Raw genomic sequence first — 66,696 nt, 5'->3', positions numbered from 1 at the left:
ATTTGGGATGATAATATGAACTGTTATAAAATAAACTAAGTAAATTATGATTATCTTGTAAAACATGAATGAATAAAAGTATAGTCAAATGATTGATTAATAATGATACTAAGGTATTTAATTTTTGATTGACAATATGAGATTATATGCAATGTAATTATAATTGCATACTATAAAATGGAAGCACAAAACAATTTGTAAACCAACCGGCACATTGTATGTACACCTATGGAAGATAGCTTGATGTTTTTATGTTTTGTTTGTTCATGTTTGTTTTTAAAAACCAATAAAAAAATTAAAAAAATACAAAAAGCTTCTTTGCCTGCAGAAAGCTGCCCTAAATGCCAATCATTAGATTAAAAATACTTGCAAGCTGGAGTTACAAATCAGGCAGGGGGCCAGAGCACCTTGAGGAATTAAAATAGTGCAATAATAACTATCAGCAGCTGATTCTTCCTCATAAAGTAAAATCCTTTAGTAGAGAGGTCATTTAAGCTCTCCAGAAAGAGCATACTCAGGAGAAGCCAACTTTAGATCCTTTTCCATGACTTAAAGATACCAGCTGGTCTCACTCACCTCACAAGATGTCCTAAGGAAATCATCCAAGTTTAAGGAAAGATCACAGGCTCCCCAGAAAGGAAATAAAAAATCAGTGCCAAGCTTGCATCTGGCCTCTTGAAAGTACACCCCAAAAGGACAGTGCCAGAAACCACCAAAGCAGTGAAGGAAGACCCCCTCCTCGGATAGAAAAAGAAACCATGAGGCAGGAAAAAATGTAAACACAATGCAAATTATGAAATCACAACAGTAGCTGTTGGTTCTTAAACAATTACCAAGACACAGGAACTAGCCAGATTTCTCAACCCAGTTTCTTTTCAGGAACAGAGATTAACCATTTTCATTCCTGAATAGGGAAAATTATTCCATCAATAAACACAGGATTAAACATCGCCAAGCACAGAATTAAACTTCATCAAAAACTAGTTTTAGACCAAAACTCAGAAAGGGTATGTAAATTCACATTTGAACATCAATCAATTTGAATGTCAATCTTTCTAGCTAGCCAAGAAACCTTGCTGAATGTCACTCATCTTGGTTCCTTGTCATTGAAAGCTTCTTTCCGCCAGCTCTGCTTCATTGTTCAATTATTTCTTCAAAGTGCTGATTGTTGCATCCCAGCTGGAAAAACTCCAACAGGGAGTATTTCCTCCCAACAGCAGCATAAAAAGCTTAAAACAACCTTTCCCCTTTAAGAAAGTCAAGCCCCAGCAATGTACCAGCATAGAAGAAAAAAACTCAGGAGAAGCTCAGGTGACAGGAAGTCTAGGCATACTGCCAAGAATCTAATAAGTGTTAATGGAGAGGCAGTTTCTATAAGCAGGACAATAAAGATTAGGCTAGAATCAACACAAGAATGTTTCCTGCCTTCCTTACAGGATTAGTCCTGTAAAGTGGGAAAAAAGGAGATTTCTTCCATTAACCAGTTCTTCAAACTGCTCAGAAAGTTTACAAAAGGTTCTAGCAAATAGGTGAGAACCGGTAGAATCCCATCCCTGATGGGGACCATAAAAGATGTATGGTCATATTTCGTGTATTATAGGCAGCTCTGATTAAATATATGATTAAATATGAATTGTAAATTTTTCTTGACTGATCATTTTAATCCACATCCATTGTGGAAAAATAGTGGAGTTAAATACGAATAGCTTTTCATTTAAAAAGTTAGAGCTTATGAATGGTTTCTGAAACAAGCAAACACTGACAGTTTTCTAGTGTACATCATGTGTAGAGGTTACCTATGAAAAATAGGTTAAATTCAAAACATCTGCCTGGAATTTGCAGAGCCTTTGCAACTAGGTGATCTAAGAAACTGTCTCACCCCAATGAGATTTATTTATTTTATTTATTTATTTATTTTTGTCAATTGCTTACAAAATAATAGGTATAAGTAAAAACATAGTTATGAATACATGAATACATAAAAGAAACAATATGACAGGGACGGTAGGCACGTTGGTGCGTTTTGCATGCCCCTACAGACCTCTTAGGAAAGGGGTGAGGTCAATAGTAGGCAGTCTAAGGTTAAAGTTTTTTAGGTTTGGGGAAGAAACCACAGAGTCAGGTAGAGTATTCCAGACATTGACCACTCTGTTGCTGAAGTCGTATTTCCTGCAATCAAGTTTGGTGCGATTAACCTTGAGTTTGTATCTATTGTTTGCTCTTGTATTGTTATGGTTGAAGCTGAAGTATTCATTGACAGGTAGGACATTGCAATGTATGATTTTATATACTATACTTAGATCGGACCAAAGGTGGCGTAGTTCTAGGTTTTCTAGGTCTAGAATTTTGAGTCTGGTGGCATAAGGTATTCTACAATGAGTAGAGGAGTGGAGAACTCTTCTTGTGAAATATTTCTGGACTTTCTCAACTGTGTTAATATCAGATACGTAATGTGGGTTCCAGACTGATGAGCTGTATTTGAGTATTGGTCTAGCAAATGTTTTGTATGCTCTAGTTAGAAGTGTAATATTACCAGAGAAAAGGCTACATAAGATTAGGTTAACAACTCTTAACACCTTTTTGGCTATGTAGTTACAGTGGGCTCTCGCACTTAGGTCATTAGAGATGAGTATTCCAAGATCCTTGACAGAGTTTGGATCATCAACAAGATCTTGACTATTCAGACTGTATTTTATTTTCTGATTTTTTTTGCCAATATGTAAGACAGAGCATTTATTTGTTGAGATTTGAAGTTGCCCCCAGTTCCCCAGGGATGTGAACCAATCGAGTCTCAGGAGGCTAGGTAGTGCTACTAAACACTAACAGCAATGGTCCTGAAAATTGGCCATACTCTACATTGAACTCGCTGCTCCCCAAAATGAGTATATGGTTCCCTTGGTAGTCTCGTAGTTGTACTGGACTGAGTTTGAGAGTCCGGCTCACCTTTTATTTCATATCTCCTTCATGATTTCCCATGATACTATTGTGGTGGCCAATCCTGTGTCCACTTCCAACTTCCATGGCACCCCTTCTATGTTAACATATATTTTTGTCACATATATTTTTTGATGGGGGTGGCTTCCTGATTGTTGGCTGACATTTCCATGGGCCGCCCATTGGTTTGAATTGTGAAACATGATTCCTCTCTGTCTTTTCACCTTTGGAACCAGTGTTTCCCTCCACTTGGACATGCCTTGGACATGCTTTTGGGGATTAACACAGGGAATGCTGCACAGCACACATGTGCGAGGTGTCCCTTTTTCCCACAGTGCCAGCAAATCGTGTTTTTGTGCCAGTATGCTGATCGCTGGTGTCTCCCCTCCCTCCCCCGCAGCCCATGCACTTGGCTGACCTTCTGTCAGTATCTGCATCATGGCTCTTGGGGGCTGACCTCATGTGATGCATGTTGTCCTCATCTCCATTCTCATCGTCAATGTCCTCTGTTTCTTCATAATTAACCATGGCTCCCTGCCTGGTAGATCATGGGCTGGTTGACTTGTGCTTTTGAATTTCCTCCGTTGATCCACCTTATTGCCCGGCAGCGACTGCTTCATTGAAAGCCTCTTCTAGTGTTAATGTGGCCCGGGCTAGCAGGCATCTCTGCAATTTAATGTCCCACATGCCACTCACCAGTTGGTCCCTGAGGGCCTCATCCATGTTGCGGAACTCGCAATACAATGCAGCATTCTGAACTTTTGGCCATGTAGCGGTTAATGGACTCACCCTCTCTTTGTTCCCAGCGATGAAATGTGTGTCATCTGGCAATGCTGTAGGGTCATGGAGCATAATGCCAAGTCAATTTCTCCTGTAATGTGCTCCAAGGGACCGTTTGCAGTGGGTCTGGTGTGATGAACCCCAAGCTGTTTCAAAAACTTGCTTTCCGCAGCTACTCAGAAAAAGGGCTCTATTCTGGTTCTCTGTGATGTTTGTGTAGTCGTTTGCTTCTAGGATGCAGTTGAACTGTACTAAGTACAAATCCCATGTTTCTGTTTCAGGGTCGAATGGCACAAACTTTGTGGGGGTGGGTTGTCATTCTTCTCAGCTTTGTTCTCTGCAGTGATCCATTTGGCTCCCATCCCAATCAATCCCACCTTCATCGCGAGTTGCTAGGTTCAGCAATCGGAAGAACTGCTAGGAACCAGGATCCACTCAACTGTTTCTTACATGGAAAGTATTGCAACAAAGTTACTGAACAAGCACGGTTCCCACTGGTGGGCAGCCTTTATATACTTGCTGCCCACTCCGCTATTATCTAATGGACACTAATGAATTTCCCACGCTACTTTGTAACGGGCTATTAGGTGTCCGCTCCTGAGCAGACACAACGAATAGAATAGAATAGAATAGAATAGAATAGAATAGAATAGAATAGAATAGAATAGAATAGAATAGAATAGAATAGAATAGAATAGAATAGAATAGAATAGAATAGAACTATATTTACACTTGTGTCTTCATTTATGGATATAATTGCTTTATTTTTGTCTTGTGACTCCTGCCTTCCTGCCTCAGGAGGTCCTTACATATTTTGAAGATGTTCACATATGTGACTGTCTCTCATTATCTAATTAGCAGTTTCTCTCCTCCAGATCCTAGGGGATCCCATGGAAAAAGGAGGTACAGACTCTGAAGGATGCTATTTATTGTCCGCATGATATTCCATCCCATGGCTCAGAGGCCCAGTGCTCTGTGAGTTCATTTGATAGCATGTTGCACTCCCTATTTGTGTCTGAAAAACATCTCAAGAAGACAGTTGAGTCTGATCTACTTCAAAGATCTTCCTGCAGACAGAGGCATTTAAACACAGAAAGAAGACACTCATGGATGATGTTAGTTTTTATGGAGTTGCTATTAATAGTAATGTCTCAAGTGGTGTGCCAGGATCCTAACCTTCAATGTGACCTACAGGAGCCAGTTCCTATACATTACACGTATCATCAGTTTGGAGACATCAACATTGCTGACATTATTTCTGCCTTGTTTACATTTTCTGATCCCATTGATTTCAGTCAACATCCTTCTCAGGCACTTCAGGGTGGAACTGTGTGAGTGCATCATCCATTAATTGCCAAATTCTGGAATGTGCTGCTAAATCATATGATGCTTGAAATGTTTTCCTCTCATGACAAAGGCTCCAGAAATAAGTATCTTAAATGAGACACCTAGGTTTATTTTGTAAGAAGTGATATTTCTCTCTCTGGGCACGCTAGAATATATCTGCTGAACAAAACTCTGCATTGGTGACAGGAAGAGGATCCAGGCATTAAAACACTCTGCTAGCTCCATTCGGTTACCCTGACACCACCCCACAAGGGATTATGGGGTCATTAAATGAAGATGATGAAGATGATGTGGGTGTATGTGTGTGTACACACACAGGCATGCGTGTGTGCTAATATTTTTCATTGCATTTTCCAGGATCTGGGCTTAATAGTAAAGATGGATGCATTACTAGAGGGAACAAGAGCAGGAATAAGTAGGTCCTAATCCTTCTATATAGAGCTTTAATGAGATCCCATTTGGAATGTTATATCCAGTTTTGGAGATCTCACTTAAAAAACTGATATTGAAAAGATTGAGTGAGTCCAGAGATGAGCAACAAAAATGGTGCATTGTCTGAGGGACAAAACATACCAGGGCGAAAGTGTACTAGAAGCTTGGAACCAACTTCCAAGCAAAGGTAACAGGCCAATCATCAGTAACTGAGTTTGAACATGATTGGGCTAAACAGATGTCCATCATCTGACAAAAATTGAAACAATAGAAAAATAACAAATACATTAACAAGAAAACAAATAATTCAGGGGATACCATTAAATCTTTTTCTGCCCTTGCAGGTGCCATGATATGAAGCAAACATTTCTTAATATATATATTTTCTTTACAGAATAGTTTTTTCAGAATTACCAGCATGTCCTGGCCTTAGCATTTACTCTAAAAGAGATCAATGAAAATCACCAGATCCTACCCAATATCACGATGGGCTTCCATATTTTTAACAGCCATTTCAGTCCAAGCTGGACTTACTTTGCTTCAATGCTGCTGCCTTTCACTCATGGAAAATTCATCCCTAACTACAAGTGTGGGGTCCCAAAACCTTTGGCTGCAGTGATTGGAGGACCTGATATTTCTCTTCACATGGCAGCTGTATTGTCCATCTACAAAGTTCCTCAGGTAAGAGATGCGGAAGATATTCTTTATTATATTGCCATACTTCCCCAGAAGTCTGTGTGCTTCTTTCTCTAAAGAAAGGAGACAACTTTCATATTCCAGGATATTATTTTTTGCTTGATAGGATTACCATAGCAGCATGAATACTCATAACTCTGAACAGACAGTGGGGATACTGGGCATAGAAAAACATTCCCTAATGCCAGACACTGAATTAAGAGTTGGGAGGAACCATGGAAGTCTTCTAGTCCAACGCCTGCTCAACCAGATAACCCTATACCATTTAATTTCAATGATTGTACAACCTCTTCTTAAATACCTCCACTGATGGGGCACCCCCAACATCTGAAGGCAAGCCATTCAACTGATTCATTGTTCTAACCTGGTTCTCTCCTTGATTAGTTTCCATCCATTGCTTCTTGTCCCACTGTCAGGTGCATAGGAGAATAGGTTGACCCCTGTTTTTTCCTCAACCTCATGATATAGAGGGACATCTTGGTTGCTTTCTAAATAAACACAACTAGTTGCATAATGTTTCAGTATATAAACTCAAGGGCACCCAAAGCCTTAAATGAATATAAACAGTATCAGAGGTTACTTAGACCTTTCCATCTGCATATGTTTGTCTTCCTTTAGTTGACCTATGGCTCTGCTCCAGCCATGGAAAAAGAGACTCAAGCGGTTTTCTTCCAGCAAATGTTTCCAAATGAATCCCATGAACATAAGGGCATCAAACTGTTATTGAAGTATTTGAGATGGATCTGGGTTGGGATTCTAGTAGTAAAGGATGAGAAATCAGATAAATTTGTCCAGGAGGTAGTCCCTACCTTTTCTGAGGATGGCATCTGCACTGAGTTCATAGCAGAGTTACCAAATATAGATTTCTATAATGACTTTACTGATGTAATGGATGAAGGACTACATATATACCATGTTCTCATGAAGAGCAGGGCCAATGTGATAATCGTATATGGAAAAATTCAAACCATATCAGTTCTGAGAAGTTTCCTCCGGTTTTCAGAAGTGGAGGACATTCCAAAGAAGCCAAAGATCTGGCTTATAAATGCTCAGACAGACTTCACCTCACTTTCCCTTCATAAATCATGGGACATCCATTTCCTACATGGGACTTTATCCTTTGCAGTTCACACAAAAGAGATCCCAGACTTCCAAAAATCCCTTCACAATCTAAGTCCAAACAGTGACCATCATGATCATTTTCGGAAAGATTTCTGGGAACAGGCATTTGGTTGTTTCTTCTCCAACTCAAGAATGGAGACATCTGAGGAAACTTGTACTGGACTTTTTTTTTATTTTTTTTTTATTTTTTTTTATTGGGTCCCTTTTTTTTGTTTTCCCACTTTTTTATACCTATATTTATTATTTTTTAAAAAAATGGAAAACCAAAAAAAAAATAAAATAAATAAATAAGGAGAAGCTTGGGAACCTTCCTACATCTGTGTTTGAAACACGCATCAGTGGACAGAGTTACAATATTTACAATGCAGTCTATGCTGTGGCACATGCTTTGCAATCTCTGTATTTATCCAAATGCAGGGGTGCAACAATAGTGAAAAATGGAAGGAAGCAGTTTCACAATCAAATATGGTGGCAGGTAAGCCTGTAAGCAGATTAATGCAGAGACAACCATATCTGAATGTCTGTGGAGATTCTCAGTCATTCAGGTCCCAGTTGTCCCAAAGGTGCTTTTTCAAGGGGCAACTGGACTTCTTTGCTTTTCTTTGAAGACCTCCAAATGACTCTCAATGACTCTCAGAAAGAGAGTCCTCAATGACTCTCAGAAAGAGTGTGAATGACCGGATGACTGCAAGGAATATAAATCCTTTCATTCCACACCTTTCACTTAGAACTGAAGAAGCTCTTGGATGAGAAGTGGAACCTCTTCAAGGAAAACAAGAAAGTCCAGTTGCCTCTTTGAAAAGAAACTTTGGGACAATGATATCTGCAGTTGCAAGGTCTGTCCATAAACTCAAACAAACAATATTGTATAGGGGGATTAACTTTAGGTCTAAAAGTGAGATGTATTAATGGATTAACCAACTGATTCTATCCCTGAAATTGACAGACTTGCCCAAAACTTTCTTGGTGACACACAGTGATTCTTTCAAGCTGCTTTTTTATTGTTCTGCATTTATAAGCAAAATCCTGTAGGATTGCCCACTCTACTATCAGTATTATCAATATATTCTTTTAACCATAAGGAAGGACTACATTCCCTTATAGATAACTTGCTGGATAATGATGCTTTGCTATGAAACTATGTGGTTGGCCTTGATAAAGCTTGAAAATTAATGATTAGTTTCGATCAGGCCTGATAAATTGACACTTAAAGCTTGAAAATTAATGAGTAGTTTAAAAAGGCACTGTATTATTTCATTCGAGACAGTAAGCTAAATTTCTGTTACAGATTAAGACATTATGATAAATCTAACAGCAGTAAAATAGATGGGCCCTTTAATCTCACCAGCACTCCTGGCTTTTTGGTCATGCTAATAACTTGCATAGCATAGACTTTCAATTTGTCTTCTCAGATGAATTGCTCAGGACCTCCCTGTAAACAACATTCCTGGTTTTGCTCTGTGGCTGGTGAATGGCCAGGCTCAGGTGAACTGACTCTGGAGCATACCACATACAATTGGCCATGGGAGAGAGTCACTCCTCAGATGCACACCAGCCACTTTTAAAGTCTGCCCCTGGACCTTATTGATGGTGATGGCGTAGCACATCTTAACGAGAAATTGTAGACATTTGAACTCAAAGTGGTAATCTGATGGGATTAGAGCAGTGGTGAAATTCAACCACCTCACACCACCTCGGGAAAGGTGCTAGGGACGATTTGAATTGGTTGGCCATGCCCATGCCCACCCGCCTTCTCTTCGTTTTACAGACTGAGTCCCACCAAGCCACTCCCACCAAGCCATGCCCACAGAGCCAGTAGGGGAAAATTTTGAATTTCACCCCTGGATCAGAGGAATTCAGGGGATGAAAACAGTTTCTCCCTGATTGATGCCTGTGAAAATTGTGGCTTCAATTACATGTTTGTACAGAGTCTTCACCTGAAGCCTGGTGCCACTGCACAGTTTTGGAGGGCTCAGATTGCATAACAGCATGATTGGAGCGCCAACCTTGAGGTAGAGGACATTAAAGCTTTTCCTGTGTTTTTTCCCTCTTTTCCCTTTAAGTGGTGTTACAGTAGAAGGAACAGATTTGTCAGAACTGAAGAGGTCAGTGTAAGAAGTGAGTTGGGGCTAGGACACTATGCAGGACAAATTCGGTTCACATTCCGTTGGCTCAGTGGTGGTGGGTGATTGAAACTCATAAGGGAATATCTCTCCTGCCACCTTGAGTTTGGAAGCAGTATCATAGGTTGAAGGTTTAGATATTTTGATAGGTACCGACATTTAGTACTGTAAGGAGCCACAGACCCCTCCTGAGTGAAGGTGTGGAACATCTGGCAGTTTGAACCGAGGTAACGGAATGTGAGGCAACTGGCAGTTGGAACAGAGTTCTTTTCAGGTGTGGAGGAGGAGTTGAATGTCTAACTCCTTAGCATCAGAGGGTGTTAATACCCAGAAGCAGTTCCATACATGGAAGGTATAGACATTTTTTAAAAGTTTTCTTTATTAAACAATTAAACAATCAACAGACACAAAGACAGACAATTCTTACAATAAAAAAGTTGAACGTGGTACAGTCTTCCTAACATCAATCATTGTCATTGCTTCGCTAAATCCAATAGTAATATTACATAATTCTCCTCTGTTAAGGTATAAGCATTTTGATGAGGTACCGATGTTTAGTACTGTAAGGAGCCCCAGACCGCTCCTGAGTGAAGGAGTGGAATGTCTACCAGTTTGAACTGAGGTAATGGAATGTGAGGCAACTGGCAGTTGGAAAAGAATTCTTTTCAGGTGGGGAGTAGGAGTAGAACTCCTTAGCATCAGAGCATGTTAATTACCATATAAGAAATACTAATGAAATACTAATGATCTGATTATCATTTCAAAAAATCATTTCTTAGTGAGCTCCTACCAGCCAAGAGGAACATACATGCCAAATTTCAAGTTTGTAGGCTTTAAAGTTATGGAAATTCTATGATGAATGAGTGGTACTTGGCATTTATATATAGATAACTAGCTCTATACCTGCACTTCGCTATGAAACTATGTGATCTGGCTTAGTTTTGGGGGAGGAAAATTTGGCTAGCATCCTGTCAGTGTGTGAGAGAGTTGAGGGCTGTTTGGAAACTGAAACATGGAAACTGAACAGTATTCGCTGTGTGAGCAAGAAGGAGACAGCAAGGAGTCTCAGCATGGCTTAGCTCAACTAGTCAATACTAAAGCTGGTTGCTACTGTGCAACTAAAACTGAAACTCCTCTCCTCTGCTTTTGTTTTGCATTTGGAACATATTTCTTTTCAGGTGGGGAGGGGGAGTAGAACTGCTTAGCATCAGAGCCTTCTAATAGTAATAATATATGAAATACTAGTGCTCTGATGGACATTTTGAAAAATCCTTTCTTAGTGAGCACCTAGAAGCCAGGAAGAATATGCGTGCCAAATTTCAAGTTTTGTAGGCTTTACAGTTCCGGAGATTTTGTGATGAAGTGTGAGTGGTATTTCACTTTAATATATATATAGATATATTCAAATGTATAAGACAATAATAAGATAAAACATAATGTAACCAAAAAGTGTGTTTGCTTGTGTTTGAGAGGGAGAGTATATACATACATAAGCATAGACCTTTTCAATTACTTTGTGTTTTATCTTGTTATTATCTTACTTCTAGTCTGCAATAATCCAAATCAAACCTTAGTATGGCTACAGCAAGTTTAAGGCTCTTTGTAAGTAAGAATAGTAGTAAACTTTTATAGCCATATCTATCCTAGTATTTCTTATTATCTATCAGAAGTCATCTGGCTCATGAGGTATTAGCAATTAAACTAATTTTTTTTCCATTTTATTCATAAACATTTTTTGAATATAGCGTTTTGTCCAGATATATTATTTACAAAAAAGAGAGAAAAAAAAAAATAGCTAATACTGTAAAAATATTGTCCATTTACTAATAATAATACTAATAATATAATAACACCTAAATTAACAGCACTAGTAATACTACAGTTCCCATACAATACAGTTCCCATTCTTTATAATTCATATTTTTAATGTTTATAGCAATTATAGTTATATATCTTCCCATGTTTTTCTTCCTCTAACTTCTACCCCTTATTTTAAGCCACTCATAAAATCTGTTCCACATCAAATAGCAGAAAAAGTGGGACAGCGGCTCACATGGGCTTCTGTTGAACATGGCTAGTGGTGCTACTGCCACCATGAGGCAAGTGTCAGGGCATGGATGCTTGGCTGTGGGGACCCTAAGGTAAGCCAGTGCGGGGAGCATGGGGCAGCTCCACCACCATCCCACCTCACTTCATGGCTGTGGCATCGCGAGCAACCAGATGGAATGGGCAGACAGCTGGTTGCACAGGCTCTTAAATAGGGCTTATTTGGGGGCAGAGCTTACATTAGGCACACATGTAAAAAACATGCTAGGGCTTATTTTCAGGACAGGTCTTATTTTCAAGGAAATATGTTATTTGTTTGACACTGGCCTACAACTAAAATTTTAAAAAAAGTTTTATTATTTTCTTTGTTTAAAGAACCATCTATATGTATGATTTAAATACATGAATTCCTTCTCTCTTCTCTGTCCTTTTCACTCTTTGTCCCTCTTGGCTGTCTCTGTATTTCAGGTTCATTCTTTTCTGAAAAGTGTCAGATTCAACAACAATGTTGGTGAGAAGATCTCCTTTGATGAAAATGGAGAATTCATTGGTGGATATGATATTATCAACTGGATCTCATTCCCAAACCAATCTTTTGTCAGGGTCAAAGTAGGGATCATTGATCCCACAGCTCCAGAGGACAAATTCTTCAATATTTCTGTAGATTCCATCACATGGCCAGTAGGATTTAATCAGGTTAGTTGTTTAAATCTAGATTGGTCTCCCTTCCTTTACGTAGCATAAAAGTGTCTTTATTGTTGAAAGACTTAGAGCATCATCTGTGAACAAGCCTAAATATAAATGTTCAGGGAAGGAAAATGTATCTGTAAGAATAATTACTTTTGTAATAGTTGATACAAAATACCCTTTACTGGGCCCTCTGTTACTTACATATAATAGCTTCATGGTTTCAAAGTAAAAGCTACAATCCGGTAAACAACCCATTTCACCAGTCTGGTGACTTCAAAATTCAGAAGTTGGGAGAACTATTGTTATCTAACCAGCACAAAGATTGTCTTTGGAGAGTGGTGATGATGGTTATTGAAAGCTAATAAGGGTAGATGAATTGTTATTTTAGACTAATTACATCTAAAATGATGTCATCACATTACTTCTGGATTGCACTACTTAATTCATAAATATGTTTTATGCTGGTTATTCCAAATTCACCAAACACTTTCTTTTTCCTCTGTATCTTAAAATATTCTTTGTTCTTTGATAGGCATTGCCTTTATCTCTGTGTAATGATCCTTGTGAGACAGGATACAGCAAGGAAAAGTTAGAAGGAGAATCATTTTGCTGCTATGCTTGCCGTCTGTGTCCAAAGGGGAAAATATCAAAAAAGAAAGGTAGGAAATTTCCAAATACAGTATAATGGGACTAAGCCAGGAGGGTACAACACTGTCTGTAATCCACGGTATCAATGCCAGTCAATGTTTTCTTTTTCAGATGTGAATGACTGCTCTCCATGTCCAGAAGACCAATATCCAAACCCTGACAAAAATATGTGCATTCCAAAGCGGATCACGTTTTTGTCCTATGAAGAACCCTTGGGGATCAGTCTGATTGTTCTTTCCCTTTGCTTTTCTTTGAAGACAACTTTGGTCATCACAATCTTCATGAAACACAAAGATACTCCCATCGTCAAAGCCAACAACCGGAATCTCACCTACATTCTCCTAGTTTCCCTCCTCCTCTCTTTCCTTTGTGTCTTTCTATTTCTCGGGAGACCCAATACAATTGTGTGTCTCCTTCGACAGCCAGCTTTTGGGCTCATCTTTTCAGTGGCGGTTTCTTGCGTCTTGGCCAAAACATTTGTTGTGGTTCTAGCATTCATGGCCACCAAACCTGGTTCCAGATTGAGGAAATGGGTGGGGGGAAGAATGGTCGGTTTCATTCTTCTAGCCTGCTCCCTTGTCCAAATGTGTGTTTGTGCTGTGTGGCTGATAACGTCCCCCCCATACCCAGATTTTGATGCACACTCAATACCTGAAGAACTCATCCTGGAGTGCAATGAGGACTCAGTCATGTTCTACTGTGTTTTGGGCTTTATGGGTTTCCTTGCTCTGATTAGCTTCACTGCTGCTTTTCTAGCTAGGAAGTTACCTGACAGTTTCAATGAAGCCAAATTCATCACCTTCAGCATGTTGGTCTTCTGCAGTGTTTGGCTGTGCTTTATCCCAACGTATCTAAGCACAAGGGGAAAATATACATTGGCTGTAGAGATCTTCTCCATGATCTCCTCCAGTGCTGGATTATTGGTGTGCATCTTTCTTCCCAAGTGTTTTATCATTGTGATGAGACCCGAACTGAATGATAAACATCAGCTAATGAAGAGAAACTTTTGACAAATCTTTCCATTTGCCTGATAGCCTTTATATTTAGATGTTGGAGATCTTCCCACTGGCACATTTAAACCAGAGAACAATCTGCTGTAATATTGGCCTTTCATAGTGCCCTGATACTGAGATTTAGAAAGCTTTTGTAAGAGACCATAAAACCATATCAATAAATAATTGCACAAATTGATGTATGGACCTATTTCAGTATATGATATAGAAATTAAATGTGAGTTTAATCTCTTAAACTAAATTTGTCTTGACTAGTCATGTTAATTCATATGCAGACTAGAATATATAAGAGGAAGTGGGCATTAAATAGAAATGAGTGTTTTAATTTAAACAGGGAAGGCCTACAAATTATGTCAGAATCAATTAGATACTAGCAATTTTCTGGTGCGTATGATGTGTAGTAGTCACCTGACTGTTGTTCTGGTCCCTTAAACTGTTGTAGCTGTCCCCTTTCATGGCTTGGGACCCAGTTATCTGAGGAACCATCTCTTGCCAGTCACATTCAGATGACCCACTAGAATGAAGATGCAAGGAATGTTGCGTGTCCCATTGCCTAAGGAGGTACATCTTGCAGGGCCCAGAATAATATGGCTCTACCTATTACTTCATGTTATCGTATCATCAAAATTCCAACCATTTTGGGGAGGAGCAGAGGAGAGAGAAGAGGAGACGAGGGAGGAGGGAAGGTGAAAAGGGAGGAGAAGGAGGAGAGAGAGAAGGAAGAGAAAGGAGGGGGAGGAAGGAGAGAGAGGAGGAGGGAAGGAGAAAGAGGAGGAGGAGGGGAGAGGGAGAGGAGAGGAAGAGGAGAAGGAGGAGGGGAACGATGAAAAGGAGGAGGGGAGGAGAAGGAGGAAAGAGAGAAGAAAGAAAGGGCAGAGGATGGGAGAGGGAGAGAAGAGGGAAGAGGGAAGAGGAAGAGAAGAAGGAGGAGGGGGGAACGATGAAAAGGAGGAGGGGTGGAGAAGGAGGTAAGAGAGAAGAGAGGGGAGAGGAGGGGCAGAGGGGGAAGGAAGAGGAGGGGCAGGGAGGCGGAGAGAGGGGAGGGGGGAGGGAGAGGAGAGAGAAGAAGAGGAGGAGAAGGAGGAGCAGAAACATGAAAAGGGGAGGGAGGAGAAGGAAGATAGAGAGAGAAGGAAGAGAGAGGAGGGGGGAGGAGGGGGAAGGAAGAGGAGGGGTGGGGAGGGGGAGGAAGGAAAGAGGAGGAGGAGGGGAGGGGGAGGGGAGGAGAAAGAGGAGGGAGGGGAGGAGGGGGAGAGGGAGAGGGAGAGGAGAGGGAGAGGAGAGAAAGAGAAGAGAAGAGAAGGAGGAGAAGGGAAGGGGAAGTTGAAAAGGGGGAAGGGAGGAGAAGGAGGAGAGAGGAGAGGAAGAGAGGGGAGGGAGAGAGGGGGAAGGAAGAGGAGGGGAGGGTGGAGGAAGGAAAGAGGGGAGGAGGGGAGGGGGAAGAGGAAAAGGGGAGGAGGGGAGGGGGAAAAGAGAGAGGAGGAGGGGAGGCAAAGCAGAAGGCGAGGGTGAGGAGGAAGAGAGAGGAAGAGGGAAAAAGGAAGAGAAAGGAGGAGGAAGAGGGGGAATAGTAAGAAGTGGGATTCATCCAATTTGCAAGTATTCGCAAGAACCAGTTGTTAACTTTCTAAGTGGTTCGGAGAATAGGTTATTGGAAGAAATCTCCTTTTGTTTTTGTTTTTCATTTTACAGGGCTAATCCTGTAGGGAAGACAGAAATGAAACATTCTGGTGTTGTTTCTAGCCTAATCTTTATTGCCCTGCTTACAGAAACTGCCTCTTAGTTAACCCTTATAACAGCTAAAGGTTCTTGGCAGTACGCCCAGACTTACTGAGCTCTGGAGTTTTGTTTTTGTTTTTTCTTTGCTGGTACTTTCCTGGGGCTTGACTTTCTTAAAGGGGAAGGGTTGTTTTAAGCCTTTTTGCACTGATGTTGGGAGGAAATACCCCCTGTTGAAATTATTCCAACCAGGATGCAACTGTCAGCACTTTGAAGAAATAATTGAATAATGAAGCTGAGCTTACAAAAAGTAATTGTTAATGACCAAGAACCACAATGAGTGACATTCAGCAAAGCTTCTTGTCTAGCTAGAAAGATTGACATTCAAATGTGAGTTTACATACCTTTTCTGAATTTTGGTCTAAAACTGTTTTTTTGTGAACTTTAATTCTGTGCTTGGTGACTTTTAATCCTGTGTGTATTGACGGGATAATTTTCCCTATTCAGCTTTGTTTGGAAGGAAAAATGTTAATTTCTGTTCCTAAAAAGAAGCAGGGTTTAGAAATCTTTTGCTACATTCTAGCGCTAATTGCTTTCTTTGTAGTTAGGCTTCTCTCAAGTGTTTACATTTGAGCTTACCTGGGGTGTGAGCTCTGGCAATGAGCCAGACACGGCTTGTGTTTTAGTTTTAAAAAGATTTAACTGTTGGGATTTAATTATTTATATTGTGTATGATTTTTTTCCTACCTTGTGGTTTCTTTTTCTATCTGGGGAGGAGTCTTACTTCACTGCTTTAATAGTTCCTGGCACTGTCCTTTTGGGGTGTGCTTCTAAGAGGCAGGATGCACTGATTTTTTACTGCCTTTCTAGGGGCATTAAATCTGGATGATTTCCTTAGGATATCTTGTGAGGTGAGTGAGACCAGCTGGTATTTTTAAGTGGTTCAAATAGATCTAAGGATTGTTTATGCTGGGTGTGCTCTTTCTGGAGAGCTTCAATGACCTCTCTGCTAAAGAGTTTCACTTTATGAGGAAGAGTTGGCTGTTGATAGTTATCATTGCATTTTAACTATTTTAATTCCACAAGGTACTCTGGCCCCCTGCCTGATTTGTAATTCCAGCTTGCAGGTATTTCTAATCTAATGATTGGCATTTAGGGCAGTTTTTTTGCAAGCAAGGAAGCTTTTTGTATTTTTCTACAGGTAATCCTTGACTTACAACAGTTCATTTAGTGACCATTCAAAGTTACAATGGCACTGAAAAAGTGACTTATGACTGTTTTTCACACTTTCACAACTGTTGCAGCATTCCCATGGTCATGAGAGGCCGGGAGAGATGAAGTGCCCCTCGACATAAGTAACGTAGAGTTGGCCACACCCACCCAGTCACATGACCAGCCAGCCATGCCTACTCTGCTGGTCACTAGGGCAGAGAACTGGTTGTTGAATTATTTGAATCCCACCACTGGAGAGGAGGAAAAGAGAGGAGGAGGGGGAGAAGGAGGAGGATTAATTTTCTGAGATGATTTATCACTTTTGAAAACTTCATCTAAGTAGGGATTTATAGGTCCCTTGTGGAAGCCAGAAAGAAAAACCAACAAATTCAACTTAACAGAATTTCAAAATCAGGTGAATTAAACTTCAGCTCCTTTGTAGAAAACTCTATTCTATTTTTCTAAATTGAACTCTGAATGTTTCCTCCTCTTCCCCTGACCTCATTCCATGTTCAATTTTGTACCCACTGAGCATGCTTTTAAAATATTTTGGTTCTCTCATTTCTAATTTTAGGGTTTACACGTACACACAAAGACACAAAAGACAAAATGTAGTACTTCTACAAGTGCAGGAATAAATATATTTCTTGCTAGCATTTACTTTAGTATGTGCTAGGGACAATTTTTGATACATAAGGATCCACAACTGGAGAACTTCACTATTGAACTATGAAAAGTAATTTTAATGCAAGAATGACTTATAGCACAGGAAAAAAAGACAGACAGAGAAGAATATAACATCTTATTTATTCATTCATCATCTCCTTTTAATGACCCCATAATCCCTTACAGGATGGAGTCTGGGCAACTAAATGGGGCTGAGCGTTTACTGGCTGGATGCCTTCCTGTTGCCAATGTGGAGTTATATTCATATATATTCTCAATGTGCTCAGAGAGAGAAATATCTACCTAGGATCGAACTCACAGCCTCCTGATTGTGAGGTGAGAGCTCCACCTCTAGCCACTGCACCACTCTATATAACATCTTATTTATTGCTCATCAAAAATTATTTGGCACTATGGTAAAGTTACCATTTAGTAGAATTCTAGATGAAAAGTAGAACTGCTACTGAAACTCATACACTTCTGAGGTGTTATTCAGCAGGTTCTGACCATTCTGGAGAACTGGTAGCAGAAATTTTGAGAAGTTTGGAGAATTGGCAAATGCCACTTCTGACTGGTCCCGCCCCCATCTATTCTCTGCCTCTCAAGTCCCAGCTGATCAGCTGGGTCTTCTTTTGTTGCCCTGCAAAGGAGAATGGAACTGGAAAGCAGGTTAGTGAGATGGAGAGGGAATCGGGGTTTTACAGTAACCTTCCCCTGCCATGCCCACCAAGCCACACCCACCAAGCCATACCCACAGAACTGGTAGTAAAAAAATGTAAATCCTACCACTGATACATTCTATTAATGTACTGCTTTTTAAAAAAATAAATGCTTTTTCAAAACAATGGCACAATTTCCCAGTCTTTGCATTGTGCAATTTTAGTTAAAAGCAATAAAGAACAGATAGCTGCTCCACCTAATTGGACTCAGACTACAAAAATGATGAAAATGTTATATAATGTTATTTTAGAATATTGTTTGACTTTTGTAAGAAGTTTTGTATGAGGTCCTAATGATTAATAACACATGAATTCATAATTTCCCTTCACCACTGTGGTTTGTTTTCCATACTTCTCATATTTAGACATAAAGGAATAGCAACCCAATCCGCCAGACTGGGGAGACAGGGAATATTTGTGTACTCTCTCCTAAGGAGGTTCATGTATCAGGACCCAAAACATGGGCCTACTCTGTGGTGGCTCCCTTTCTGGGGAACATCATTCCTGTATGGTTCAGATTGACCTCTGTTTTGATACTTTTACTCCAAACCCTAAAGACATGATTCTGCCAACAGGCATGGGAACTCTAGAGTGATTTGAAGCCCATCAAGTGGCTGATCTGGTTGTGGTCACCAGGAAGGTGGAGATGTTATTGCTTTTTGTATAGGGTTTTTATCCTTGTAAGCCACCCAGAGCCCCTGTCATGCCCCTGTCAGAATCTGATTCTGAGGGGGAGGCCGAGCAGCTGACAGGGAGTGGAAGTGTGGCTCTGTTGGCTGTGGAAGAAACTGGGGAAGAGCAAAGTCTGGCTGGGCAGAGCAGGGAGAGATAGAACAAGGCAGAGGGAATTCGGAGGAAGACTCAGGGCCACCCCCTCTTCATCCTAGGGCATGCAGGAGGAACAGAGAAATGAACAACATGAGTTGCGTGGCTTATGGGGAGGAAAGGGCCCTGATTCCCTTCATGAGCTGCAGCTGGGAACACAGTGTTTAAAAGGGAAGCTACACATAGCAAAGTTGTTGGAAGCAAATCATGAGTTATCTGTTATTGTCGAGGTTTATCTGGGTTCCTGGCATCTTCTGAACTATGTATGTTTTGTTGACCTTTCAAGTCTGCAATTCCTTATCCTGCCCTGTCAAGTTAATTGCTGCAGCATAGTTTGTGTGGATTTTTATTTACAGTTTGTATATACTTTGTTTTTGGACTGAATTTCCTCCAATTAAAGACTGTTCTTGGGAGAGTTTTTTCTACAGCCAAAAGTAACCTGGACATTGGGGGTGAAGTTGGAGATATTAAAGGGACTCTTCCTGCTTATTTGACTATGTTGCCTTTGTGCCATGCGCTGGGTCATCACAGTCCCTGTGAGTGAGTTGGGCAGCCATACAAATTGTCTTAAATAAGTAAATACAAATTCTTTACAGCTTAATTTTATAACTTATCACATCTAAGAGCTAAGTGTTCTACATTTGGACTGGAATCACAACGTGCCCTGAACATGCCATAATGAGCTACAATAGTAATAGCACTTAGACTTATATACCACTTCACAGTGTCGAGCCCAAAATTAACATATGTGTAGCCATTTTATTTAGCCCTATATTTTAATCATTTATTCCTTTTCTTTCTTTCTCTTTGCTGGTAATGGGGGAAGGGTTTCAGGCTTGCTACATTCCTAAGGTGGGAAGCATGGTTAAATAGTGAGGATTGTTTTGGCTAGGTGTCTTTCCTTCCCGTGGGAACAGAAGCTGTTCCTGCCAAGACCTGGAGGTGGAGATTGATGATACCAGGCAACCTTGATTTATTCCTATTGTTGAATGTGACTTTTGGGGCTGTTTCTAATTTCGAATATTGTGTGTTGTAATTCCAGTTTGTGTCAGTTCTGGAATTACAACAGACTTTGCCAATTTGATGCTTACCTAAATAAAAGAAATTTGTTTTGGAAGATGGACTTCACTCATTTCTTGATCAGTCATCAACCAGCACACAAAGATAAACAATATCTACATATCATTGAAAGAGACAATCAAAAAAGCCATTTCCTCAGCAGCACTCCAACACCCAGATGAGCAGAGACCCTAACATCAAGATTAACACTAATACAACAATCAAGGAACAATCAATTCAGACAAACAAGCTAACAGTAAATAACAGGAACCACCAAGACCATTCCCACCAACACTGACAGGGCAAGCCAATAGTATACAAAAAGAGAGGGAACCTCACTCCCTTCTAGCACTGATGATGTTACCTAGTTTGGTAATGAAATGCCTGCAAGAAAGCAACCAAGTTCAGTGTTTTCTTTTGAAGAGGTGAAGTGAAGACAACTCAAAAGAGTTCACCAGCTTCATATTTGTGGACTCCACAAATATGAAGCTGGTGGACTCTTTTGAGTTGTCTTCCCTTCACTTCTTCAAAAGAAAACACTTGGTCCACCTTTCAGCCTTCTGAATGCTGACTGAAGTTCCTTGTTCCGCAAAGTGTAAATAAGAGGATTCAACATTGGTGTGACGACATTGCAGAAAATCTGGATAGGGGTGGCTAGAATGTCACTGAGAGAAGGCTGGGTGTAGAGAAGAGCACAAGGTCCAAAGAAGAAACAAACCACTGTTAGATGTGATGTGCAAGTGGAGGCTGCCTTCCGCCGGCTTTCCGCAGACTGCATCTTCAGTATGGAAATCGAAATCCTAACATAAAAGGTGAGGATAAGAAAAAAGCAAGCCATGGTCATTACCCTGATGTTGGTGAAGCTCACTGTTTCAATGATGTAGGTGTCCGCACAAGCCAACTTGACCACAGGGAAAATGTCACACAGGAAATAGTCTACCTCATTAGACCGGCAGTAGGGTAGGGTGCAAGTTAAACTAGTCAAGGTAGTGGCATGGAAGGAGCTGGTTAACCAAGTACCAGCTGCCAGTAGGGCACAAACTTTCCGATTCATGATGATGGAGTACCACAGTGGGTGACAGATGGCCACGTAATGGTCATAAGCCATGACGGTGTAGAGGAGGCATTCGGTGCTTCCTAAGAAATGGTAGAAGAACACCTGGCACGTGCAGCCACACAGATAAATGGTGCGGCTCCCTGCACAAAGGTTGGCCAAGAATTTTGGGGTGCTGATGGAGGAGAAGCCAAGATCAACCACCAAGAGGTTGCAGAGGAACCAGGACATGGGGGTATGGAGGCGGGCATTGGAAATGACAGCTGTGAGGATGAGTAGGTTGCCAGTTAAAGTGAAAAGATAGAAGGACAAGAAGACCACAAACAAGATGTTCTGCAGGCCTTCGGTATTGGGAATCCCCAGGAGAATGAATTCCAGAATGACTGTATGGTTGGACATTATATTTAGCCCCTTCCTGCAAATACAAGAAAACACATAAGGACATTCAACCTTATTTTTACTTTTGTCCTCCAAATCCCATTTCATTTCCTACTGACTTGCTTTTTCTGAAAGGCAGCTGGACTTGGAAAAAGCATTTTTTGGACATCCATGACCTGGATGACTGAGAATCTCCATAGATAATACCAGTGACTTAATGACCAGAGAGATGGAAGTCCCTTTTGGTAAACTGTTGATTCCTGGATGCTTCCATTCTTAGCCTCCTTCACTGTCTCTTTCTTTCCAGAGGAAGATCTGGAGAACTTTCTTAACCTCTGCAGCCCAGATCTTTCTTGCTATCAAGACTCTTTCAAGGGGAAACCCTGTTGAACTAGAATCTCTGGTAACAGAACAAAGACAATTTCTCTCCTTCTTGCTCTTTTTATTTCTTACTTTATTGGCTTCTTTAAAGTCTTTTCTGCATCTCAGACAAAAGATCTCCTTACATCTTTAGTTCATCAAAATCACCTTGGGGAATGGGACCTATCTAGTATTTTCAGTATTAAGCAAAAATCAAGAACCTAGGGGCTAACTTCAAACTGACAAGAGGAAAGTTCAAAACTAATGTTAGAAAGCATTCCTTCACTGAAAGAGTAGTGGAAGCTTGGAACCAACTTCCAGCAGAGATACTGGCTCATTGCTCAGTAACTGAGTTTAAACGTGCTTGAGATAAACACATGTCCATCATCTGACAAAAATGAAAATGAAAATTAAAAAATTAGATAAATCTGTTCCATATTAGCATTCTTGGAATACCCTCACCTGATTGGCCCAAACGGACTACACTGTGATTGGTGGAAAGAACTACTGTGATTGGCTCATAATGAATCAACCGCGATTGGCCGCGCCGATCGTGGGAGATTCAAAGAGCCGTCATTGGATGCGAGCCACCGGCAATTCCTATAAGAAGGGCTGCCACGGCTCGCAGGTCCTGCACAGATCTATATACTAAATAAAGAGCTGAACTGTCACACTGGTCTCGAGTCTCTTTTCCCGCGATCGAACACTGGCGACGAGGATAGGATTCTGAGACAAAGAGACCAGTCGAGCACTTGGCACCCAGAGCTGAACAACCAACAAGATGGCCGGCAGCAACTCGCCACCTGCACCCTTCGACCAGGCAGCCGAGGACTGGGAATCATACATTGATCGATTCCTCATGTTCTTCGAGAGCAATAATCTGAAGGGCACGAATGATCAAAGAAAAAGAGCTGTGTTCCTGGCACACTACGGGCCCGCAGTGTTCAAGATGGCCAAGGCGCTGGCCAAACCCCAAGATGTGAAGGAGATGGCATGGGCAGACCTCGATCGGCTACTCCGAAGCCACTACACACCAGCTGTCCCCAACCTCATCCGAAGGCACGAGTTCTTCTGACGGGACCAGGAGGAAGGTGAGAGCATCAGGGACTTCGTGGCGGCCCTGAGGAACATCGGGGGTGCGTGCGGCTTCTCCGACATGGACGAGGCTCTGAGGGACCGCGTGGTTCTCAGGCTAAGAGACCCCATGCTCCAGAGCAGGCTGATGGCTCGAGCAGACATCACCATCACTGAAGCCATCGCCGAAGCCACCGCATCCGAGGCCGCCAAGAAGTCAGCAGCTAAGATGCGCTAGATGAACGGGATGGACCGGCAACTAACCACGGGGACCAACCCAGCACCAGAAAAAAGGCCAGAAGCAAGCCACAAAGCAACAACAACACACCACGAGGACATCGCTTCCTCCCCCGAGACTGAGGATGAGGAGGAAGAAATCCACCGGCTCCAGTCAGAATGAGACCAATGAGAGCGGAGAGGTCGCAAGTCGAGGTTTCAGTGCCCCGGGTGCAGAGGAGACCACCCCCATTCAGAGTGCCGGTTCCTAGATGCCATTTGCCAGCACTGTGAGAAATGGGGGCACATCACCAAGGTCTGCCTCAACAAACAAACTTACAGCCCAAGGCGACGTGACAACACTCCACCCAGGAACCGGGACAAACACACAGAGAGCCGCTGGAGCCACAACGATAGGAGCAAACGACTCAGCGAAGCCCGGCATAAAGAGAAAACACATCAGACGGTCACCATCGGGCACTCCAACACCACGGATGCCCAAAAAGTGCACGTGCAGGTCGGTATCGAAGGCAGGCAGTGCGACATGGAGGTAGACTCCGGATCCTACCTCTCCATGGTGTTGTGGGACACTATTAAACGGTTAGTGCCCAGCATACAAAGACGGGAGCTGGAGAGCCAGAAACTAACCCCTAAGGACTACCAGGGGAACCGGATCCCTGTGGTAGGAATTGGACATTTCCACATCACATTCAAGGGCCATGAAAAAATACTACCCCTAATCATCATGGACAGAAACCACCCAAGCCTGCTGGGACTTGAATAGTTCGCACAGTTGGGGATCGAGGTGACGGGCATCCACTGCGTCGAGGAAACAGACTGGGAGGAAGAACTCATAAGGGATTTTCAGGAGGTCTTCGAAGGACGTTTAGGCAAGTACCGGGCGTCCCCAATATCGTTTAATGTGAACCCCAATATTGCCCCAATCCACCTAAAACCGAGGCGAGTCCCATTCGCCCTCAAGCCAAAAATTGATGAGCAATTGGACAAGCTCATCGCGCAAGGGGTCCTGGAACCAATAGATCACGCCAGGTGGGAAACCCCAATAGTCACCCCGATTAAGCCGGATGGGTCCGTGAGAATCTGCGGGGACTACAAGGCCACCCTCAACCACGCGCTGCAGCAGAGTGCTTACCCCATCCCGGTGGTACAGCACCTCCTACACTCACTGGGGGGAGGAAAAGTCTTTGCAAAGCTCGATCTGGCACAGGCATACCAGCAGCTGCCAGTCAACGCTGAGACTGCTGAGGCACAAACCATCGTGACCCACTGGGGGGCATTCCTTTGCAAAAGGCTCCAATTCGAGTCAGCGTGGCACCAGGGGTGTTCCAGAGTTTAATGGAGAGACTATTGCAAGGCATAAAATGGGTGGTGCCCTACTCGACGATGTCTTGGTGTCAGCAAAAAACAAAAGCCAGTTGGGGGAGCCGCCTAAGGGAGGTCCTGCAAAAATTTAAAGACGCAGGACTAAAAGTAAAAAAAGAGAAGTGCCAACTATGCACAGAAAAAGTAGAGTTTCTGGGGTACCTGGTCGACAAAAACGGAATCCACCCCACAGAAAAAAAGATTAGAGCTATCAAGAAAGCCCCAAGACCACAGAATAAAGCGGAACTGCAGGCTTTCCTAGGACTGATTAACTTTTACAATGTTTTTTTGCCACAGAAGGCAACAACAGCGGAACCACTTCATAGATTACTGGACAAAACAGCCACCTGGTCCTGGGGAAAGCGGGAAGAAACCGCATTCCAGAAAATAAAGGACTTCCTCACATCAGAATCAGTCCTCATTCAATATAGTGAAACCCTACCACTGACGGTGACCTGCGATGCTTCGCCATTCGGCGTCGGAGCCATCCTGAGCCACACTCTGCCAGACGGGAGAGAAGCGCCGATTGCATACTTCTCCAAGACATTGTCCAAGGCAGAGAGGAACTATAGCCAGCTCGACAAGGAGGCGCTAGCAGCAATCACCAGCGTGAAGCGGTTCCACGAGTACCTGTACGATAGGAACTTTTCACTTATCACCGACCATAAACCACTCCTGGGGATCCTGGCAGGGAACAAGGCCACCCCTAACATCTTGTCACCATGGATAACGAGGTGGTCCGAGTTCCTTGCCGCCTACAACTATCAACTAATACACCGCCCCGGGAAAAGCATTTCGCACGCAGATGCACTAAGCCGCTCCCCCCTGCCGGACCTGGAAGATGACCCGGCACCCACAACATCCACCCTGCAGATAGAGACATTGGACAACCCACCAATGACCGCATCAGACATTGCCAGAGAGACTATCAAAGACAGGAAACTGGCACGGGTTTTGAGCTGGGTGAAAAAAGGGTGGCCGGAAACCAAGGGCGGCGACCAGTTTAAACCTTTCCGGAACCGGCAGACTGAATTATTTATGCAAAAGGGATGTTTATTATGGGGGGACAGGGTGGTGGTTCCAGAAACATTGCAAATGAGGGTATTGGACATGCTGCACGAGGGACACCCAGGCATCGTAAAGATGAAATCCCTAGCCAGGAGCTACGTTTGGTGGCCGGGAATGGACAAGACCATAGAGATGTAGGTGGCAACATGCGACAAATGCCAAAGATCCAGGCCAACCCCCCCCCACACCGACTCTTAAGTGGGAAACACCCAGGGGCCCCTGGTCAAAGGTCCACATAGACTTTGCGGGACCCACTAAGGGACACACATTTCTAATAACCGTTGACGCTTACTCAAACTGGTTAGAGGTGAGCGTCATGCAATCTACCACCACAGAAGCAGTCATAAAAAAAACTAACCAAACTGTTTGCCACCCATGGACTACCGGACTTGCTAGTGTCTGACAACGGCCCGCAGTTCACGGCATTGGCATTCGAGCAATTTCTCGCTGAACGGGGCATACGACATGCATTGACAGTGCCCGCTCACCCGGCGGTGAATGGGTGGGTGGAACGAATGGTCAGGTACACAAAAGACGCACTAGAGAAAATGGACACAGGGAACATACACGACAAAATCAATAAACTACTGACAATACAACACATAACACCCAGCTCGAAAACCAACAAAAGCCCAGCAGAACTCCTAATGGGCAGAAAACTACGATCACACCTAGACAGACTGCACCCGACATATAATTCCGAAAAACCACCAGACTCATCTAGCAGGTACCGCACATTCACCCCGGGAAACACAGTTTACTCAAAAAAAATTTGGGGGGACCCACTCTGGGTACCGGCCAAGATAACCCAGGTGACAGGCCCCCGGTCGTACCGGCTAGAAACAGAAGACAGGAGAAGCTGGAAATGACACATTGACCAACTACGGTCGAGAACAACCACCGACAACACGAGCAACGCGCAAACATCACAAGTAGAATTTAATAAAAAAAAACAGAGGGTGGGGGAGAGACCCCAAATATTAACCAAGAGGGAGAAGAAAACCCCCCGAACACAACAACAACCCAAACACCCATAACCAACACCACCCGAACACCCCCCACCTACACCAATAAACAGAAAAATAAACCAACACTACTTACTGGCAGACAACGGCGGCAGAGGGGAACCAACAGAGAACCACCAACACGAAGCCTCGCCTGGAAGTGGCAGCCAAGCCAGCTCAACCAGCCCGAAAAGACCGGGCGGAAACAGCAGAGCCGACAACTCGACCGACCCCAGTAGACCGGGTGGGAGTTGCAGCGAAAGGCCTGACTCACCCTTCTAGGCAGTTCCATCGAGAAGGACAGGAGCAACAAGGATCCCATCTGAACCTGCCGAAGACCACGCCACGACTGAGTTGCGCAGGTCAAGTAGAGACATTAAAAGCCCCGCCTACTTACGGGACTACGTAACGTAGGTTGGGCTGAACCAAGAGGGGAGGGGTGTTCCATATTAGCATTCTTGGAATACCCTCACCTGATTGGCCCAAACGGACTACACTGTGATTGGTGGAAAGAACTACTGTGATTGGCTCATAATGAATCAACCGCAATTGGCCGCGCCGATTGCGGGAGATTCAAAGAGCCGTCATTGGATGCAAGCTGCTGGCAATCCCTATAAGAAGGGCTGCCGCGGCTCGCAGGTCCTGCACAGATCTATATACTAAATAAAGAGCTGAACTGTCACACTGGTCTCGAGTCTGTTTTCCCGCGTTCGAACAAAATCCAAAGGGCAGATTCAATAGACCTGTAGGCTTTTTTTCTGTTGTTTTCTATTTTTCTACATCCAAAAATGAGTTTCTCCTACAGAAGTCCTCTTTGCCACCCCAACTTTTCCCCACCCTGGTGAGTTTGCAGACAAGCCATCATCTTTCTTTTTTTTTCTAAATTACATTTTTGGACTGAGGCCAGCTTGCTTCCTGCCACTGTGTCTCTCACAGCACAGAAGTACACACCAGCATCTTTCAGCCTTGCTATGCCTCTCGTAAGTTTGCTCAAGTAGGATTTTTGCTCCACGTTCATCGTAAACCCATCAGGAAGATCAGATTTTCCATTGTAGTTGGATCCCAGAAATGCTAGGACTCTTCCAGTTTGCTTGTACCAAAACATGTTGTTAATGACAGTGATGTTGTAAGTGCACTTCAGCACAATCTCTTCTTTCTCCCTGAGGATCAGTTGCTCGGGTTGAAAGACCTGGCTGCAGGCAAGATGAAGAACCTCTGCAGGTGAAGAGAAGATCAATATTTTTATTTCTTCAACCTCCTCAGCATCAGTTTGTGAAAATTTGGGACCAGTGTGCTACAAGATCTATTTCTGCCCTCTCGCCCACCCGAGAAAAATAATTCTGAGAGATAAGTCAGGGTGAGGGACAACGACTTTCCCAAAATCACCCAGTGGCTGAAGAGCAATCTGGCTCCAAGCCTAACAAGAGATTGGGCAACCATTTGCCCGAAATGGTATAAGGTTTCCTGCTTTAAGCAGGGGCTAGAAGATCTCCAAGTTGACTGACCCAAGAGGAAGAAGAGACTGAAGATCATCCTTGTGGAGGAAAGCAATTCTCTGAAATGAGAAGGACGAACGATCACACCTGGGACTTCAAAAGATGATCCATTTGATCAGAGCTACAAGACAAGCAATGGGAGGAGAAACTCAGATGGATCTCTCACCATCACAGCTCCTTGTCGCTAGTTGGAGGTAGTCTTCTCAGGGAGCTGGTTGGCTTTGAAGCTGAAAAAACTAAACAATGCTGGGCATTCTAGCACCGCTTTTGGAACTGGCATATAACGTATCTTTATCATAAATTCAAAGGACAGGGTGAGGAATTTGAATTAAAGAAATATCCTCCATTACTTGCTCTTGACTGCTGGTGACTTCACCAATGCTTGCTCTCTTTCTTTCTTTCTTTCTTTCTTTCTTTCTTTCTTTCTTTCTTTCTTTCTTTCTTTCTTTCTTCCTTTCCTTTCCTTTCCTTTCCTTTCCTTTCCTTTCCTTCTTTCCTTCCTTCCTTCCTTCCTTCCTTCCTTCCTTCCTTCCTTCTTTCTTTCTTTCAGTTTTCCCAGGACAGTAACTCTATTGAATTCTACTGTATTGTGCAATATTAATGCAATATCAGGGTTTTTCAATTCAATGTATAGAATGTGAAGGATGTGTGTTTTTGTTTTATTTTCATAGTCATAATGTACACTGAAGATGGTATTTAATTTCATTGTACAAGGTGCAATGACAATAAAGTAAACTTTCCTTCCTTCCTTCCTTCCTTCCTTCCTTCCTTCCTTCCTTCCTTCCTTCCTTCTTTTTTATTTCTTTTTCTCTTTCTTTCTTTCTCTTTCTTTTTTCTTTCTTTTTCTTTCTTTTTTCTTTTTTCTTTTTCTTTCTTTCTTTCCTTCTTTTCTTTTTTCTGTACTGCATACTCCTTCCTCCTTCTATTTTTCCCGCAACAACAACCCTGCAAGGTGGGTTGGGCTGAGAGGGAGAGAGACTGTTCTTAAATAAATAAGCATAAAGGGTGTCGTTCATTTGCATGTCTTCCTTGTTAGGGGTGAACAAACTGCAATTGCTTTTGAATATTATACAGTAGGAACTGTCAACTAACCACAGAAGCCACATCTACAAAACTGCTGTGGCCAGAATGAAAGTGGCTAATTGGTGTGACGTCGCATCTTGCAAATGTGCTTATTTGAGAAATTTATATGGCCCCCTACTTGCTCACAGACACTCTAGGCAGCTTGCAAGCAACAAGAATACAATATAGAAAATAAACAAATAAAAAACAATAATCAAACCACCCACCTGTGATAAAATACTCCTTTTGCTCCTAGTTCCTTTCCCCCTTGACCCCCACTCCTCCTTCTCTTCTCTTCCCCAAACTTTCATTCTGGCTTTGGAGAAGGCAGAATGAAATTCTTCTTTGGAAAAGAAGAATTTCTTTTATTTTTCTTATATGTACCCATTTCATGTATTCACAACTATGTATACACTTATACTTATTATCTAGTAAACAATTGGCAAATCAAATAAATAAATAAATAAATAAATAAATAAATAAATAAATAAATAAATAAATAAATAAATAAATAAAGGCAGATTTTTGTGGTCCCTTCCTGCACTCTAGTGGTGAGTTGAAGCATTTCTCAACACGACCTAAAACTATAGGTAGCCTTAGGACTTAACCACAATTAGGACAAGAACATTTGTGATTAAGTGGTGCCATCATTAAGTGAGGCATCATGTGACCACACCCAGTTTTATGACTTTTTTTAATGCAGTCATTAAGCAAGGCAGTACGTAATCATGACTTGTGACCATTCCTGCTGGCTTCCCTAATGGAATTTGCTTCTGATCGTGTGATTGCAGGACTTTCTCATGAATGTGAATTGGCTGCCAAGCACCTGGATCATGACCATGGGGATGTAGCAATAGTATCAGGTCATAAGTCATTTTTTTCAGCACCACTATATATCTGTCTGTCTGTATGTTTGTCTCTATCTTTCTATCTAATCTATCTGTCTATCTATCTCTATCTAATCTAATCTATCTATCTCTGTCTAATCTATCAATCTATCTATCTCTATCTAATCTGTCTATCTTATCTATCTGCCTGTCTCTATCTATCTCATCCATCTTTCTGTCTGTCTGTCTCTATCTAATCTAATCTATTTTATCTATCTCTATCTAATCAATCCATTTATCTGTCTGTCTATCTCCATCTATCTATCTAATCTATCTGTCTCTATCTAATCTATTTATTTATCTGTCTCTATCTATCGAATCATCTAGCTAGCTATCTCTATCTAGTCTATTTTATCTATCTGCCTATCTTATCTATTTTATCTATCTGCCTATCTGTATCTATCTATCTATCTATCTATCTATCTATCTATCTATCTATCTATCTAATCATCTAGCTAGCTATTTCTATCAAATTTATCTATCTCTATCTAATCTATCTATTTTATTTATCTATCTATCTCTTTCTAATCTATCTATTTTATCTATCTGCCTATCTATCTAATCTATCTATCTGCCTGTCTCTATCTATCTCATCTATCTATCTGTCTCTATCTATCTCATCTATGTATCTGTCTGTCTCTATCTAATCTATCTACCTATCAGTGAAGTAATCAACTCATGGTGAACAGGTATTCCATGAAAGCCCCCAAATAATGGATAAAACAAGCTTAAGACTAACCCAGAAACTATCAGCTCCTGTGTTGACCCTAGACAGAGTCCATATTTGGATTCACAACTACTTGATAAATCAACGTAAGAGAGCCAATGCCAGAGTGGTTTTACCCAGTTTTGCCTGGTGGGCAATTGAGGGCTTTACCCGGAGTGTCCTGGGATAATGTCTCGTGCCCTCATCATCTTGTGGCTGGATTCCATTTAGTGGTTATGGCTGTCCAGCCTTAGAGATGACAGCTGCCTTGGGGACCTTGGGCCAATCGCCAGGAGACTGTGAGCTCTAATCCCATTTTAAGCATGAAAGCCAGCTGGATGACAATAGAAGGAGGAAGGTGTGTTGGATATGTTCACTGTCTTGAGTTATTTGCAAAAAAAAATAAGGAAAGAAGAAAGAAAGAAAGAAAGAAAGAAAGAAAGAAAGAAAGAAAGAAAGAAAGAAAGAAAGAAAGAAAGAAAGAAAGGAAGGAAGGAAGGAAGGAAGGAAGGAAGGAAGGAAGGAAGGAAGGAAGGAAGGAAGGAAGGAAGGAAGGAAAAAGAAGAAGGGAAGGAAGGAAAGAAAGAAAGAAGGAAGAAAGGAAAAAAAGAGGGAAGGAAGGAAGGAAAGAAGGAAGGAGGGAAAGAAAGAAAGACAGACAGAAAGACAGAAAGAAAGAAAGCTACTCCAACACCATTCCAAGGGTGTTCATCCCAAATTGTATAGCTAAAAATCTTTTTAAAAACAAGGAAGTCCAGTTACCTCCTGAAAAAGCACATTTGGGACAACTATGACCTGGATGACTGAGAATCTCTACAGACTTTTAGCTGAGATGAACTCCTTTGGAATAGTGTGGGAGCAGGAATGGATTTCCAGAGGAAAAATGCCAGACTACAGGAACCAGGAGCATTACTCGGGTGACCCTGAAGACACAGATAAACCTTCAAGTCCTTCAACGATCCTCTGAAAGGATGCAAATGACCAGCTGTCCGCAAGGAGTATAAATCCTTCCATTCCCCACCATCCCATCAGAGCTGAAGAAGCTTCTAGGATGAGAAGCGAAGTGTTTTCAAAAGAAAAACAAGAAAGTCCAGTTGGCTCTTGAAAGAAGCACCTTTGGGAGATTGACCGACAAACAGATTTATTTGTTTGGCTATCAGATGTTGTGTTTTATTCATCTGGTATTTGTTTGTTTGTTTATGAAATAAATTTATATGGCCACCCAACTCACACACTGTGACTCCGGATGATCTGTGGCAATAAAAAGCCACAATTTCAGCCCCCCCATCCCCCGCAGTAGAAACAAACACAATCAAACAGGCTACTATTTTGGTTTTAAGTTTTGCCTATTGGGTGATCCCCTCTAATGTATGCAGGATTGCCCTGGGCAGCATGGATGATAAAGCATCGCATCAGAAAAATAGTACAATATTTTGAGGGTGATCAGTTCAGAACTGGTGTTTCTCAACCTTAGCAACTCAAAGATGGGTGGAGTTCAATTTCCCAGAATTCCCCAGCCTGCTAGTTGGAGAATTCTGAGAGTTGAAGTCCACTTTTTTTAGAATTGCCTTGGTTGAGTCTAGTCTATGAAAAGAAGGACCAGGGGAGACATGACAGCAGTGTTCTAATATTTGAGAGGCTCCTACAAAGATGAGGGGGTCAAACTATTTTCCAAAGCACTTGAAGGCAGGACAAAGAACAATGGATGGAAACTAACCGAGGAGAGAAGCAACCTAAAACTAAGGAGAAATTTCCTAACAATGAGAGCAATCACTTGCTTTCGGAAGCTGTGGGTGCTCCATCACTAGTGGCTTTCAAAAAAAAAAGATAGGGCAACCATTTATCTGAAATGGTATAGAATCTCCTGCTTGACCAGGGCATTAGACTAGATGACTTCTAAGATCCTTTCCAACTCTTTTATTCTGTTCTGTTCTATTCTATTATTTTTCTTCCTATCCTATTATTTCTATTCCTATTCCTATTCTATACTATTCCATGCCATGCAATGCCATTCTATTCTGTTCTATTCTGTTAAGAAACTGTATCTAAAATACTTGGGCAACGCTTTCTGGAGCACAGATTAATTCATCATGCCAGCTAAATAAAGCATTTTTTTAAAATTTTGTAGACCTTCCCATTCACTCCACTCCCCTGTCAAGGGAAAAAGCTTCATGTCCTTTGTACTAAAGTTGAAAATATCTTGGAATGGTTATGTCCCACTCAACAATGATGTCATGAATTGTAATCTCTACAGGGTCAACAAATGGCTGTTGCAAAGCAACATTAAAAGACTTTGTCTGGATGCAAAAAAAAAGAGAGAGAGAGAGAGGGTGGGGGCTATGGTATATATGGCAAAAGAAAAAAAATACAGATGAGATTAAGCAACTGAGCTGAAGCACGTAAACAAAAGGAACTGTCCTTCAGGTGCATGCAAAATTGTAAGTTTTCTTTTTCTGTCATTGTCTGAAAGCAGGATACATTGACAAGGGGGGTTGTCTCCTTTTTTTTTAGTAGAAATGTATATTGCAAAGAGCTTACAGTAGAGATTATTGTGTGTTTGTTTATTGTGTGGGGTAGAACAAACCGCTGAATTGAAAAATAAATACATGTACTCATTATAAGAACCGTGATAATAAATGCACCGTCAACCCGTTCTTATGGATGTCACTTTAACACCATTAAAGCCCTATTGAATTTTGCATAGAATATAAATAGGAATGGGAATTGGAATGGGAATGGGAACAGAACAGAACAGAACAGAACGGAACAGAATGGAACAGAATAGAATAGAAGTTGGAGGGGAACTTGGATATCTTATATTCCAATCCCCTGTTCAAGCAGGAAAACTTATACTATTTCAGACAAATGCCTGTCCAATTCTCTTCTTTAAAATCTGCAGTGTTGGAGAATTTACAACTTCTGGAGACAAGTTGTTCCATTGATTAATTGTTCTAACTGTCAGGAAATTTCTCCTTGGTTCTAAGCTGGTTCTCTCCTTGATTGGTTTCTTTGATTAGGCTACTTTTTAAAATTTTGTATTCTGAGTTCTTGTGTCTGTAAACAACTCCAGGAATTTTTTTAATGTGAAATCCCTTTTTCTGTTGGTGGGGGAGGGGGGGAAGCCTCCAAAAGTGAGTAGCTAGATTATGGAATAGGTTGGTCAACTCCAGCACTAAATTGAGCAGAAAATAAACCTGATATTTTAATGAAGCCAAGCTTATTACCTTCAGCGTGTTGCTGTTTTTCAGTGTTTAAATGTCATTTGTTTCAACCAATTTTAGCTGAGCACCAAGGGAAAGTACCTGGTGTCTGTGGAAGTCTTTCCCATTTCTTTCCCCCAGTTTAGGGATAGCGGGTTGCATCTTTTTCGCCCAAATGCTATATTATTTTGCTGAAGCCAAATCCTAACACGAGAGATCAGCTAATGAGAAAAAAAAATCTGAGAAATGAATCTGAAATATTGTGTAATTATTCAAAGGAACACTATAGGAAAGAAATATGCTCTTTCAGCCAAAATCACTCCAAAAGGAACTTTACTGTGTACGCTCTCAAGCAGACAACCCCAAAACAAGAAAATGATGGAAAATGAGGAAGAAAGGGGGTTTCTGTTCTCACAACAGCCACATGACATCAAAAGAGTTAATGAGGAGGAGGATGTGATGAGCTGTGCACTGTTAGCACCGAGAGAGGATTGGCGGCTAAATTCCCATAAGCACCTTCCTTATTTTTGCTTCAAACTCTTTGTGGATAAACCTTATTCTTTCACCCTCCCTAAAAAAGAGATGGTTTTGCGGTGCAAGGGGAAAAAAGAGGTCCTTCATTTCTAGAATTGGAGAAACAGGGGATTATTAAAGACATGCATAGGTTCTTGTGATGTGGTTGGCATTTTTTATCTATTTCCATTTGAGAAGAGAGAGAGAGAGACAGAGACAGAGACAGAGACAGAGAGACAGAGAGAGACAAAGACAGAGGAGAGGGAGGGGGGAGGGAGGGAGGGAGGGAGAGAGAGAGAGAGAGAGAGAGAGAGAGAGAGAGAGAGAGAGAGAGAGAGAGAGAGAGAGATGTGAACTTTTAAAGTTTCCTTTGTCATCCAGAGAATTATTATTACTTATTTGATTTTATCTCCCCTTTATTACTTTAAAAGTAACTCAAGGTGACAAACATACCTAACACTCCTTCCTCCTCCACTTTTTCCTCATAACAACAATCCTACGAGGTGGGTTGGGCTGAGGAAAAGTGAATGACCCCAAGTCACCCAGCTGGCTTTCACGCCTAAAGCAGGACTAGAATTCACAGTCTCCTGGTTTCTAAGCTGGCACTTTAACTACACTAAACTGCCTGATGGGACTTGTTTTCCAACTTGTGGATAGCGTTACTTGAAAAAGAATGCCTTCAAAAAAGATCGGTTGTTCATCACCAGCATTTGATTTCTTGCCAATATAAGAGAGAAAAAGAGAATGTTTATTCATTCATTATTTTAATTAATGAATTCATTAATTTCTAGAAAGCTTTTTAACAAACCTTGCCCATTTTTTTCAGTCAGGTATTCTGCTGTCACTGGGTTTCAGTTGCCAGATTTAAAGCTGGCAATCCACATTAATTTTTTTATTTATTAAGTTACAAAGTATATAAAATAGAAGAAGAGTGGGGGGGAGAGGAAAGGGGGAAAGAAAAAGAAGCACTGACTTCCAACTCTTCCTGTTACAGTAAAATAAAGCATTAACATCAAATCACAGCTGTTTGCTTTTCCATAATAGTATGAACAAATCAATTTTCTAAGGATCTATCAGTTTCATCTGTAAAACCCAAAAGTCAGAGTTACATTCCTTTCCACATCGAGCACGAAGTTCAGAAGCAGTTTCCATGTGGAAACAAAAGTATTTGTGTTCTTTTCTTTAATCAAAGTCGCCAGTTTTGCCATTTCCACCAACTCCATCAATTCCTGCAACCATTCTTCCATGAGAGGAACCAAATCCACATATTTGTCAGGTGCAAAGTAAGCACAATGAATCATCTATCTTTTGCTTAGGGGAGGAAGAAAATATTCTTTCATCCCAGGTATGCGACACAAAATACCAACCAATGGGCATGAGAGTTCAAGCATTCCTCTAACAATGCTCCTCTTTCCACCATCCTAGAAATGAGGAATCTCCCTTTTCCTTGCACCTCAAAATCACCTCTTGAATCTAAAGAATCTAAAGAAAATAAAAATAACACAGTTACTTAGTTTAGCTGCCAGTCTGCTCTCAGTGTTCATTAGGGAGTCAACTTATTTTCCAAAGCACCTGAAGGCAGGAAAAGAAGCAATGGGTGGAAACAGAACAAAGAGAGAAATAACCTAGAACTAAGGAGAAATTTCCTGACAGTTAGAACAATTAATCAGTGGAACAACTTGCCTCCAGAAGTTGTAAATGCTCCAACACTGGAGGCTTTTAAGAAGGGACTGGACAGCCATTTGTCACAAATCATATAGGGTCTCCTGCTTGAACAGGGGGTTGGACTAGAAGACCTCCAAGGCCCCTTCCAACTCTGTTGTTCTGTATTAAGAGTGCACAGTAAATCACATCACCAGCACTCACTGTTTGGATTCCACCTAGCTGTCTCTCTGACATTGCAAATATACAGATAGTCCTCACCATGCGACCACAATGGAGCCCAACATTTATGTTGCTAAGTGAGACGTTTGTTAGGTGAGTTTTGTCCCATTTGATGACTTTTCTTGCCACAGTTGTGAAGTGAATCCCTGCGGTTGTTAAGTTAGTCACGCGGTTGTTAAGTGAATCGGGCTTCTCCTTCCCCCTCCCCCCACATTGACTTTGCTTATCAGAAGGTCGCAAAAGGGGGATCATATGACCCTGGGAACACTGCAACCATCATAAATACGAGTCGACTGCCAAGCATCTGAATTTTGATCATGTGGAGATGCCGCAATGGTCGTAAAGGGTGAAAAATGGCCATAAGTTATGCTTTCAGTGCCATTGTAACTCTAAACGGTCACTAAATTAACTGTTGTAAATCAAGGACCATCTGTATGATGGGTGGGTGGGTTGGTGGGTGTCACAGTGCATACAGATCCACCTGTGATACATCTGCAGTGTCTGTGTGCAGTTTTTTCATTGCAAGAGCATTAGGAAGAATGCAGGTGACCACCGAATTAAGCAAAGGGTTTGTACCTGCAGGTTCAGCCTTGAGTTGTTGCATTTCTAAAAACTGCGCACCTGTTTTAAGTGTCCAGGACTGGACAGGTGATGAAATCTGCCTGAATGCTCGTAAATTAAAAGGAGCTTCCTATTTGACACTGGAGAAAGATGGAGGATTCTCCTTTAGCTGGATATAATTAAGCAGAGGGATGGCCATTTATCCAGATGCTTCAATTAGGATTTTTCCATGGAAAAGAAGGTTCGACTTGAGAATCTAAATGGTCTAAATGATATTATAGGATTTTATCATTCAGTAGGTTACTAAGAGAGCCAGTTTTGTGTAGAATAGAGTAGAGTAGAGTAGAGCAGAGTAGAGTAGAGTAGAGTAGGGTAAGGTAGGGTAGGGTAGGGTAGGGTAAGGTAGGGTAGGGTAGGGTAGGGTTGGGTAGAGTAGAGGTAAAATAGAAGAAGAGTGGAGTGGAATGGAATGAAGGAGAAGAGAAGAGAAGAGAAGAGAAGAGAAGAGAAGAGAAGAGAAGAGAAGAGAAGAGAAGAGCTAAAAGGGACCTTGGAGGTCTTCTAGTCCAACCCCCTGCTCAGGCAGAAAGCCCTACACCACTTCAGACAAATGGTTGTCCAATCTCTTCTTAAAAACTTCCAGTGTTGGAGCATTCACAATTTCTGGTGGCAAGCTGTTCTCACTGTTAGGAAGTTTCTCCTTAATTCCAAGTTGCTTCTCTCTGTGATTAGTTTCCATCCATTTTTTCTTGTCCTGCCCTCTAGTATTTTGGAGAATAATTTGACTGCTTCTTCTCTGTGGCAGCCCTGCAAATACTGGAATACTGCTATCATGTCCCTCCTAGGCTTTCTTTTCTCTAGAATTTGGCAAACCCAAATTCTGCAACTGTTTTTCATATGCTTTAGTCTCTAGGCCTTTGATCATGTTAGTTGCTCTTTTCTGAACCTTTTCAAAGTCTCAACATCTTTTTTGTAGTGTGGTGACCAAAATTGGTTGCAGTATTCCAATCCTGCCTCAGGCACAAAACCAGCTGTGTGACCTTGAGCCAGTCACTTTCTCTTAGCCCTGGGAAGGAGTCAATGGCAAACTGCTCTTCAAAAACCTTGCAAAAAAAAACCCATTAATAACCCTGCAGTCAACCTTTGAGAATCAAACATGACTGAATGGGTTATTTTAAAAAAATGTTATCAAGACCTTGGGCAGGAGACTACCAGGAGATGACAGCTTTATAAGTTAGATTGGAAACTTAAAAAAATATTTTTAGATGGAGGGTTAGAAAATCCATGAAATAAAGCATGTAATAGTTACAGGGAACCATGATCAAAGATATTCAACTACTGAATACGCTTTCTTCAGGCAACCAGAAATGGAGGATTATAGGCATTAATTTTTTCTGGTGAGTTTCTGGTAGTTGCTGTTTTTTCATTGAAGTTGTTTCGCTTCTCATCCAAAAAGCTTCTTCAGCTCTGCCTGAATGGTGGGGAATGGAAGGATTTATACTCCTTGCAGACAGCTGGTCTTTTGCATCCTTTTAGAGAGTTGTTGGAGTCACTGAAGCAGTGGATGTGAGCTTAAATGGATTCCAGAAGATGGTAGAGGATAAGAAGGCCTGGAGGAACGTTGCCCATGGGGTCACGATGGGTCAGACATGCAACTAACAACAACAACAAAAAGAGAGTTGTTGAGGCCACCTGGAGGTTTATCTGTGTCATCAGAGTCACCTGAGTGGTACCTATGGGTGTGGGGCCTTCTTACAGCTGTTGTCGACTGAAGATAGATGATGTCATATCCCTCCCCTCTGTTGAGAGAGAGCTATTCAGTTTTGACATACCGTATTTGCCGGCGTATAAGACGACATTTTTGCCCTGAAAAACATGCCTCCAAGTGGGGGGTCGTCTTATACGGCGAGTATATAACAAAGGTCGTCTTATACGCCGGCAAATATGTTGTTGTCACTCGGTGCAAGAGCGACAGGGGCGGAGCTCCGCAACTTGCGAAGCCCCTTCAAGCCCAGCCGGAGTCTCTCTTCCTCCTCCTCCCCACCCACCCACCCACCCACTCCGCTCGTGCGAGCGGACAGGCAGGCTCCAGGCTTTGCCCCCATCCCTCACCTCCTTCCATCCCCCTCCACCCCCCCCCCCAGTGGCAGAAACTTCGCCGCACGTGGGGACGAGTGGAGGGGGTGGGAGAGCAGCGACGCAGCTCAAAGCTGAGAAAGCGCCATCCTTGCTTTTGTGCTTCGGGAAGAGTTCGTGTTTTTGTTTTTTGTTTTTCTCCCAGGAATGGGATGCTGCTCGTGCGATTTTCTTTGGGAATTTTTCTCTTCCCGGTTTCAGCCTTTGCTCGAATCCCCCCCATTCACTTATGGAAAGGATGCTTGTGTAACTCTTTTCCTAAGCGTTGCTGGGGTGGAGGGGGGGGGCAGTGTGCAGCGTGAGCGAGAGGCTCTTTTCCTTTCTCCCTGAGCGCAAAACCGTCTGCCTTCTTCTCTCTTGGACGGACCGAGCAAGGCTAATAAGATAATAATAAGATAATAAGATAAGATCCTAAGCGTTGTGGAAACAGATCTGGATCTCATTGGAGAAAGGTAGCAAATGAATGAACTGGACTTTTGGCAAGTCTCGGGGTAGGAACTCGACGCTTTCTGGAAAGTTAGTGAGCAGGAAAATAGACATCCTTTCCGCTTTCTCCCAGCGTGGGTATTTCATTATCCCTCCCTGTAAGAAGTAACAACCACAAAGCCAAGGGAAAAAAACGATGCGCAGGAAAAAGCCACAGTAGGAAGCAAAGATTTCTCCCCCCCCACCCTCTCTCTCTGAAATAATTAATGTCGCAATCAGTGTGGTGCACCCTTGGAGACAAATTGGTTGGGAGGTGGAAAGATATTAAGAAACAACTCGACTGTTTTTCGTCCAGAGTTTTATTTTTATTTATTTATTTTCCCCTGAAAAAAGCAGATCGCAAAGAAAGAGAGAGGAATTGAGTGCCAGCCTGAGAAAGGCGAAGCTGCCTCTCTAAAGCATTTTGGTGGCTTTGTAAGTTTGGGGGAAAGGGACGGGGTGTCAATCAAGAATTATATCCAGAATACCCCAAGTGTTACAACTTACCGTATTGCCGGCGTATGACTTTTTGCCCTGAAAAACATGCCTCCAAGTGGGGGAGTCGTCTTATACGGCGAGTATATAACAAACTCTATATTTTGAGTGGAAATGTTGGGGGCTCGTCTTATACGCCCAGTCGTCTTATACGCCGGCAAATACGGTAGATGGCCTCTTTGACCTCTCTTTCAAAGCAGTGGCCCTCTCTGTCCAAAGTGTGGACTTTGTTGTCTTCAAAAGAATGGCCTTTGTCTTTTAAATGCTGGTGGACTGCTGAATCTAGTCCTGGTGGGTTTGTTCTCCTATGTTGTGCTATGCGTTTATGAAGTGACCCTAATGACACAAATAAACCCCCAGGTGGCCTCAGTGACTCTCTAAAAAGGATGCAAATGACCAGCTGTCTGTAAGGAGTATAAATCCTTCCATTCCCCCACTATCAAGTCAGAGCTGAGGAAGCTTCTTGGATGAGAAGTGAAACGTCTTCAAAGAAAAAAAAACAGAAAGTCCGGTTGCCTCTTGAAAAGGCACCTTTGGGACAACCATGACAGGGAAGACCTGAGAATCTCCATAGACATTTCACTGAACTTGGTAAATCTCATTGTCCTTTGCTAACTTTACAATGTGAAGCCTGTAGATCCGTGAGTTGGTCGCCTTCATGGTTTTTTCCTAGGCAAAATAATACAGAATATTATTTTCTCTTTTCTCCAGAACAGAAACAGGGGAAGAGATGGCTTCCAATTGGACCACCCCAATACAGAACTGGACCTCAGTGACCGAATTTGTACTGGTTGGCCTTTCCAACAATCCTGAGACCCAACAGGTTCTGTTTGCAATCTTCCTGGTGGTGTACCTGCTGATTTTGGCTGGGAACTTACTCATCATAATCACTATCATGCTGGACCAGAACCTCCATACCCCCATGTATTTCTTCTTGAGCAACCTCTCTTTCATTGATATCTGCCACTCCACTGTCACTGTGCCCAAGATGCTGGCTGATTTCCTGTCAACCGAGAAGACCATCTCGTTTGGAGGTTGCATTGCTCAGATGTTCTTCCTTCACCTCTTTGCTTGCACCGAGATCTTTCTCCTCACCGTTATGGCCTACGATCGCTATGTAGCCATCTGCGACCCCATGCACTATCTCAATGTCATGAACCATAAGGTCTGTCTGCTCTTGGCAGGCACCATCTGGGTTGGTGGTACTATCCACTCCCTTGCTTTGATTGGCATGACAATCAGACTCCCCTACTGTGGGCCGAAGGTGGTGGACAACTTCTTCTGTGATGTTCCTCCAGTCATCAAGCTTGCCTGCACTGACACATATGTCATTGAGGTCCTGATTGTGTCCAACTCGGGCCTGATTTCTGTGGTCTGCTTCGTGGTGCTGGTGGTCTCCTACGGTGTCATCTTGGCCTCCCTCCGTACCCGTTTGGCGGCAGGTCAACACAAGGCTCTTTCCACTTGTGCCGCACATTTGACAGTGGTGACTCTCTTCCTGGGACATTGCATCTTCATTTATTCCCGTCCTTCCACAAGTTTTGCAGAGGACAAAGTGGTGTCAGTTTTCTTCACGGCTGTGACTCCGTTGCTCAACCCCATTATCTATACTTTAAGGAATGAGGATATGAAACAAGCCCTGAATAAATTGCTTGGCCGGAAGGTAGAGACAGAGAAGTGAGAACTTGGCCCTCATATGTGACATGCCACTCATCAAAAATATTCAATAAAATGTGACCCAGCAACAGGTTTGCTGCCTGGTTGCTGGGTGGGCATGGCCATGGTGGGCGTGGTCCACCAGAACTTCTGGGAGGGCCATTTTTCATCTGGAGGTTTCTCTTGGGCTCTGGGAGGGTGAAAACAGCCTCCCCTGGGGTCTAGAAGCCTTCTGGAAGCCGGAAATAGGCCTGCTTCCAGAATTCCGGAAGACCCATTTCCCCCCCTCCCAGAGCCTCTGCACAGACTCTGTACTTACCTTTATCCAAAATGGGCCTTGTGGAGACTCCTGGGAGGGGGAGGGGGAGGGCCAAAAGGTTGATTCAACTACAAATGTAAATTTAACATCTGGTTCACCCGAACCAGTCCGAACTAGTAGATTCCCACCCCTGCTTCCCTTCCTTCTTCACCTTTCTATCTCTTTTCTTTCTTCCTTCCTTCTTTCCTTCTTTCTTCCTTCCTTCCCCCTGTTTTCTTTCTTTCCCTTCCCTTCCTTTCTCTCCCTTCCCTTCCTCTCATTCCCATCTCCTTCCTAATAACTTCTTGGATGATGAAATTGGGTGATGTCATTATCACTATGTTGATATTGCTGGGGAGATTTAGCGACTCTTATTTATTTGCTTATTTAGCGTATGGCATTTATACAGGGGTCATGCAATCATTGATATACAAACTTACCTTAAATAAAGCATCACAAATACACACAAACACACACAGATATTTATTGTATACATGTATGTGTATATGAGGTGAGGCTGAATCCAAATAATTGATTAACAGAATAACAGAGTTAGAAGGGACCTTGTAGGTCATCTAGTCCAACCCCCTCCCCAAGCAGGAGACTTACAGCAGGGTTGTCAATTTCATTGAGGGCCACATCAATTTCATTGAGGGGCTGAGGTGGACATGGCTGGGGTAGGCATTACCAGATCAATGTCATTCATGTTGGAGGCACCTGTGTGGCCAAATACTAAGGCAGAACTTCCATCAGATCCTCCCTCACTCTCATTATAATCTCCTTTTCCTTCCTTCCTTTCTTCCTTCCTCCCTCCCTCCCTCCCTCCCTTTCTTTCTTTTCTGAAGCCCTCTGCCAGCGAAAATGGAGGTTGGGAGGACTCCTGCATCCCCCTGGACCCTGTTTTTGGCCACAACGGCCTTCTGCAGAGCTCGGGGGTACATGTGGCCCTCCCTCCGACCTCAATTTTTGCTGGCAGCAGCACTCAAGTCAGTTCTTTGCTGTTTTCAGGGAAGCCCCATGAGCCAGGTCTAAGCACCCTATTGGCCAGATTCAGCCCACGGGCCTTGAGCTTGACACCCCTGCCCTACACCATTTCTGACAGATGGCAGTCCAGTCTCTTCTTGAAAGGTTTCAGTGATGAAACTCCCACAACTTCAGAAGGCAACTTCTGTTCTACGGATTGATTGTTCTCACTGTCAGAAAGTTTCTCCTTATTTCCAGATTAAATCTCTCCTTGTTCAGTTTCTATCCATTGTTCCTTGTCTTGCCTACAGGGTCTTTAGAAAATAGCTTGACCCCCTCCTCTCTGTGGCACCCCCTTCCTCAAATATTGGGACACTGCTATCATGTCTCCCCTGGTCCTTCTCTTCACTAGACTAACCATGCCCAGTTCCTATAACCATTCTTCATATGTTTTAGTCTCCAGTCCCCTAATCATCCTGGTTGCTCTTCTCTGCATTCTTTCTCAACATCTTTTTGATTTTAATTGCCCAGAGTGACTCTGCTTACCTTCTAAGAATAGTCAAGGGAAGATTGTAAGAAGTAAATTCTACTTCATCCTTCTCTGACCAGCCATTTTTGGGAGCCAGGATGCTGACAAGCATTGTACAAGGGTACAAGAGCAACAAGGACATGTTTCAATCCCATGGACTATGCAGTATTTAATGGGACCAGTTCATCCTTTCACTTGCTCTCCAGTTTGCCTTAACCAAACACAGAGAAGGCCTCCTTTTTATGACCTGGGAAAATGACAGGTTTACAACCATTCATTTCGTAACTCTTCAAAATTACAATGGGCACTGAAAAAAGTGACATACAACCCTTTTTCACATTTATAACCATTGCAGCGTTCCCACAGTCACGTGATCAAAATTCGGATGCTTGGCAAACAGACTCAAACTCATGACAGTGGCAGCATCTGAGGCTCATGAGATGGGTCCCCTCATCAATGGGGAAGCCAGATTCACTGAATAACCATGTTACTAACTCAAGAAGGGCAGTGGTTCACTTAACAACTGAAGCAAGAAAGGTTATAAAATGGGACAAAACCAGGGATGGGATTCTTCCAGTTCGCACCTATTCATTAGAACCAGTTGTTAACATTCTAAGCAGTTCGGAGAACTGGTTGTTAGAAGAAATTACTGGCCTAATCCTGTAAGGAAGGCAGGAAGGAAATATTATGGTGTTACTTACAGAAACTGCCTCTTCATTAACCCTTATTACATTCTTGGAAGGACTAGACGTCCTGTCTCAGGAGCTTCTCTGGAGTTTTTTTCCCTCCTTTGCTGGCACTTTGCTTGTGTGGAGTGACCATTCAAAGTTACAATGGCACTGAAAAAAGTGACTTATGACCATTTTTCACACTTACGACTGTTGCAGCATCCCCACAATCATGAGAGGCCAGGCGAGGAGATGCATGCCTCGGTGTGAGTGATATTGAGTTGGCCACGCCCAGCCAGTCACATGACCACCAAGCCATGCCTACCAACTAAGCCACGCCCACAGAACCAGTTGTTAAAAAATTTGAATCCCACCCCTGGACAAAACTCACTTAGCAACTATCTCTCTTAGCAATGGCAATATGGGGCTCAATTGTGGTCATACATCAAGGACTACCTGCAGGGAGTTGGATTAGAAAACCTCCAAGGTCCCTTCCTACAGGGTTGGGCTGCTAGGGGTTCACAGGGGTTCTGGAGAGCCCCCTAGCTAAGATTTTGTGTGGTGCAGAGAACCCCCAAATCCTACTCCTGACTGGCCCCTTACACCCCATCCTCCCCTTCCCAGGAGTACCCTTGTAGCCTGTTTTGGATGCAGGTAAGTGCAGGGCACATGCAGAGGCTCAGGGAGGGCAAAAACCGGGCCTCCCAGAAGTTCAGAAAGGCACAAAATGGGTCCATTTCCAGCTTCCAGAGAGCCTCCGGAGCCCGGAGAGGCCATTTTCGCTCTCCCAAAGGTTTGAGGAAAGCCTCTGGAACCCAGGGAGGGCAAAAATGCCCCCCAGCTGTGGTGCAGGAGGTTGACTAGGCCACACCCACATGGCCACACCCACCCAGCAACTGGGCAGAGAACCCATTGCTAAAATTTTTGAAGCCCACCACTGCCTTTCTACTCTATTATTCTCTTATTCTGCCTACAGCAAACTAGAGAGATCTGTACATGAAGTTAGCAAGAGCTAACTTGAAGTCCTTCCCCCTGTGGCAAGCCCCCCCAAGAAGAATGAAATATTTTGAGGAATATTTTGAAAAGGCAGAATATTATATTTCCCTAGACGAGAAATAAAGAAACATGTTTTTTTTTTTTAGAGGCAGGGAGTAGCCCCAGTCTCCTGCCCCCAAGCAGAAACTGAGGTGGCATCTTTTAGAAATGCAGATTTGGTAATCCATTCAAGACAGGATATTTTGAAACCCCCTTCAGCAAAGCCTAAAAAAGGCAGAATGGTAGGATTAGAAGCAGCCCCCTCACTCGAGATCCAAACCAGGACAAAGCCATTAAGCCACAATGGGAATTGCCCAACACCCTTTCAGAACACAAGCCACTTTATCGCATTACCCTCAGAGCAGTCTTCACCTGGGAGCTCAGATAAACATTAATCCAAAAGTTATCCAGATTAGTTCAAACAAGTACCTAGGATTTCCATTTCCTCTTTTGCCCATAGAGCCAGCTATGACCCCTACATGACCCCATAGGAATCTGACAACAGCCTGTAGGATATATATGTTCTTGCACAGGAACAGGAAGCTCAAGTGCAAAACCCGAAGAAAGTCTAAAAACCCACCCACTCTCAACTCCAGGTTGTCAACTGCCCAGAATCACATGTGGTTCTGCTTCATCAATAAACCATCTTTCCAATCAGCCTCCATGTTTCTAATGCTTTTCAGCTTGGAACTGAACCAGATGGATATTTCTCCTCACAACCTTTTTCAAAGTTAGAGAAAAGCAACATGGGGTTTTCCAGGTATCCTGGATGACAGAATTTCATAAATTTCAAGCACTCCTGCCAAAACTGGTGGATTAAAACACGTGGAGACATTTTTCTGCCAAGTTTGCTGTAATGTTTGGGGTATTCATATGCTATTCTCCCTCTGCACAACACCAAGAATCCAACTCTTCAAAGCCTAAGAGGGCTTGTTAAACAATTCTAAGATTAACTTTATAGTTTTCAAAACTTTGGGCAGCTTGACAACTTCCCTAGTGACCTAATTGCTGTTAACTTCTGAGTTGAATCCTCAAAGCATGTCTTGGACCTCCCAATAATTGACATGAACTGTTACTGACTCGCAATTATATTTAGGAGCTAATTGCAACAAATATTTGATTTTATATTTCCCATTCTTTTTTGGGGGGAGGTGCATTTTAACAGCAGATGCTGAGTAATTTTCTAGAAGTTAAAGCATTGAAAAAAGAACATATTAGATTGCTTCCATGCTGGTAAATTTTGATGCAGAAAGATCATCTCGCTGCCCACTTTAATTTTGAGTTACATGAATCTGGAATTAATCAGAGCATCAGTCTGGCTAGTGAAGCTGTTATCATTTACTTCCAAAGACAGAATTAAAACTACTAAAGGTGAGGATTTTATTACCATCACATCCTGGAAGGAAAAACGTTTTGAAGACAATACCTCCAGGTTGCCTTAATTTATTTAAACTGAACTCTGTGCCTTCTTCCTAAAACATTGTTCTGGTGATACTGACCTTAAGGAATTTATTCAGAAATGAAATCCTTCTGATTGTTGCAAACACCAGCAAGGTATATAAATGCTATTTTATTCATTCTTGTATAAATATATATTTAGTTGAATAAGTTGAGTAGTTGAATTGCAAACATAATTTTTCAGTGGATAGGACATCAGAGAAAGAAATTGTTATGATTACATATATATTCTATGAATCCTAGTTATTTTTTATTCTGGGTCTCTCCTTCCAATTTCAACCATTCATAAAATTTATTTCATATCTCATGATATTCTGTCTCGCCTTCATTTTTCAATTCCAACGTCAATCTATCCAAGGAAGTGGAAGTTCTAGTTTTGTGAAAAGTCACACTGCTTCACTTAACTGTAGTTAATTCTAAAAATGATGCATGATTATTCATTGCCTTTCCAGCCTGCTGCTAGTGTTCTGCATTTGCACAAGATAAATTGCAGAAAAATAATTAATAACTTCATGCCATGAAACCCCTCTGCTACAGTTTAAACAAGTTCCTAGTCTATAGTTCTGAAAAGATCATTTTCCCAAATCTGTGAAATGAATTAAGTGTCCTCTGCCTAAGGAACAGCAGTGTCATAAATTCTGCAGGTGAGAAACTCAGCATGTTGTGCATTAGACAATGCACTTCCAAATTTTTGGAGCAGAGCAAATGATTTACACAATAGTATTTGGTGCACACACAGAAAGAGAGAGAATGTACTTAGCACTAGTGATTTGCACAAAATTGTACACACACAATGCAAAGTATCTCCCTTTTAAACTAAATGGAACTGGGGAAGGGAGGGAGGGAGAGGGGAGGAAGGAAGGAAGGAAAAAAGGAAGGAAGGAAAGAAGATGTGATTGAGGTCAAGATATATAAACATACCTTAACCTCAATCACATATTCATAATTCACAATTCATAACAAAAATTAATTGTTTTCTCTTGTAGTTTTGGAATTTGAGATCTAGGGAGAAAGCACAGATACAGTGAAAAAAATGACAATCCTAAATTTTAGCAGATGTTTTAACAGTAAACATCAACAATTGCCAGTGTCTGGTAACTTTGAGCGCATTGGTCAGTAATAACTATTGCCGAGTTGAAAAACACTGTAATACATTATCTATATTTATGTTTTAATAATAAATCCTTTGTGATAGAAAATGCTGAAGATTTATCTTTGGAAGTTACAACATAGGATTTGCCCAATGTTTGCTCTGGTAGTTAAATCGTTTCTCTCTCTCCCTCTCTCTCTTTGACAAAGCATGTATTTTTATCATAATTATCTTTCTGTCTTCTTTCTTTTTATTTTGAAAGTAATATAAAATAAATTTTAAAAATCAGTTTGCAAATATGGAAGAAATTCATTAATATAGGGGGACCAAAATATTGCCAGCAGGTTTCATTCAAACTACAGCTCCTTTTTTTTTAACTTCTCCAATTGCAAACTGTGTTTTCACCTGCAAAGAATATGTAAAAATGCCAGCTTTTGTTTCCTCTTCAAGGTGTAAAATAAATGGAGATTTTGAGCATGGTACTTGTAAAACTGTTAAAATGAACTATATGGAAAAAATAAGTTTGTCCTCTGACAGTCCTTATATGTACGGAATGTGTATATTGTTGTCATCAGCTTTCATGCAGAGAAAGTCATTATGGAACACCAAACAATATCTAATGTGAAGCTCAGCTATAAATCTATAAGAGTCTGGGTGAACTATTTGAAACTGGGGCAGGATTATTCTTGACAATCCATTATTATTATTGAGTTTCCAGAAGGATGATCTAGGAAATTGTTTTATTCATTGGCATTCATTCTCTATTGTATGTATCTAATCTTTCAGATAACAGATTGGTCCTTTTATGTGAATTTATGTGAAGCAGAAATGCAAAATGAGACATTTAAAATTAAGATTGAATGTCACTCCTGAGCACAGATAAATCATAAATCCTGGCTCTTAAATTTGAGGATCTCATCTTGGGATCTTCAAAACTAGAATATCCCCTCATGCCATGGCCCTAGTCCAGTTATCCTCTATGAATCCATTTCAAATAATATTTGAGTATTCTGATTATCAGTCCTCTGTGTAATATGTAGCATGGCCATAGCAGGTGGGCAGAAATGCAGTTCAGCTAAACTAACATGCCCGTGTTTTGTTAAAACTGACATAGTAATTTGGAGACCTGAAGTCTGCCTGATAGTTCAACTATCATAGATTGTTATAGTTGATTTATATGATAGAGCAACTAAGATGATTAAGGGCCTAGAGAGTAAAACATATAAAGAACGGTTGCAGGAAATGGGTTTGTTTAGTCTATTTAAAAGAAGGACCAGGGGTGACATGTTAGCAGTGTTCCAATGTTTGAGGAGCTTACACAAAAAAGAGGGGGGGGGCAACCTATTTTCCAAAGAACCAGAAGGCAAGATAAAAAAATAATAGATAGAAACTAATTAAAGAGAGAAACAACCTGGATCTAAGGAAAAACTTCCTAACAGTGAGAACAATTAGCAGCTTGCCTTCACTGGAGGCTTTTAAGAATAGAGTGGACAGCCACTTGTCTGAAATGGTATAGAGTTTCCTATTGAGCAGGGGGTTCGACTAGAAGATCTCCAAGGTACCTTCCAACTCTGCTATTTTGTTCTGTTCATCCAACTTTTCCAGAAGTACAGAGATTCGTCCAATTATTTTCCCTGTCCAGATTACTTCTTCCCAACCTAGTTCTATCTACTTTCTGTTACATGAATAGGGACAATTTCAGCCACCTAAGTTCATAATGAATGGAAACCAATCAAGGAAGTAACCAACCTAGAACTAATGAAAAATTTCCTGACAGTGAGAACAATCAACCAGTGGAATGGCTTGCCTTCAGAAATTGTGGGTGCTTCATCACTGGAGGTTTTTAAGAAGAGATTGGACAACCAATTGTCTGAGTATAAGGTTTCCTGCCTGAACAATGGGTTAGACTAGAAGACCTCCAAGCTCCTTTCCAAGTCTGTTATTCTATCAGCCTGGGACTGTAAACTGATGAAAGTTTGCTACATTGAATGAATGAATGAATTCTTTATTTGCCAAATGTGATTAGACACACAAGGAATTTGTATTGGTGCATAGGCTCTCAGTGGACATAAAAAGAAAAGATACATTCGTCAAGAATCATAAGGTACAACACTTAATATAGTCATAGGGTATTAATAGGCAATCAAATCATACTAGGAAAAAGTCAATATAAATCGTAAGGAATTATTTGTTTAGCAGAGTGATGGCAGGGAATTATTTGTTTAGCAGAGTGATGGCTTTCGGGGAAAAACTGTTCTTGTGTCTAGTTGTTCTGGTGTGCAGTGCTCTATAGCATCGTTTTGAGGGAAGGAGTTGAAACAGTTTATGTCCAGGATGTGAGGGGTCTGTAAATATTTTCACAGCCCTCTTTTTGACTCATTGAGTGGATTAGTTTATGGAAACCAATCAAGGAGAGAAGCAATTATCCATTATCCTGTTATATCGTTCTTCTTTCCTTCCTACTTTCTCCACAGAAAACCATGCCAGCAGAGAACACTACAGAAGTGACCACATTCATCTTATCTGGACTGACCACCAACCACAACACTGAACTGGTGCTTTTTGTCCTTTTCATTGCCATTTATACTTTGATCCTGATTGGCAATATTCTCATCGTCATCACCATCGTCTTCGACAACCAGTTGCACAGCCCCATGTACTTCTTCCTCAGCAATCTCTCCTTCATCGATGTTTGCCATTCCTCAGTGGTCATGCCCAAAATGCTAGCGGACTTCCTGACTGAGTCCAAAACCATCTCCTTTGGAGAATGCATCGCGCAGATGTTCTTCCTCCACCTCTTTGCCTGCACAGAGATCTTCCTTCTCACCATCATGGCCTACGATCGCTATGCCGCCATATGTCACCCTCTGCATTACACAACTATCATGAGCCGCCGGATCTGCCTCAGCTTGGCGGTGGCCATGTGGCTAGGAGGCCTTGTTCACTCCATTGCTTTGACGGCCTTGACCCTCAGCGTGCCCTACTGTGGCCCCAACTCCATTGACAACTTTTTTTGTGATGTCCCCCTGGTCATCAAACTCGCCTGTGCCAACACCTACATTTTTGAGGTCCTCATCGTCTCCAATTCAGGATTGATCTCTGTGGTTTGCTTTATTGTTTTGGTCATCTCGTATGTGGTCATCCTGGTCTCCTTGAGGAACCACTTCTCTGAAGGGCGGGGCAAGGCTCTGTCTACTTGCGCTGCTCACCTGACTGTCGTCACCTTCTTCTTGGGCCACTGTATCTTCATCTATCTCCGGCCAGCCAAGAGTTTGGCCGCAGATAAGGTTGTTTCCATCTTCTTCACAGCTGTGACACCCCTGCTCAACCCGGTCATCTACACATTGCGTAATGAGGACATGTTAAATGCCTTGAATAAGCTCCGTGGCCGGCAAATCCATGCAGGAGCCAAAGGCATTCATTAAAAAGGCTAAAATATTTCAAGATGGGGCACTGTGTCTTTGTAATAATTTGATAATCAATAGAAATAGTAAGGTGTCTACCCCAGACAAGGAAGCAGGCCTCTGATCTTATGTTACCTCCAAAATGAATAACAAAATAACAGTTGGAAGGGACCTTGGAGGTCTTCTAGTCCAACCCTCCCCCCTGCTCAAGCAGGAACACTGATAATATTTTAGAACTGGGCTTTGTATGTTTGTTACTCTTTAAATTGGGGCAAACAACCTTTTGCATGCGAGTGTGAAAAAAATAAAGCTATGGGCAACCCTCCACTTATAACCACAATTAAATAAAATTCAATGGTGAAAAAAGTTAGGTTCTACATTTAGGCAAGAAAAACCAAATGCACAGGTACAGAATAAGTGGTACGTTGCTCAATAGTAGTAACTGCAAGAGAGATCTTGGAATCCTAATGAACAATCACTTAAATATGAGCCAGCAGTGAGCTATAGCTGCCAAAAAAGCCAACACAGTTCTAGGGTGTATTACCAGAGGGACAGAATCAAGATAATGTGAAGTGTGAATACCAGACAGAGGTGCTATTCAGCAGGTTCTGACCAGTTCTGGAGAACTGGTAGTGGAAACTTTGAGTGCTTCAGAGAACCGGCAAATACCACCTCTGACTGGAGATTTTACAATATCCTTCCCCTGCCACACATATCAAGCCACACCCACAGAACCAGTAGTAAAAAAAATTGAATCCCACCACTGGTGAATACCACTTTATAATGCCTTGGTAAGACTACACTTGGAATCCTGCATCCAGTTTTGGTCGCCACAATGTAAAAAAGAGAAGAGCAGCAAAGAAGATTAGGGGACTGGAGGCTAAAACATATAAAGGCTAGTTGAAAATTACAGACCAATCTCTTTATGCTGCGTCACTTGTAAAGTCATGGAATCAATTATTAACCAATCCATTATCCTCCACTTAAAGACAAACAACCTACTCTCTAATAAACAATTTGGTTTCAGAAAAAAACTATCCTGTAATCTGCAACTCTTACACTGCAAAAACATATGGACTACACAACTAGATCAGGGTAAAGTAATAGACGCAATCTACATAGACTTCTGTAAAGCCTTTGATTCAGTGGTACATGACAAACTACTCTTAAAACTAAAATCTTATGGTATCTCTGGACACCTGCATAACTGGATAGAAGCATTCCTGTCAAACAGACAACAAATGGTCAAAATTGGGCGTGTCCTATCAAATTCTGTACCTGTCAACAGTGATGTCCCCCAAGGCAGTGTTCTAGGACCAACTCTCTTCATACTCTACATAAATGACCTATGTGATCATATTAAGACCAACTGTGTTCTCTTTGCTGATGAAATAAAGCTATTTAACACCACAGACAATACTGTTACCCTTCAAAAAGACCTCGCCTATGTATCAGAATGGTCAAACAAATGGCAACTTCAAATCTCAACAAATAAATGCTCTGTCTTACATATTGGCAAAAAAAAATCAGAAAATAATCAAGAGCTTGTTGATGATCCAAACTCTGTCAAGGATCTTGGAGAACTCATCTCTAATGATCTAAGTGCTAGAGCCCACTGTAACTACATAGCCAAAAAGGCATTAAGAGTTGTTAACCTAATCTTACATAGCTTTTTCTCTGGTAATATTACACTACTAACTAGAGCATACAAAACATTTGCTAGACCAATACTTGAATACAGCTCATCAGTCTGGAACCCACATTACGTATCTGTTATTAGCACAGTTGAGAAAGTCCAGAAATATTTCACAAGAAGAGTTCTCCACTCCTCTACTCGTTGCAGAATACCTTATGCCACCAGACTTGAAATTCAAGACCTAGAAAACCTAGAACTACGCCGCCTTCAGTCTGATCTAAGTATAGTACTGTATATAAAATCATACATTGCAATGTCCTACCTGTCAATGAATACTTCAGCTTCAACCATAACAATACAAGAGCAACAATAGATACAAACTCAAGCTTAATCGCACCAAACTTGATTGCAGGAAATACGACTTCAGCAACAGAGTGGTCAATGTCTGAAATACTCTACCTGACTCTGTGGTTTCTTCCCCAAACCCCCAAAACTTTAATCTTAGACTTTCTACTATTGACCTCACCCGTTTCCTAAGAGGTCTGTAGGGGGCGTGCATAAGTGCACCAATGTGCCTACCATCCCTGTCCTATTGTTTCTTTTATTTTTCTTATATGTATCCATGTATTCATAACTATGTTTTTACTTATACCTATTATCTTGTAAGCAATTGACAAACCAAATAAAATTTATAAATAAATAAATAAAAAATGTTCGCAGGAACTTTGTGTGTCTAGTCTGATGAAAAGAAGGACTAGGGGAGACATACTAGCAGTGTTCCAATATCTCAGGGGTTGCCCCAAAGAACAGGGAGTCAAGCTCCAAAGCACCTGAAGGCAGAATAAGAAGCAATGGATGGAAACTAATCAGGGAGAGAAGCAACCTAGAACTAAGGAGAAATTTCCTGACAGAACAATTAATCAGTGGAACAACTTGCCTCCAGAAGTTGTGAATTCTCCAACACTGGAAGTTTTTAAGAAGAGCTTGGGCTTGGAGGTTTATCTGTGTCCTCAGGGTCACCTGAGTAGTTCTATTTTAATGTTTTTATTTTTATTAAATATAGAAAGAGCAAAAATTTCAATGTCTGTATAAACTGTGTGGTCTGGGTATAGTTAATTTGAGCAATCATCATGATAACAATAGTATTCATGACACTAGCATTAATCATATAATAATAATAATGCCTCATCATAACTTTAATATTAAACATATAATGATAGTAGTGCTTAATTATCCATTTGATAAACCCTTTTTACAAAATTAGTCATTCTCTTGTGTTTTTTAAAATTCTAACTTTTGTTTCTGCTAGTTAGCCATTGATAAAATGAATCCCTTATTGAAAAATACTCAGTGTCTCCCTTGTCTTTGATTTTAAGTGTTAATCTGTCCATTTCTGTACATTCTAGTATTTTTATATTCTGTAGGGATCTCTATATTCTTCCAGTGTTGTGCAAATGTAATTCTAGCCTCTGTTAACACATGTAGTATTAAGTATTAAGTACATATTCACTTTATTATATTTTTCTGATATGATACCCAACAGGAATGTTTCTGGTTTAAAGTCTATATATTCCTTTACAAAAAAAAAATTCTATCCATTTTTGTCCAATTTTTTTTTTTTTTTGCCTTTGTCTTCTCCTATTTCTTGACACGCTAGTTGGCCAACTCATCCCCTTGTAAAAAAAATCTTCTTCCGGAGCCAGAGTTTCTGCATGGACTTCTTTACCTCTTCGTTCCTCAGGGTATAGATCACAGGGTTGAGGAGAGGAGTAACCATGGTGTAGAAGACAGCTACCAGTTTGTCTGAGGAGAGGTTGGAAGCAGGGCGGCTGTAGAGGACGATGCATGGCCCCAGGAACAAGACCACAACCAGTAAGTGGGCACTACAGGTTGAGAAAGCTTTGCGACGGCCTTCAGACGTCTGTCTTCTCAGTGAGAACAGGATGATGATGTAGGAAGTCACTAAGGCCAAGAAGCACACCAAGGAGATCATGCCACTGTTTGATACGATGAGAACCCCAGTGAAGTATGTATCAGTGCAAGCCAACTTGATGACCGGTGGGACATCACAGAAAAAGCTGTCTATGACATTTGGGCCACAGTAAGGGAGGCGAATGGTGAGAACCATCTGGACCAAGGAGTGGACAGTTGCACCCACCCACAAACCACCCACCAAGAATGCACAAATCTTCAGGTTGACATGTTTCATATAGTGCAATGGGTAGCAGATGGCAATGCAACGGTCATAAGCCATGATAGTCAGGAGGAAGATCTCAGCACAGGCACAGATGTGGAGGAAGAAGAGCTGGGCCACACATCCCCCGAAGGAGATGACCTTCTGGGAGAGGAAGGTGTCAAGCAGCATCTTGGGTGTAGTGACCGAGGAATGGCAGATGTCAATTAAGGAGAGGTTCCCCAAGAAGAAGTACATGGGGATGTGGAGGCATGGGTCACAAGCCACCGTCACTATGATGAGGACATTCCCTATTAAAATCAGCAGGTAGATGATGAAAAAAATGACAAATAAAACCAGCTCCAGACTCTGGATATCAGTCAGTCCCAAGAACACAAAATAGGTTACTGTCTGGTTGAACTCTGACACTGGGGTGGGATGGACTGAAGTCCACACAGTCAACCTAAATAGAGAGAAATAATATATTTGCTTCAGAACACTTCCAAGTCTACATACATAGAAATACACACCTAGAAACTATTTCTCAATATGAATATATATCCCGTAACCACTTCCTTATATCTCAAGGAAATAATGTGAAGTTACTGTCTTCAATCAAGGCTGGAAAACATTTACTACTCTAGGGTCCTTCCTCGATTTCTTTCTTTCTATCCAGCCATCTGTCATCAATCCATCACAGATAGACCTCCACTGCTTCAGATATACTGTCAGAATAGAATATAGAGTAGAGTAGAGTAGAGTAGAGTAGAGTAGAGTAGAGTAGAGTAGAGTAGAGTAGAGTAGAATAGAATAGAATAGAATAGAATAGAATAGAATAGAATAGAATAGAATAGAATAGAATAGAATAGAATAGAATAGAATAGAATAGAATAGAATTCTTTATTGGCCAAGTGTGACTGGACACATAAGGAATTTGTCTTGGTGCATATGCTCTTGGTGTACATAAAAGAAAAGATACATTCGTCAAGAATCATAGGGTACAACACTTAATATAGTCATAGGGTACAAATAGGCAATCAAATCATACTAGGAAACAGTCAATAAAAATCGTTAGGATACAAGCAACAAAGTTACAGTCATACAGTCATAAGTGGGAAGAGATGGGTGAAAGGAAGGATGGGAGGATTAATAGTAATAATGCAGACTTAGTAAATAGTTTGACAGTGTTGAGGGGATTATTTGTTTAACAGAGTGTTGGAGTTCGGGAAAAACCTGTTCTTGTGTCTAGTTGTTCTTGTGTGCTCTATAGTGTTGTTTTGAGGGTAGGAGTTGAAACAGTTTATGTCAGGATGTGAGAGATCTGTAAATATTTTCACAGCCCTCTTTTTGACTCGCACAATATACAGGTCCTCAGTGGAAGGCAGGTTGGTAGTAATTGTTTTTTCTGCAGTCCCAATTACTCTCTGAGGTCTGAGTCTGTCTTGTTGTGTTGCAGAACTGAAGCAGACAGTTATAGCAGATGACAGACTCAATAATTCTTCTGTATCAGCAGGTCCAACTAACAAATAAAATGTATCATAAATAAAATAAAATAAAATGTATCAGCATCCCAACTAACAAACACCAAACCATTAAACTCCGAGACAAGCATTTTCTCAAAGTTCCATTTTATTAGAGTTATCATATTGGCATATCTGGGAAAAACCCAAATCTGAGAATTCTGGGTTTTCCCTTCCCAAAAGAAATTCAAAGCTCCATCCCCTGCATCCATCAGTCCTTCACATGGTCCAATCAAATGTCCATCACAACTGGAGACATTCTTCCTGACACTCCTCTCTAAGTGCAGGGTAAGATGTCCTTGACTTCCCGAGAAAGAATGTTGTTGAGTCTAATCTTCCACCTCTCTATAAAATCCCCCCTCCCAAATTCCCAGGCTCTAAAGGTGACAGCCTCAAATCTTCTAAGTAAAATATGGCTTCCAAGGCTGACATATACAACACACAAACACACACACAGCCATCTCTGCACATTGCCTGATTATTTCAAAAGACTATGATCAAGTGTTCCTACCAGGGGGCTATTTAGATTTTCAATTGAGGTGCCTCGTTCAGAGGTTACAGTTTTCTCTTCCTTCCTGAGACAAACACACTTTTGCTACTGCAAATTTCTACCTTGGCTTCTGCCTTGTATAAATAGCTCTTTTGTTCAATAAGTCTATCAGCTGGGGCTTAACACCTCATGGATGAGTAGATCTGAAATACAACTCAGGTTTGCAAATCATTGTTTAGTATGCACCCTTAGAGCTGAAAAGACATTTCACACACATTTCAAATATGCCTCTTGCTATTTCCAGATTTTTTCAAGCTGAACAGATAGATAGATAGATAGATAGATAGATAGATAGATAGATAGATAGATAGATAGATAGATAGATAGATAGATAGAGATAGATAGATAGATAGATAGATAGATAGATAGATAGATAGATAGATAGATAGAGAGAGATAGATAGATACAAAGAAGAGAAATTATATAGATATCAATATAGATACAGATATAGCTGATAAATAGAGCGTGTACACACACACACACACACACACACACATACAGAGACAGAGAGAGAGAGAGAAGCAGACAGATAGACAGACATGATAGCCCTCTTCCAATATCTAAGGGGGGAAGGTTTAACTTATTATCGTCAAGAAGCAATGGATGGAAACTAATCAAGGAGAGAAGCAACCTAAAACTAAGGAGAAATTTCCTGACAGTTAGAAACAATTAATCAATGGAACAGTTTGCTTTTAGAAGTTGTGAGTGCCCCATTACAGGAGGTTTTTAAGAAGAGATTGAACAACCATTTCTCTCAAATGGTATAAGGTTTCCTGCTTGAGCTGGAGGCTGGATTAGAAGACCTCTAAGGTTCCATCCAACTCCGTTATTCTGTTATTTTTATTTGCCTCTAAGCCTTATATACATCTTTGCAGCTATCTTCATGCTCATGTACAATCATAGTCAAATACTCACATTTTCTGAAGATAATCCATTCAGTAATGGTATCTCAGGTAGGATAGTGAATTGGGGAGAAAAAACTTAAAAATGAGTTGTCACCATCCACTAGCAAGCCTTGGTGGGGTCCATCATAATCATTTCCCTTCTATAGACTTAGACAACCTGAAAGAAATACTGGAGGTGATGTCACAGATTGCAATGAAGATAAAATGAGATTTTTCCAGATTGGAAATCTGCACACTAATGAATTCACTATTGAGCTGGAGTGTTTAATTAAAGTTTTCCCAAGACGGGCAAAGACAGATTTAGTAACAACTAATAGAGCAAAAAAAAAAAAATTGTGTCAGAAGGAAGGTTCCCATAATGACGTTCAGAGGTCCATTACTAACCAATTGTCAATTTTTGCCAACAAACTACCAGCAGAATTACCGAGTTGGAAGGGACCTTGGAGGTCTTCTAGTCCAACCTCTGCTCAAGCAGAAAAACATACTATTTCAGACAAATGGTTGTCCAATCTCTTCTTTAAAATCTCAAGTGTTGAAGCACCCATAACTTCTAGAGGCTACAGAGACACTGCTTGGTCCTTCCATGAGTTCTGAGCTTTCCAAATCCGAAAAGAATCTTGCATTAACAAAATACCATGGTTTAGCTGTCTAAAAATTTAGATTTTATGTAATGTTCATTACATCAACCAAGTACAATCATTCATAATAATCCTATGACAGTCACCTGCCAACTTGGGTACTCTCTTGCAAAGTAGACTTCAATTCCCAGAATCCATCATCCAATATGGTTTTCACTGAGAATTCTGGGAGCTACTTAGAGAACAATAATAGGGTTGGAAGGGACCTTGGAAGTCTTCTAATCCAGGGGTCCCCAACCACCGGTCCGCGGACTGGTACCGGTCCACGGAACAACTCCTACCGGGCCGCGGCTTGCTGGGCGCCGCCATCTTTTTCATGAAAAAGTGCTTCCGTGAACTTTTCCGGGTAGAAAGCTCACCGGAAGCACTTTTTCATCAAAAAGATGGCGGCGCCAGCTGATGCCGGTACCGGGCAGCGGCGTCAAAAAGGTTGGGGATCACTGTTCTAATCCACTGTTCAAGCTGGAGATCCTATACCATTTCTGACAAATGGCTGTCCAGTGTCTTTTTGAAAGCCTCCAGTGATGAGCACACACAACTTTTGAAGGCAAGCTGTTCCATTGGTTGATTGCTCTCATTGTTAGGAAAATTCTCTTTAGTTCTAGGTTGTTTCTCTCCTTGGAATCCATTGCTTCTTGTCCTGTCCTCAGGTGCTTTGGAAAATAGGTTGACCCCCTCTCTCCTTTGTGGCAGCCCCTCAAATACTGGAATACTGCTACCATGCCACCCCAAGTGCACCAACCATCAGTGGTGTATTAACCATTAAGCAGACCAAGCATGTGCTTAGGGCACCAGACCCAAAAGGGGTACCACAAAGTTGAGAATATGGCTTCGTTTGTACAGTATGTACAAAGGAGGGAGTGGGGCACCAAGATTTGTCAGTGCTTAGGGCACCAGTGAGCCTTAATCCGCCACTGCCAACCATACCCAATTCCTGCAACTGTTGTTGGTATCTTTTAGCCTAATTATTCTTGTTGCTCTTTTCTATACTTTTCCCAGTACCTCAACATACATTTTGTTTTTTGGTGACCAGAACTGGATACAGTATTCTAGGTCAGGGGGCGCCAACCTTTTGGACCTCAGGGACCACCAAACTCATAATTTTAAATCCCGCGGACCAGAGACCCTGGAAAAATCCCAAAAAAAGGCTGCAGGAAAATTCCTCACCCCGTTCTCCTATCAATTGATCATTCTTTATTTGGGATCACAGGATACCATCTCCAGCTCCGTTCCCGGGGGAGGGGGAGAGAGAGACTTTTAGCTTTGTGCAAGGAAAGCAGCAGAAGCAGCAGAAGTCTTTCTTTCTCTTCCCCAAACTCCACCAGAAATGAGTCTTTGTGAGACTTGTCACACCAGCGCAGCCTCTTGGAGCAGGATGTCTTGCAGGGTCCCAAAAACTCATTTCTGGCGGAGTTTGGGGGAGAGAAAGAAAGACTTTTGCTGCTTTCCTTGCATGCAGCCAAAAGCAGAAGAAGAAAGAATTGGAAAGAAGCAGCCTGGTGGCCAGGTAAGATGTGTGGGGCAAGTGGGGCAAGTTCCCCCCCTCCGCCTTTCCCCCCTCCCCTCACTACCTCATGTTGTTCGCAATGCAAGCAACAGAAGCCTTGTCTTCCTACGGGCCATGTGGGCAGCGCAGCCTTGAGTTCCTGTGCAGCCTGGATTAATTGCTTTGGGGGTGATTTGGGGATGACATTTCTCTGCAGACCACCAAAATTTTCTCATGGACCACCAGTGGTCCCTGGCCCACTGGTTGGTGACCACTGTTCTAGGTGTGGCCTTACTGAGGCTTTATAAAGCAGTCTTAATACTTTACATGATTTTGATTGTATTCCACTGTTCGTACAACCAAGGACTGTATTAATCTTAGCTGCAGTTGTGATTTTACTAAGGCTGTATTTTGTTAGTACACTTGAGGTGAGCCAGGTTGCAGGAAGTTGTTATATAGGCATTTTTTTTATTTGTTAGTATATGTTTTATTTTTTTATTCATTGACATATTTTGAATACAGTGTATTGTCAGGGTATATCATTTACAAAAAAGCAAGAGAAAAATAGGGGCATTTTTAAAAAAAGCATCCATCCTTGACCTAATTATATATCTAGACCAGGGATATCAAACTCAATTTCATTGAGGGCCACATCAGGGCTGTGGTTGACCTCTTGGGGGAGAAGGAACTGTGTGGGCGTGGGCAGCTTGACACCACTCTCCAAACTGCTGGCATGTTTCCTCTTCACATCAGGTAGACCGGGCCGAAGCCAGGCTGACCCTATCTTTCCTCTTCGCGTTAGGTAGACTAAGATGGCCCCTGGGCTGGATCCAACCACATCACAGACCTAATCTGGCCAACAGGCCTTGAGTTTGACACCCCTGATCTAGATCATTGTTCAGACCCTCAGTTACTACACTTAAATAAACAATATTGCCTATGCCAGTGGTGGGATTCAAAAAATTTTACTACCGGTTCTGTGGGCATGGCTTGGTGGGCATGGCAGGGGAAGGATACTGTAAAATCTCCAGTCAGAGGTGGGATTTGCCGGTTCTCTGAACTATTCAAAATTTCTGCTACCGGTTCTCCAGAACTGGTCAGAACCTGCTGAATACCACCTCTGAGTAAAGAGTAACCATAGCAGGTGTAAGTAAGCATTTTTTTTTTTTTTTTGCAGAAATTGACTGCAAAGTAGATGCTAGTTGAAATGATAGTTTTAAATATTATGGGACATTCAGGTTATACTTGTACTTCATGTTTTAGTTCTAAAAGTGCAATTTAGTGAATTATTGTATCAAAGTCTTGATGTTGCTTTGTACTCTTTTGCAGTGCACCTATAGGAAAAAATGTTCCTGCTATTTCTACTATTTAATCATGCAAGAGATAATGTACACTAAGGCAATGTAACGAAGAGAATTCAATGTCATAACAATTTCAAATGCTGGTATATTTAAGAATAGTGTAAATGGCACAAAACTACATAATTTTAAAAACAGAAGTACAATATTTCTTTGGGTGACCAGAAATTCCTTGACAAATCTGGTAGTTTTGTCTCCAGTATTTTAGACACCCTTCAATATTTTTATTTCTGAAGTGAAAACACCTCAGGTTTTTTTGAATGATGCAATTGAACTTCGTGTTTATATGAAAAATACTGGATGAGCTTCCAACTCCAGAATCTTTTCATAAAAACAGTATTAAAATAAGTAATATCATTAACTATAATTGATAGCAGTCTTCCAATATTTGAGGGGCTGCCACAAAGAAGAGTGGGTCAACTTTTTTTTCCAAAGCACCTGAGGGCAGGGCAAGAAGCAATGGATGGAAATTAATCAAGGACAGAAGCAACCTAGAACTAAGGAGAAATTTCCTGACAGTAAGAACAATTTCCTGACAGTAGAACAGATTGCCTCCAGAAGCTGTGAATGCTCTATCACTGGAGGTTTTTAAGAAGAGATTGGACAACCATTTGTTCAGAATGGTATAGATTCTCCTGCTTGAGCAGGGGGTTGGACTAGAAGACCTCCAAGGTCCCTTCTAACTCTGCTATTCTGTATTATTCAGTATATTCTGTAAGTGTAACAATTAATAAAACAGTAACAATTAAAGAAAAAAAGCAATGGGTTCTATTACAAATTAATCTCAGAGTCATGTTTATGAATAAACAATAAAAGGGTCCATAAAAATAAAATGAATGAATTTAAACATATAGCAGATTTTTTAGACAACTAGTCTTATAGCAGGGATGTCAAACTCAAGGCCCGTTGGCTGGATCTGGCCGCATATGCACCTCCTCCCCTCCCACCCCCCAGGCAGGCTCCATTTTCATTGGCAGTAGGCTAGCAAAACAAACTAAAAACAAAGCAAAAGGAGCAATGTTTCGCCTTTTGCATTTGAGCATGGAAGAAGGGATAGGAAAGGAGAAAGGGAAAGAGGAAAGACAAAGGAAAAGATGGGAAGATGGGAAGAAAGCAAGGAAGGAAAAATAAGGGAAGGAAGCCAGCAAACAAGCAAGCAATGAGATTATAATGAGAGTGAGGGAGAGTCTGAGGGAAGTCTTCCCTTAACACTTGGTCACCACAGATGCCCTGACATGAATGACATTGAGTTGGCCCTCTGAGGTCAAACACAACCCTGATGCAGGTAGTGGCCCTCAATGAAATCAAGTTAGACCCCTGTCTTATAGTATTTAGCATGAATGACTTTTCTTCAATCGTTGACCCTTGAGATGTATTTCCCCAATATTCATTTATAGGTAGTTCTTAACTTACAACCATTAGTTTAGTGACCGTTTGTGTTAGCAATTCAGGTTATATATAGTACCACAGAGCAAACAAAGAGTACAGTCACCATGTGCTTTACTCCTCAACTATATAACCATAATAGGAAACAGGAAACTCTCCTCATAACATAAAGAAACCATAGATGATAATCATAGATGCACACTAAACACTGCCCTCTACTGACTGAATAATTCTGTAGTTGTTGCAATACAAGATATATTCTAACATTTATTCCAACGGTTTGAAATTACAACAGCACTGGAAAAAGTGATTTATGACAATTTTTCCTCATGGTACTGCAATTGGCATGTACTTATGATAATTGTAGTGTCTTTGGATCATGTAATCACCTTTTACAACCTTATGACAGGCAAAGTCAATGGGGAAGCCAGATTCACTTAATAACCATATTGTTAACTTAATAACTGCAGTGACTCGCTTAACAACTGTGGCAAGAAAGGTTGTAAAGTGGGACAAAACTCACTTAATTGCTGACTTGCTTTGCAACAGAAATTTTGGGTTCATTTGTGGTTGTAAGTTGAAGACTACCTATACTTTAAAAAAAACTTCTGTAGCTTAAAATCCTTCACTTGACTTTCTTGAGATCATCCATTGCATTGAATTGTCTTCTCCTTTTTGACTGAGTGGTTTTCCACCAAAGCAAGTTGACCAACCCCTTTCCTCATGAAGAAGACCTTCCTCCGGCACCAGAGTTTCCTCATAGAGTTCTTCACCTCTTTGTTCCTCAGGGTGTAGATTACTGGGTTGAGGAAAGGGGTCACCATGGTATAGAAGACAGCGGCCATCTTCTCGGTGGTAAAGCTGGAGGTGGGGCGGGTGTAGATAAAAATGCAAGGTCCTAAAAACAAGACCACCACAAGTAGGTGGGCAGCACATGTGGAGAAGGCTTTGCGATAGCCCTCAGCCGTCTGCTTTCTCAGGGAGAGAAAGATGACGGCGTAGGAAGACACCAAAGCCAAGAAGCAAAGCAAAGAGATCACCCCACTGTTGGATATCAAAAGCACTTCAGTGAAGTATGTATCGGCGCAAGCCAACTTCATGATTGAGGGAATGTCACAGAAAAAGCTGTCTATGACATTTGGGCCACAGAAAGGAAGATGAATGGTGAGGAAAGTCTGGACCAGAGAATGGATGATGCCTCCGATCCACAGAGCACCCACCAACCATGCACAGATCTTCAGGTTCACAAGAGTCGCATACTGTAATGGATAGCAGATGGCAACACAGCGGTCATAGGCCATGATGGTCAGAAGAAAGATCTCAGCAGAGGCACAGATGTGGAGAAAGAAAAATTGTGCCACACAGCCCCCAAAGGAGATGATCTTCTGCCTGAAGAAAGAGTCCAGGAGCATCTTTGGTGCCGTGACAGAGGAATGGCAGATGTCAAGGAAGGACAGATTTCCCAAAAGGAAGTACATGGGCGTGTGGAGGCACTGGTCCCAAGCCACCGTCACTACAATCAAAAGGTTTCCTACTAGGGTAAGTAAGTAGATGATGAAGAAGATTGCAAATAAAACCAGTTCTAGACTCCGATTATCAGTCAGTCCCAAGAACACAAAATGAGACACTGTCTGGTTCACCATTGGAAGGGGGCAGATGAACATTCATGCATTCAACCTAAATGAAGAGAAATAAAGTATTTTGCTCAAAGTATGTATGTGTAGGAAAAAATATTCCTCAATATTATTTATTTAGCGTATGGCAAAGATGTTAAAAAGCACATCACAGTTACATTCTCACTGGCCAAATATGAAACTGAGCCAGCAGCTGCCAAAAAAGCCAACACAGTTCTAGGCAGCATGAACAGAGGGATAGAATCAAGATCACGTGAAGTATTAATACCACTTTATAATCCCTTGGTAAGGTCACACTTGGAATACTACATTCAGTTTTGGTCACCATGATGTAAAAAAGATGTTGGGACTCTAGAAAGAGTGCATATATTGTGATTATATATATAGTGAATACATACATACATACATACATACATACATACATACATACATACATATATATATATATATATATATATATATATATATATATATATATATATATATATATGGTATTCAGCTTTGTTCGGGTATTTTCCCACATCATTATAGTTGTGCTTTTAAAGTTATAGCAACGTTTCGGCAGAATCTCATCTGCCATCATCAGGCTTCTGTATTGTGTTCGTCTGTGAGTCAGACTTTTACAGTTGTTTCAGTTGGACTAGTGAGGAAATGTGTTCCAACACATGAAAGCCACAGGTCATAGCATCAACTTCAATGGCACCAAAACCCTAGCCACTATAGAAAACCCCAGCCACAGAATTATCAGAGAAGCCATAGAAATAAAAAGATTGAAAAAAGACCTGAAAGCATGAATAGAAGAGATGATTCCACCAGACTGTCAATTATTTGGAAGCCTGCACTCACAAACAAAAAAATCTCTACACCACTAGCCAGGCAAACACCTGGGCACAAACAGATCCCCCCGATACCTCCAGCTCAAACACACCCCAACCAGGCACCCAGATGAAACCTAGTTTCCTAACAAATGATAGCCGTCCATTTACTCAGAGCCAAGCTGCACTAAAAGCCTCCAATACAGAAACACAATGTTGCCAGCCAATCAAGACAAAAAAACCCCACAAAACAGACAGAAGATATTAGAAACACCAATCAAGCAGAACACAGCAAACTCCAAGACCAATAAACACAGACCAAGACTCCCACCAATCAGGATGAAGAAAAAAAACCATTCTGGCACAGCAGTAGGCTAGCCCCAAATTTAAAACTGAAACGGCTGTGAAAGTCTGACTCACAGACGAACACAATACAGAAGCCTGATGATGGCAGATGAGATTCTGCTGAAACGTTGCTACAACTTTAAAAGCACAACTATAATGACGTGGGAAAATACCCAAACAAAGCTGAATACCTTACATATAAATACCCGTGAAAACTTAAGAATATATATATATATATATATGGCATTAAGAAAACAAATATGTGTGTGTGTGTGTGTGTGTGTGTGTGTGTGTACGTGTGTGTGTGTGTGTGTGTGTGTATTCGAACAACGATCAATTGTATAGGGGATTTAAGATAAGGTTGAAAATAAGGTCCTACAAACTGTTGAGGACGAAAGTGTTTTTAACTGTTTTCTGATCTTTTTTTCTACTTTTCTTCTTTTCTTCTTTTTTCTTTTTCACATTTATGTATGTGTTGTTTGTCTGTTTTAATTGTAAAATTAATAAAGTTTACTTTAAAAAAAGAAAGAGAGGATGAACAAAGACGATTAGGGGACTGGAGGCTAAAACATATAAAGAATAGTTGCTGGAATTGGGTGTATCTAGTCTGATGAAAAGAAGGACTAGGAGTGACATGATAGCAGTGTTCCAATATCTCAGGGGCTGCCACAAAGAAGAGGGTGTCAAGCTATTCTCCAAAGCATTTGAGGATAGAACAAGAAGCAATGGGTGGAAATTAATCACAGAGAGAAGCAACTTGGAATTAAGGAGAAACTTCCTAACAGTGAGAACCATTAACCAGTGGAACAATTTGCCTCCAAAAGTTGTGAATGCTCCAACACTGGAAGTTTTTAAGAAGAGATTGGACAACCATTTGTTTGACATGGTATAGGGTTTCCTGCCTGAGCAGGTGGTTGAACTAGAAGACCTCTGAGGTCCTTTCCAGCTCTATTATCCTGTTAGTCCAACAAAGAGAAAGACTAGGGGTGACATGATAACAGTCTTTGAAAATTTGAGGGGCTGCCCCAAAGAAGAGGGAGTCAAGCTATTCTGCAAAGCACCAGAAGGCAAGACAAGAAGCAATGGATGGAAACTAAGGAGAGAAGCAACTTAGAACTAAGGAGAAATTTCCTGACAGTTAGAACAATTAATTGGTGAAATAACTTGGTTCCAGAA

At 41.6% G+C, this 66,696-nt stretch overlaps 6 protein-coding genes across 7 annotated transcripts; 3 read left to right on the top strand and 3 right to left on the bottom strand.

The window, feature by feature from the left end:
• The first annotated feature begins 12,913 nt into the window (after positions 1 to 12,913).
• Positions 12,914 to 13,828, top strand: LOC113432112 (vomeronasal type-2 receptor 26-like). Its single transcript, XM_087946033.1, has one exon. It carries the CDS (start codon positions 12,914 to 12,916, stop codon positions 13,826 to 13,828), a length of 915 nt encoding a protein of 304 aa, XP_087802159.1.
• A 6,729-nt stretch (positions 13,829 to 20,557) lies between these two features.
• Positions 20,558 to 21,484, bottom strand: LOC113432556 (putative olfactory receptor 10D4). The gene has a single exon (XM_026694672.2). It carries the CDS (start codon positions 21,482 to 21,484, stop codon positions 20,558 to 20,560), a length of 927 nt encoding a protein of 308 aa, XP_026550457.2.
• Positions 21,485 to 37,106: 15,622 nt separating this feature from the next.
• LOC113422782 (olfactory receptor 4E1-like) lies at positions 37,107 to 41,654 on the top strand. Of its 2 annotated transcripts, none has more exons than XM_087948445.1 (2): positions 37,107 to 37,118; positions 40,734 to 41,654. In XM_087948445.1, the coding sequence occupies exons 1-2, from the start codon at positions 37,107 to 37,109 to the stop codon at positions 41,652 to 41,654; spliced, it is 933 nt and encodes a 310-aa protein (XP_087804571.1). The 2 variants fall into 2 exon arrangements, with proteins under 2 accessions (XP_087804571.1, XP_026539715.1); XM_026683930.1 differs by lacking the exon at positions 37,107 to 37,118 and adding an exon at positions 38,363 to 38,383.
• Positions 41,655 to 45,464: 3,810 nt separating this feature from the next.
• Positions 45,465 to 57,888, bottom strand: LOC113422797 (olfactory receptor 4E2-like). The gene is made up of 3 exons (XM_026683954.2): positions 57,869 to 57,888; positions 54,437 to 55,346; positions 45,465 to 45,494 (listed from the first exon to the last, which is right to left on the bottom strand). Exons 1-3 carry the CDS (start codon positions 57,886 to 57,888, stop codon positions 45,465 to 45,467), a joined length of 960 nt encoding a protein of 319 aa, XP_026539739.2.
• On the top strand, positions 50,151 to 51,095 carry LOC113422798 (olfactory receptor 4E1-like). The gene has a single exon (XM_026683955.1). The coding sequence runs from the start codon at positions 50,151 to 50,153 to the stop codon at positions 51,093 to 51,095; it is 945 nt and encodes a 314-aa protein (XP_026539740.1).
• A 5,482-nt stretch (positions 57,889 to 63,370) lies between the features above and the next one.
• LOC113422795 (olfactory receptor 4E2-like) lies at positions 63,371 to 64,369 on the bottom strand. The gene has a single exon (XM_026683953.2). It carries the CDS (start codon positions 64,367 to 64,369, stop codon positions 63,371 to 63,373), a length of 999 nt encoding a protein of 332 aa, XP_026539738.2.
• Positions 64,370 to 66,696: the final 2,327 nt, after the last annotated feature.

Source organism: Notechis scutatus, chromosome Z (assembly GCF_049901735.1).
Source record: "Notechis scutatus isolate UNSWTSFEM ecotype Mainland chromosome Z, rNotScu1.2, whole genome shotgun sequence".
Classification (NCBI taxonomy): domain Eukaryota; kingdom Metazoa; phylum Chordata; class Lepidosauria; order Squamata; family Elapidae; genus Notechis; species Notechis scutatus.
Note: the sequence above shows the minus strand (reverse complement) of the source record. Positions and strands in the feature narration are given on the sequence as shown.

Bases quoted from the DNA above. Each gene is read 5' to 3' on its own strand.
- LOC113432112 (XM_087946033.1), top strand. From the start codon at position 12,914: ATGTTTTCTTTTTCAGATGTGAATGACTGCTCTCCATGTCCAGAAGAC.
- LOC113432556 (XM_026694672.2), bottom strand. From the start codon at position 21,484: ATGTCCAACCATACAGTCATTCTGGAATTCATTCTCCTGGGGATTCCC.
- LOC113422782 (XM_026683930.1), top strand. From the start codon at position 38,363: ATGGAAGGATTTATACTCCTT. The intron at 38,384-40,733 runs GCAGACAGCTGG...ACCCCAATACAG, and splicing joins TGGAAGGATTTATACTCCTT to AACTGGACCTCAGTGACCGA.
- LOC113422798 (XM_026683955.1), top strand. From the start codon at position 50,151: ATGCCAGCAGAGAACACTACAGAAGTGACCACATTCATCTTATCTGGA.
- LOC113422797 (XM_026683954.2), bottom strand. From the start codon at position 57,888: ATGGATTATCTTCAGAAAAT. The intron at 55,347-57,868 runs GTGAGTATTTGA...CTCTCTATTTAG, and splicing joins ATGGATTATCTTCAGAAAAT to GTTGACTGTGTGGACTTCAG. The intron at 45,495-54,436 runs GTAAAGAAGTCC...CTGAGCTCCCAG, and splicing joins ATACCCTGAGGAACGAAGAG to GTGAAGACTGCTCTGAGGGT.
- LOC113422795 (XM_026683953.2), bottom strand. From the start codon at position 64,369: ATGGTGAACCAGACAGTGTCTCATTTTGTGTTCTTGGGACTGACTGAT.